This window comes from Lampris incognitus, chromosome 8 (genome assembly GCF_029633865.1).
Source record: "Lampris incognitus isolate fLamInc1 chromosome 8, fLamInc1.hap2, whole genome shotgun sequence".
NCBI lineage: Eukaryota > Metazoa > Chordata > Actinopteri > Lampriformes > Lampridae > Lampris > Lampris incognitus.
In genome coordinates, this window is record NC_079218.1 from 47,681,477 (window position 1) to 47,753,565 (window position 72,089).

At 45.7% G+C, this 72,089-nt stretch overlaps 2 protein-coding genes across 2 annotated transcripts in view; both read right to left on the reverse strand.

The window, feature by feature from the left end:
- Positions 1-21,184: 21,184 nt before the first annotated feature.
- rab38b (RAB38b, member of RAS oncogene family) lies at positions 21,185-40,877 on the reverse strand. Its single transcript, XM_056285120.1, has 3 exons — positions 40,473-40,877; positions 33,374-33,651; positions 21,185-21,966 (listed from the first exon to the last, which is right to left on the reverse strand). The coding sequence occupies exons 1-3, from the start codon at positions 40,699-40,701 to the stop codon at positions 21,811-21,813; spliced, it is 663 nt and encodes a 220-aa protein (XP_056141095.1). The 5' UTR covers positions 40,702-40,877; the 3' UTR covers positions 21,185-21,810.
- A 9,903-nt stretch (positions 40,878-50,780) lies between these two features.
- grm5a (glutamate receptor, metabotropic 5a) overlaps positions 50,781-72,089 on the reverse strand; it is a 53,723-nt gene continuing 32,414 nt past the window's right edge. Inside the window, exons 7-18 of the mRNA XM_056284890.1 lie at positions 69,388-69,623; positions 67,308-67,429; positions 67,102-67,226; positions 66,813-66,978; positions 65,582-65,708; positions 62,581-62,698; positions 62,181-62,367; positions 60,679-60,837; positions 59,456-59,581; positions 59,107-59,289; positions 56,445-56,614; positions 50,781-51,953 (exon numbers count right to left, since the gene is read on the reverse strand). Of these exons, the coding sequence (XP_056140865.1) occupies positions 51,032-51,953; positions 56,445-56,614; positions 59,107-59,289; positions 59,456-59,581; positions 60,679-60,837; positions 62,181-62,367; positions 62,581-62,698; positions 65,582-65,708; positions 66,813-66,978; positions 67,102-67,226; positions 67,308-67,429; positions 69,388-69,623 (2,641 nt within the window). The 3' untranslated portion in view covers positions 50,781-51,031. The remainder of the gene's footprint in view (positions 51,954-56,444; positions 56,615-59,106; positions 59,290-59,455; positions 59,582-60,678; positions 60,838-62,180; positions 62,368-62,580; positions 62,699-65,581; positions 65,709-66,812; positions 66,979-67,101; positions 67,227-67,307; positions 67,430-69,387; positions 69,624-72,089) is intronic.

Below are 72,089 nucleotides of genomic sequence, written 5' to 3' on the forward strand. Positions count from 1 at the left end.
AATTTCCTGGAGAGGGGCTGGACTCTACTTTTCCGGAGTTGGCCAAGGTGACAGGTGCCGGGCGGGTGTGGGGACACTCACAAGTCCCCAGTTGAGCACCACCGTGTTGGAGTTCTCCCCAGGGAATGAGATGGTCACCTCTATATGACTGCGAGTCACTGAGAGGAAGGCTCTGATTTTTTCTTGTGTGTGCTTACGCATCAAATAGCAGTTTGGAGTATTCTGCCTTCTTGAAGTCTCCGGGTGGTGTCTAGGATAGGGTTCCGCCTGGGAACTCAATAGTTCTGCTTGGGGACTTCAATGCTCACATGGGCAACGATGGAGAAACTTGGAGGGGCTTGATTGGGAGGAACAGCCTCCCCGAAAGGAACCCGAGTGGTACCTTGTTATTGGACTTCTGTGCAAGTCATGGATTGGCCATAATAAACACCATGTTTGAACATAAGGTAGTTTATAGTGTACTTGGTACCAGAACACCGTATGCCGAAGATCGATGATAGACTTTGTGGTCGTATCATCAGATCTGTGGCCGTATGTTTTGGACACCCGGGTGAAGAGAGGAGCAGAGCTGTCAACTGATCACCACTTGGTGGTGAACTGGATCAGATGGCAGGGAGAGCTGCTGGACAGAACTGGTCATGTCTGGCAGAGGCCCCTGTCCATGAGGTCTTCAGCTCCCACCTCCAGAAGAAGTTCTAGTGTATCCCGAGGGAGGCTGGGGACATGGAGTCTGAGTGGGCCATGTTCAAAGCCTCTATTGCAGAAGTGGCAGGTAGGACCTGTGGTCACATAAGGTCATCGGGGCTTGTCAAGGTGGCAACCTAAGAACCCACTGGTGGATACCGGCAGTGAGGGAAACCGTCAGGCTGAAGAAGGAGGCCTTTCGGGCTTGGTTGGCCCAGGGGTCTCAAGCAGTAGACAGATACCAGGAGGCCCGAAGGGTTGCGGTGGGAGGAGTTTAGTGAGGCTATGGAGGAGGACTTTCGGTTGGCCTCAAGGAAATTCTGGCAAACCATCCAGTGACTCAGGAAGAGGAAGCAGGCTTGACTCAGGCTGCGCTCAGCTGGGGAGGGGAACTGCTGACCCAGACCGGGGATATTGTCAGGCGGTGGAAAGAACACTTTCAGGAGCTCCTGAACCCGACTAACACGTCCTCAGTGGAGGAGGTAGAGTCTGAAGACTCGGGCAAAGCCCCACACATATCCCTGGCAGAGGGCTCTGAGGTAGTTAAGAAGCTCCTCAGTGGTAAGGCGCAAGGTGTGGATGACATTTCCCTGAGATGCTGAAGGCTCTGGATATTGTTGGGCTGTCTTGGCTGACACGCCTCTTCAGTGTCGCATGGAGGTCAGGGACAGTACCTGCCGAGTGGCAGACTGGGGTGGTGGTTCCCATATTTAAAAAAGGGGAAAGGAGGATGTGCTCCAATTATCAGGGCATCATACTGCTCAGCCTCCCTGGGAAAGTCTAATCTAGGGTGCTGGAAAGGAGGCGCCGCCTGATTGTCGAACTTCGGATCCGAGAGCAACAATATGGATTCTGTCCTCGCCATGGAACAACAGACCAACTCTTTACCCTTGCAGAAGTGCTGAGGGAGGCATGGGAGTTTGACATGTGTTTACATGTGTTTTGTGGACTAAAATGAATTAAAATGAGAGTCCTGGTTTTTTAGCACGAAAACAAAATCCAAGGAGCTTTCGTCTATCCGTTGTCCATACTCACTGTATCCCAGTTGGGGCATAGGGAACTGGAGCCTATCCCTGCAGGTAATGGGTGAAAGGTAAATTGACACTTAGATAGGCTGCCAGTCCATCATAGGGCCTACATTCATCATCATTCACACAATATTTGGGCATTTCAGAGTCACTGATTCACCTAATGTATACATCTCTCTGTAATTTGAGGGGAAACGGAAGACAAATGCAGAACAAAACCAAGAGAACACACAACTGAACCCAATTGTATGAACTGAACCCAAGACCCTTCGATAATGTTAATGACTACGCCCCTGTGCCACCATCCAAGAACTAGTTAAACAACAACGCATGCATGCTGAATCCTTTTTCATCCTCCGCCACATTTCAGGATAGTTGCCATCATAATAAAGCATAATAGGAAAACTATGAGTCAGTTTGACAAGGCACAAAAGCTTTCAGTACTGAGTGATGAATGTCCTAGCCCGCAGAGTCTTAAGGGAATCTGTCCATCAGGGCTGGAAGAGCCAACAGAGGAGACTTCACACAGATGTTACACAGTGCCTACAACATGCAGTCATGCTTTTCTCTCTGCCTTCTCTCCCGATTTTCACTCTATACTTGGCATTATGTCATCTCATCTCACTGTGGGGCCCGGGGTAATATGGGAACTGTTATGGACACAGGGCACCTCATTTTCATTAGTTTGCATTGTTGGTCACATTAATTGGTTTGTTTATTTTTGGACTATTTGTCACAACTTTAATATTTGGCTATATGAATGTGGGTTACATTATGAGGAGTTAATACAGGCACTTTAGGGCAGCTAGGTGTCCTCAGGGGTCCTCAGGTAAAGGCGGGGTGCGTCAGTAAACAGATCGCCTGCAGTGAAATGACCGAGTGACCAATGTGTCTGTGTCTCTGAATTATCAGGTGAGCAAAAGTGATGAAAACAGGCTTAAGAGAAGCAACACAGCGATATATGGGGTTCATAAGGGTTGTGGGGTGTTAATAAGACAGTATGACATTTATATCACTGTTTGTCAGTTTATTAACGTCCATGATGTCGGAGACGGTGCTTCACCTCATATTAGCAAACGGCTAAGAGCCGTGTAACCAAACTGTGTGTAGTCGAAATATGAGTTGTGTAAATGGCAGGATGTGACAAATGTGAGATTATCTGAGCGTTGTTAAGATAACGTGTGGTTTACAGTTAAAGTTCTATATTGAAAGTGAATGTGTGCGTCGGCAAACAGATCGCCTGCAGTGAAATGATCGAGTGACCGATGTGTCTATGTCTCTGAATTACCAGATTAAAAAGAGGGAAAACCCACGCACGCCTGGAAGTCCCTCTTTGTCCAAGTGTGCAACATCATCTCATCATCAGCCACTTCTCCGGGGCCGGGTCGCAGTGGCAGCAAGCTAAGTAGGGCACTCCAGATGTCCCTCTCTCAACAACGCCCTCCAGCTCCTCCTGGGGGACCCCAAGGTGGTTCCCAGGCCAGATTGGACATGTAGTCATCCTTCCAGCGAGTTCTGGGTCTACCCCAGGGTCTCCTCCCAGTTGGACATGCCCGGAAAACCTCCAAAGGAAGGCGCACAGAAGGCATCCTAATCAGATGCCCGAACCACCTCAACTGGCTCCTTTCGACGCAAAGGAGCAGCGGCTCTACTCCGAGCCCCCTCCGGACGTCCGAGCTCCTCACCCTATCTCTAAGGCTGAGCCCAGACACCCTACGGAGGAAACTAATTTCAGCCGCTTGTATCCACGATCTCATCCTTTCGGCCTCGACCCAAAGCTCATGACCATGGGTGAGGGTTGGAACGAAGATTGACTGGTAAATTGGGAACTTTGCCTTCCGGCTCAGCTCCCTCTTCACCACAACGGTCTGGTACAACGTCCACAATACTGCTGATGCTGCACCGATCCACCTGTCCATCTCCCGCTCCATCCTACTTGTACATGTACTTGGCATTAGAGCAGCACGATTTGGTGAAAAATTCATAGTTAATATTATTGTGGAGAATATCACAACTTGCGATACAATAAACAAATTTATACATCTCATCTCATCTTCAGCCGCTTCTCCGGGGTCGGGTCGCGGTGGCAGCAAGCTAAGTAGGGCACTCCAGACATCCTTCTCCCCAGCAACGCCCTCCAGCTCCTCCTGGGGATCCCAAGGCGTTCCCAGGCCAGATTGGACAAATTTATACACATAATACAAATTTGTCATGTTGTGACGACATGGCTTTGCATTACACGTTGGCTTTGCATTCCCTTTCCTTCCTCGCTCTCCTTCAATCAGATTCTCTCACTCATTCACTGTAGCAAATGGGGTGTTATGGCATGAAGACCTGTAGATGGCAATAGAGGCCTAGTTAATCTAGAGTAAACATCTCAGTGAAGAAGTGTGCGCTTATGAAAGTGGTAGTGCCCCGTGTTAAGGCCTGTGTTGTGTTCAGTAAACAGATTGAGTTTACTTTGGCTGTCCACATATCCTTCAGATAAGATATCACATTCCCCGATGTCATTCCTTATCTATCTATCTATCTATCTATCTATCTATCTATCTATCTATCTATCTATCTATCTTTATTTGCTTTGCATATTACATACAACAGTTGCAACACAACACGCTCTGCATGAGAGATACATTACAATGAAATACAACACATAAACAAGAAAGATGAGAATAGGGCATCCGGGTGGCGTAGCGGTCTATTCCGTTGCCTATCAACACGTGGATTGGCGGTTCGAATCCCCTTGTTACCTCCGGCTTGGTCGGGCGTCCCTACAATTGGCCAGGTCTGCGGGTGGGAAGCCGGATGTGCGGTACGTGTCCTGGTTGCTACACCAGCGCCTCTCCTGGCCTATCGGGGTGCCTGTTCAGGGGGCAGGGGGAATAGCGTGATCCTTCCACATGTTGCGCCCCCCTGGCAAAACTCCTCACTGTCAGGTGAAAAGAAGCGGCTGGCGACTCCACATGTATCGGAGGAGGCACGTGGTGGTCTGCAGCTCTCCCCGGATCGGCAGAGGGGGGTGGAGCAGTGACCGGGACAGCTCGGAAGAGTGGGGTGATTGGCCGCATGCAATTGGAGAGAAAAAAGGGAAAAATTCATCATAATAATAATGAAAAAGAAAAGATGAGAATAAATGTATCAGCAAACTTGTGTTTTCTCATGTGTAACTGAATATGCTGGCTGTGCTGTTTCAACTTGAAGAAGCGTTGGTTCATCTCACGATTCCTTCTTAGGCGAGATGAATCCTCCCACAAGTTTCTTTGACCATCAAAAAAACATGACGACGTGATGTGTTCGTCTGATGCGTCATCCTCATACGCCCACAGCGGGAGGCGATGGCCACGGAGGCCTTCACAGCCGAAGGGATTTTGGCAAAATGAGAACGGGAACCGAACGGTTTGAGGTCTAAGCTGTTAGGGCTTAGGGAAGAAAATTCACCTTGAGAGAAAAGGTCACTTGACAAGAAAAGCCCATGCTGATGTCTCAAATCCAGTCACTTTCAAGTGACTGCACAACCCTCTTCCACGCCTGCGTGTTGGGGGTTGTGTGTGTGCGCGCGTGCCCACTGGTGTGTATTGGCGCAAGTTAATTTCTGGGTATGTGAACCTGTTCCCACCTTGGAGCGACACAGTATTTGAGACAGACTTAGCAGTAGGCCCCGTTAATCTGTCCCCGGGCAAGGTCATGGGAACAGGTGGGTTCACGAAATTGCCAACTCAAGACCACTGTATGACCCACAACTATGGAGGGATGAACTAGTGAATACAAATGGAAACAGAAATGAGTGGGACTGCATCCAGGCAATCAGTGCCTTGATCTCCATGGATACCCAAGAGAGCCCTTCTGTTATATGTACTTAAAGCCTTATCAGGTTGAAATCGTGCTTGTAGTGTAACACATGTGACAGCAGATGGCGCCAAACGAGCAATTTCCCACAGCAAGAGGGACAAATACAGATGTAACCCAGACGAAGATGGTACATGCTTGTATCTGGAGTATGAAACTTGTCAAACAGTCCGCCGGACTCTATTTTATCAAACTGTTCAGTCTGACCTCATGAAGAGTCACCACAATCTGTTGCTTCGTCTTGAACATGCGACTTCAGCAATGCCACAACGTCACACCCCCTAATATGAAATGTTACTTGCTTATGCAGATTTGTGTTGATTTGGTTTACATGTGTTACGTTGCATACCTGGCTGCGGTGATTTGCTGCGCGCGTGTGTGTGTGTGTGTGTGTGTGTGTGTGTGTGTGTGTGTGTGTGTGTGTGTGTGTGTGTGTGTGTGTGTGTGTGCTATGGGATGCTGAGCTCTTGTCACTACTTTTCTTGTTCCCTTAGCTCTCTCTCCCTCTCCCTGTCTTTCAATTCAACAGAGCTTTATTGGCATGACCATATTCTGTTACATCTCTCTCTCTCTCTCTCTCTCTCTCTCTCTCTCTCTCTCTCTCTCTCTCTCTCTCTCTCTCTCTCTCTCTCTCTCTCTCTCTCTCTGTCATTCTGTCTGTCTGTCTGTCTGTCTGTCTCTCACTCTCTCTGTCACATACCTCTCACTCTGTCTCTGTGTCTCTCTCTGGCTCTGTCTCTCTCTCACTCTGTCTCTGTCTCTCTCCTCTCTCTGGCTCTGTCTCTCTCTCTGTCTGTCAGTCTCTCACAAACTCTGTGTTTCTCTCTGTCTCTCTCTCTCTCTGTCTGTCTGTCTGTCTGTCTCTCACTCTCTCTGTCACATACCTCTCACTCTGTCTCTGTGTCTCTATATGGCTCTGTCTCTCTCTCCATCTGTCTCTCTCTCTCTGTCTGTCTGTCTCTCACAATCTCTCTGTCCGTTTCTCTCTCTCTCTCTCTCTCTCTCTCTCTCTCTCTCTCTCTCTCTCTCTCTCTCTCTCTCTCTCTCTCTCTCTCTCTCTCTCTCTCTCTCACCGTCTCTCTCTCGGTCTCTCTCACTGTCTGTCTGTCTGCCTCTCACTGTCTCTGTCACATACTCTCTCACTCTGTCTCTCTCCTCTCTCTCTAGCTCGCTCTGTCTCTCTCCATCTGTCTCTCACTGTCTCTCTGTCTGTCTCTGTCTCTCTGGCTCTCTGTCTGTCTGTCTGTCTGTCTCTCTCCATCTGTCTCTCTCTCTGTCTGTCTGTCTCTCACAGTCTCTCTGTCTCTCACAATCTCTCTGTCTGTTTCTCTCTCTGTCTCTCGGTCTCTCTCACCGTCTCTCTCTCACTCACTCTCTGTCTGTCTGTCTGTCTCTCACTGTCTCTGTCACATACTCTCTCACTCTGTCTCTCTCCTCTCTCTCTGTCTCTCTCCATCTGTCTCTCACTGTCTCTCTGTCTGTCTCTGTCTCTCTGTCTGTCTGTCTGTCTGTCTGTCTCTCTCCATCTCTCTCTCTCTCTGTCTGTCTGTCTCTCACAGTCTCTCTGTCTGTCTCTGTCTCTCTGTCTGTCTGTCTGTCTGTCTGTCTGTCTGTCTGTCTGTCTCTCTCCATCTCTCTCTCTCTCTGTCTGTCTGTCTCTCACAGTCTCTCTGTCTCTCTGGCTCTGTGTCTGCGTCTCTCTGTCTGTCACCATCTGTCACTGTCTGTCACCGTCTCTCTCTCTCTGTCTGTCTCTCTGTCTCTCTCCATCTGTCTCTCTCTCTCTGTCTGTCTGTCTCTCTCTGTCTCTCTGGCTCTGTGTCTCCGTCTCTCTGTCTGTCACCATCTGTCACCGTCTGTCACCGTCTCTCTCTCTCTGTCTGTCTGTCCGTCTCTGTCTCGCTCTCTCTCTCTGTGTCTCTGAGACAGCACGTGGGTGTTATGTGTATGTAGGTGGTTCTCTGGCAGAGTGTGAGCAGTATGGGTGTGCGCACTGAACACACAACACGTTGGCATGATGAAGCTGGTGCTGCACACACATGTGAACGGCGTGACTGCTTACACAGACATTTAGAAAACTGAAGTCACGCACAGAAAAGAAAAAAAATATGAAAACAACAGCCTGAAAAAGAGGTAGAGGGAGGGGGAGAAGACGGGGGGGGGAGGGGGGGCTGAGACATAGATGGATGGGGGTTATTAGTGTGAGGACTTGGTGACTTGATCTGAAGCCAGACAGCCAAATCTAATCCCTTGACGAGGGGGGGAATCATACACTCAGTCATGTGGTTTCTTAATGAGAACCTGGGAGACATGAATCAGTCAAACACACACACACACACACACTGTGGTGTGCTGCAAGAATCTGAGACATATCCTTAGATGTCAAATGAGATCATCACCAGCTCACCAAAAAAGCTTATTTTTTTCCTTCCACTACTGATATTTAGGGAGTCAAACCTGTAAATCAAAATGATCCATCCATCCATTATCCAAACCGATTCACCTGACCTACATGTCCTTGGACTGTGGGAGGAAACCGGAGCACCCGGAGGCAACCCACGCAGACACGGGGGAGAATATGCAAACTCCACCCAGAGGACGACCCGGGTTGGACAACCCCGGGGCTCAAACCCAGGGCCTTCTTGCTGTGAGGCGACCGCGCTGACCGCCGTGCCACCCAATCAAAATTATATTCCAGGATACATCGAAAACGACAACAGGTAGCCACTCAGTTATTATTACTGGCAGATAGGACGCTCTACATGGGCTTCTAATTGCCACCATGACCTTTGATCTCGACAGTCTCATGGTGATGGCATTTCAAAAGGCTCCAACTCCGTGAAAGCTGCAGATAGCAGCTTAATTACATCTATTGGCACAAGGAGAGTACCTCTTGCTGTTCCATCTGGTACCATGACCTTTCACTTTGAGTCCCCTTCAAGATCAAAACCCAGATTATGGTATTATGGTAGAGCTGATGGAGATAAGACACTTGGGGCTCTATTCTGGTGCTGGTGCAGAGGCGGCAGACGCAAACAGGCCATTTTGTTGGCTGCGAGGTATATATTTTATCCGCATTGCATCCGTTTAGTTATGTTGTGGCTCGAAAGAAGCTCGCCTGCACCGTGATGGGTGTCGTGGCCCAGCTGGGGTCGTGGTGATACAGATCTGCTGGCATAGTACAATGCTGGTGGCCATGTTGGCTTGAGCTTGTGTCTACAGCTCCGTCTGCTCAGAGCACGTAAGCACAGACGTAGGTGTGATGAGCGACTGAACATCGTTTCACCCCACTGTAATTAAACCAATGGCAAAAACTGACCAAATGTTTTGAATAAGTTCATTAAAATTCAACCTAACTTAACAAAGGGAATGTCTGTCTGTTCCACACTGATGCAACCACTACTACAGCCTGTCTATAGTTGCAAGAGCCTGGCATCTGGAGTCTGGTGGATCACAGGAGTCCTGCAGAGTTCTGGCAATTCTTCTGTCGACCCTGTGAGCAGAATGGGACAGAAGGTTTTTTTGTTTTTTTTTACTAAGTCACGGGATAGGGACCAGAAAATCCACTATTGTGTCCACTGTCATACTCAGTATGTGTATGTATATTTTGTGTTGTCACATCTATAGTAATGAGTATGTAATTGGAAGTCAGCGGCAGCACAGAGAAAGAATTTTTCACCGCCGGATGTCATCAGGAACATTTATTTGTCGTTTCATTTCATGCACTTGCGTACATGAAATTAAACGAAATCTCGTTTCCCCCAGCCCGCAGCAGTGCAACACAAAGACAAAAATCAGTGTCGAAGAGAGCGAACGCCAGGATGACTGTTGGAACTGCCGATCAGCATGGGCTAGCAGTTAGCTTAGCCTGCCCCCACTTCCGCATCCTGTCAGACCGCCCTCGGTGTTTCCTCCTCATGCGCAGCTCCAGGCAGGGCTGTGGTCCCTGGGCCCGCTGGACACAGCAGACCAGGCTCCCCCCAGCCGATCCAACGCCAGCCAGACACTTCGACATGCCTCCCAGCACTCCACACAATGACACCAAAAACACAGTTAATGCTAGGCGACCACCCTTGGTGTTATTGGAACTACCGGTCTGCGTGGGCTAGCAGTTAGCTTAGCCTGCTACGCTTCCACGTCCTGTTAGACCGCCTTGGTCTTTCCTCTTCGGCGCAGCTCCAGACAGGGCCGTGGTCCCTGGGCTCAGAGGATGCACCAGACCAAACTCTCCCAGCCGATCCAGCACCAGCTCTTCCAGCCATCAAACAAAGACACAAACTTAGATGCAGATGTGGACAAAGACACTGCATGGACGGTACAGGGTGGGGCCGCTGCAAACTAAAGTTTGCGCCGCCACCTTCCCACACCGGTACTGGGTGAGGCTGCTGAAAATGTGAATTCGCGCCGTCATCTTCTGTTATACATTCAACTTGACCAAGGAGTAATGTGGAGCATCAATAGATAACCAGTGCTTAATTTGTAAATCAGGAGATCCTGGAATACAGAGAGGGTGTTGTTCCGGCGGGAGAAGAAGAATGCATCCCTCCCCACCCCTCTGTCTGTCTGTCTGTCTGTCTGTCTGTCTGCTTGCCTGTCTATCGTTCTGTCTGTCTCCTCCGCTCCATTTAAGTATTACTGACAGCCCCATACACCACTGTACAGCACATCGACAGCACTGTACGCCAGCAGCAGTGGCCAAAAGTACCTCATTAAGACAGAACTTAATACTGATCCACCTGTGGGCGAGTTTCAATAGCTTTCAGGTATCATCAGTGTATGAGTGTGTGCGTGTGTGTGTGTGTGTGTGTGTGTGTGTGTGTGTGTGTGTGTGTGTGTGAGAGAGAGAGAGAGAACGGGTGAATGTGAGGCATACATTGTAAAAAAGCACTTTGAATGGCCGGTAGACTAGAAAAGCGCTATATAAAATGCTGCCCACCATTATCGCCACCCTGTTGATCCGCCAAAACAACTTTGGCCTGCTTAGGATCTGACTGACCTACCGGTTTGAAGAAATTCAACAAATGCGATTGTCTTTTTGACACTTTACCAGTTTCCTGATTGTATCCTAATTCAAATGGCAGTAACATAAGCTCACGCTACTGTACTGCTTATGTTACTGCAAAACTCACATGCTTCCTGACGCTTCTCGCTCTCTCACTCCATTTTTAAAATCAGATTTAAAATGCATCCAAAATAGGCAAATAAGTGATTTACGAGTTACTTCAATGGGAAATAAAAGAACGACAGAACAGATAACATAAATATCACACAAAATGTATTTACAGATTTTGATAGTGACAAAAGAGGGGTAGGAATTACAATATAGTACAACCGATAGCAATACCTAATGATTAGGGTTTTTTTTCTTGGGTATTGCAATCAGTTGTGCTATTACACACACGAGCGACATAGTGTTATGTTGTGGCTAATGTGCATGTAAATACTGCCCCCTACAGACTGTAGTATGGTGTAGTCTGTTATTACTTGTAGCAAAGCAGTGTCACAATTCGATGCGAGTTGTGTCTACTTTCGACTGACGACAGCAGCCTAGTGAGACTCATCATCTTCTTCTTTTGGCTTGTTCCCTGTTTCTAAGGGGTCGCCACAGCGGATTTTATAGTTTCCATCAGTACCCTGTGAGGGCACAGCACCAATGGCGGCCAGCCTAGTAAGACTACATCATGGTAATTACTAAAACAAGAGCTATAAAAGTGATTTTGTGGCAAGCATCACCTCGGTGGTATTCATTCTCATATTCAAGAAACGGGACAAGGCGGAATATGGAAACTACCGTGGCATCTCACTCCTGTGAACAACAGGCAAAGTCCTCACTCACATCCTCGCAAACTGACCGCTACCACTGGCTGATGAAGTATTCCCAGAATCTAAGTGTGGCTTCCGCCCATCCAGAGTTACAACAAACATGATTTTTACAGCACACCAACTCCAGGAAAAATTCTGTGAACAAAGGCAGCCTTTGTACATGGCTTTCACAGACCTGACAAAGGCCTTTGACTCAGTAGACCGCAGGCTATCAAGATATGGCTGCCCTGACAAATACATCAGAATACTGAGGCTTCTACATGATGGCATGTGAGTCACAGTGCTCAGCAAAAGCAGTTCTGAGTCAGAGCCCTTCACTGTGGAAACGGGTCAAACAGGGATGCATCATCATATCCACCCTGTTTGCCATCTTTATTACTGCCATACTCCAACTCGTTGGTGAAGGGCTGTCATGGGGGATCCCAATCCTATACAGAACTGACAGCAGGCTCTTCAACCTTAATAGGTTCAAGGCCAAGAGCAAAGTCTGCAACAACACCATCACGGAGCCTCACTATGCAGACGACAACGCCGTCACAGCACACTCTGCAGAAGAGCTCCAGCACATTCTGAATGTCTTTGCCAAGGCATACAGAGCCCTGGGTCTAGCATTAAACATCAAGAAGACCCAGGTCTTATATCAACCTCCACCCAACCAGCCATCTATCCAGCCTACTATAACAGTGGACAACAAAATTCTTGAAAACATAGATCACTTCCCCTACCTCTACAGCCTTCTCTCCTCAAAAGCTGACATCGACTCTGAGGTCATCCATCGCCTGAGTTGTGCCAGTGGCGCTTACGCCAGACTCAGGAAAATTGTCTTTGAAGACCGTGACCTAAAGGCCCAAACAAAACTCCTCATCTACAGAGCTGTTGTTCTCCCCACCCTGCTGTATGGAGCAGATTCATGGACCACCTACAGCAGGCACCTGAGAGCCCTGGAACAATACCACCAAAGATCCTGAGGATCAGCTGGAAGGACAGACGCACCAACATCAGCGTCTCAAGAAGCCAACATGACAGGAAGGAGCTGCACGTCATGAAATGGAGCGCCACTGTGCCACAGAGAAAAGGTGACAGCTCCACAAGGAGAGCGAGAAAAAAAGCTCAACCACCACCACTTTCCCCTGTCCACACTGCACAGAAGTATGAAGATCACAGATAGACGTCTACAGCCATCTGAAGACCCACGAGTAGACAACCCAATGGAGAGGACAGTCATACTCACTTCAAATGGCTGCCAGTGATGATGATGAGGATGATGAGGATGGTATTCACTTAACTTGGGTACCCACAGGCAAAAACATAAATCGGTACCTATGGTTCAAATTAGATCAGTACCTGGCTGGTTGATATGCATGGCTCTTCTGCGCCCGTCGTTATCGGAGCTATTGATATGCGTGGCTCTCACGATGAGAGGCGAAACGTCTTCACAAATATATACCAAGTCCAGTTGCACTTGATTCAACTCCTTTGGATAACCATGACCTGGATGAATGAGAACATTCACAGACAACCAATTCAATGTTTGCAGCAAACAACAGTTGGTCGTCCAGGATCACACCCAGATTCCTCACAGTCCGAGTTGGGGTCACGACGGTGTTATCAATGGTGATGGCCAAGTCTCGGTGCGGGCAACCTTTCCCTGGGAGGAACATCAGCTCTGTCTTGTCCAGATTGAGCTTCAGGTGGTGTGTCGCCATCCATTCCGAGATGTCAGTCAAGCACGCAGCAATGCGTGTCTCTACTTGTGTGTCAGAGGGAGGAAAGGACAAGATCAGCTGGGTGTCTTCGGCATAACAATGGTAAGAGAAGTCATGCGAGTAAATAACAGAACCAAGGGATGTCGTGTACAGGGAGAAAAGGAGAGGACCCAGAACCGAACCCTGTGGGAGGCATGTAGTCAGTCTGTGAGGCTCCGACACAGATCCCCTCCATGTCACCTGGTAGGAGCAACCCGTAAGGTAGGATGCAAACATTGAGAGTTTAGAGCCTGTGACACCCAGCCCCTCGAGGGTAGAGAGGAGGATCTGGTGGTTCACTGTGTCGAACGCAGCTGACAGGTCCAGGAGTACCAGGACAGAGGAGAGAGAGTTTGCTCTCACAGAGTGCAGCTGTAGTTACTCAGGATGTTCTCTCTCCAAAGCCATGGTCTTAGGGACCTCAGAAAGGTGTCTCACTCACAACAGTTGTCACACAAACCTGAGTATCAGCCGAATCATTGCCCAACACAAAGGCAACTCCTTCAATCAGCAAGGAAGGAACAGTACCCACCACTACCGGTCCATTTACAATGTTAGATGCCAGAAATACTTTGAGCAGAGGGGCACTAACAAAACCACCTCCTACCCCCTTCACTGGGGTAGAATCTTTTAAATAGGTGGCAGGCGGTAGGTCTATGACACCCTGAACCATTAAGGACTGTGTGGCACCTGTGTCCCTCAAAATTGATATAGGGACCATTTCACCATCGGGTGCACCAGAAACTTCCCCTTTTGACACAAAACCTTCAAACTCCTTCACTATTGGGCAGGAAGGCAGGTTCAAACTGTCCACTTCACAGGGACTGATCTGAGTCTGGGCACTATCAATCCTACATTCCCCCCCCCCCCCCATCTCCATTTTTCCTCTTGAGACCTGAACAACTGGACTTTATATGGCCACGTTTTCTGCAGTGATGGCAGATGACATCTTTTTGGAAAAAATAAGGCTTCTCGTGTCTTTTCCCTGGCCCTGGAGACTGAACAGAGGTGGGAGTAGATTTTGTTGTGACAGTCTCACCAAGCCTGTCAGTTACAGCCTGCCTCCTATCCTGTCTGCCAAACTTTCCTTTCCATGCCACTTCTCCATGAGTTAACTCATAAGAGCATGACAGAAATAGCTTGGGAGGTGGGCTAGCTTACTGGGGTAGCAGGCTTAGTGGTAGTACTTTCCATGCCACTTCTCCATGAGTTAACTCATAAGAATCTGCTAGCTGCCATAGCAGCTTTTCTTAAGTCAGTAATGCCCATCTCACTTAGATGCATCTCCATATGCCAGGGTAAACTGATTTTGAACTGCTCCACCACCATAAATTGCCGCAACTCTTGAAAGGTGTGAGTGTAGTGCTTGCTAACCACCTGTCAAATACAACCTCCTTTTGTCTAGCCAAATCAAGGAAAGTTTCACTTGATTTTCAGTGCAGGGACCTGAACTTCTGTCAGTAGGCTTCTGGCACCACCTCATAGGCTGCCAGAACCACCATCCTCACAGTATCACAGTATCTGCTGTCAGAAGCATCTAACGCTGCATAAGCTTCCTGGGCTCTGCCCTCAAGCACACTCTGGATAAGCAACGTCCACTTATTCTCAGGCCATTCTAGCTCTCTGACAATTTTCTCGAAAGCATCAAAGAAAGAGCCCACATCATCCCGATTCAATTTTGGCATGAGTCTGAAACAGCTGTAAACATCAAAACAAGCTTCGTGCTCACGTTGTAAGTCACTGTTTTTCACTTTAAACTTCTCTTGATCCAATGCCAGCTTTGCCAACTCAAGCTGAAACAGCCCCCCCTCTCTCTCTCGCTGCTCTTTCATGTACATGATCTTTTAAGTGTAACACTGAAATCAGGGTCTCTACAAACTCAGGCTTTTTAGTCTCTGGAGTGACGTCTACCTCACAATATTGAGCTACTGCAAGTAAATTTTCTTTTTCAAGCTCATGCAACTCCTTGCGCCCAAAATCATTCCCTCTACGTTGACCGTTGTCATGGTTATTGTTATCAAATTCTCTCAAAAATAGGCTACCCAAAAGAGACAAGGCTAACAAAATTACCTCTAAGGTAACAATTACCAAATAGCCTTACCGACAAAACATATAACCTGCAACAAGAGGTAGCTCATAGGTCCCTATATTCCCAGTAAGTGATATGAACAGGCCGCACAGAGCGCTCACAAACCGATACACTGCAGTACACACCAGCAAAACACCTGCCACCATTAGCCAAGTAGCTATCAGCTAACCAGACAAACAAACCTGTTATCAACCTGTAGACCTATATCCCCGTTCTTAACCTCAACACACACGATAAATGCATTCACTAACTTGAGAAGTTAGCACCGTGTAGCTATTCTGCACGTAGCTGTATGTCCGTGGCCTACTTCTAAACCCAGTGTAACCGGTTATTTTTTTGCCCGGAGCGGGATTCGATACGGGGTGTACTGCACCACAAGGCGACATCACTAACCGCTCGGCTAAAGGGTCAGACCCGTTAGCTAGGGGCTAACGTGTCTTATTAGTAGTTTACAGTCGTCACCCTCCCCGGAAGCGCGCCATCGCGCTTGTTCTTCCCGCGCTCCGGAGACTTCTGAGGATCTGCACACTTCCGGATCCCGCCGCTGCCACCAATGTAACCGGTTATTTTCTTGCCCGGTGCGGGATTTGATACGGGGTGTACTGAACCACAAGGCGACATCACTTACCGCTCGGCTAAAGGGTCAGACCCGTTAGCTAGGGGCTAACGTGTCTTATTAGTAGTTTACACTAGCAACACGCGGATTTTGTCGAGCTGAATCCAACTCAGTTGTGCCTCTTCTCGCAACCAGAATGCTTGGACGGAACTCGCTAACTGACGTCCAATCGCTAACCGGTTTTATCGCACGTGTGCATTAATCTTCGCAGACGAGCGCCCCAAATTATGTTACGGACTAGTCGGGTCTTGGGGTTAAGGGTTAAGCACGCAATACTAGTCCTAACCTGGAGCGTGTACAAAAGATGAAAAACGAGGGAAGAAACGGAAAGGACTCATTTCCAAGATCGAGAAATAGCCGTTGGTGGGCTAGCTTACCGAGGTAGCAGTTAGCAGTTAGCAGGTCCCTGCGCGACAAGGCCTCGGCCATATGGGTCTCAGCCCTCGTCTTGGTATTGTAGTTCAGTTTAGGTTGGTGGTGGATGGATCCTCGAAAATTAAAGAAAGCCAATTTTCTTCAAAGTCCTTGAGCTAGAATGGTGTGGACCTGTAATGTCCCGAACAGCGTTTTCAACGTGGCGTTTATCCTGAGGCCCTTATGCAAACTGCCGCCGTGCGACGCGCCGGCGCCTCATAGTGACGTCACCATGTAAACGCCGCTTAACCACGCCTCCAATCATTTCGCAATGGAAACCAGTCCAAGTAAGTAAGAAAAGGGAGAGGGAAAAGGGCAAATATAACCCCTATCACTTCTAACTCTGATCTACAGTTCTGCACATCACCCTCGGGTATCCTCCCACTTTCCAAGACTGTGTTAAACAATCTAGTAAGTTAAAAACTCCACTGCCATCGCTCCTTAACATCTCCATGCTTTCACAGGTATGTCACCAGGACCAACTGCCTTTCCACTCTTCATCCTCTTCATAGCTGCCCTCGCTTCCTCCTTGCTAATCCGCCGCACTTCCTGATTCACTATCCCCACATCATCCACCTTCTCAACACGCTCTCCTCGCTTGTCAGCACATTTCCATCTCTATCCTTCATCACCCTAACCTGCTGCACATCCTTCCCAGCTCGGTCCCTTTGTCTAGCCAAAATAAAAACCTCATTTTCGTATAATATCTTAAATCCTGTGCTTAAAAACACATCAATAAGTAACACCAAAGAGTTCCATCCATCCATTATCTGAACCGCTTATCCTGCTCTCAGGGTCACAGAGATGCTGGAGCCTATCCCAGCAGTCACTGGGCAGCAGGCAAGGAGACACCGTGGACAGGCCACCAGGCCATCACAGGGCCAACACACACACATACACACCCACATACACACCCATTCATACCTAGGGACAATTTTAGTACAGCCAATGCACCTGACTTACATGTCTTTGGACTGTGGGAGGAAACCGGAGTCCCCTGAGGAAACCCAAGCAGACACTGGGAGAACATGCAAACTCCACACAGAGGGCGACCCGCGATGACCCACCAAGGTTTGACTACCCCAGGGCTCGAACCCAGGACCTTCTTGCTGTGAGGCGACCACGCTAACCACTGCGCCACTGTGCCGCCCACACCAAAGAGTTCGACCTGAGAAATATTGAGAGATTAATCCTGGAAACCTCGTAAATTTCAGATCAGTTGCATCAAGGAAATGCTACTACAGACTCTAATAAAACACTGATGACTCTAACCGTTCAAAAATATAGACTTCAGATCATTTGACAATTGTAATTCGGAATTCCAACAAAACGGGATGTGGAAAGTTCCGTCTTGATTTTTTTTTTTTACTTCCGATGACAATCTGTTCCAGTCTGGAGCTTGGAAATATGACATCTCTATTGTCCTGCATTGAACAGCTATGCTTGTTAACTAAGCTAAGGTTTTGTGATTAACCCACGTTGTTACACACATGTCTCTGCCTGTTTGTTTAGTTATTATGCCATGAAGGAAATTTGACTCGATGCATTTTAATAACTTGAAAATGATTGTTTACGGTTAACAGTATATCGATCCCTGCATGCTGCCATGTTCACGTGACCTAATACTACAACCACCTCTCAGTTAAGCTGGGTTGTTGAATTCGGGCCGAGTTTAAAGTTGGAAGTCCAACAGCGAGTAGCCTTCCATTGCATTTTTTTCTAGTCGGCTGGTGGAAATTTTCGACTTCTCGAGTTGTCTGGAATGCAGCATTAGTGCTGGCTTTGTCTGTCTGTCTGTCAATGCTGATGAGTGTGCTGGTAAATCAAATGCAGAAAAAAGATCCCACAACATTGACACATGACGCCTTGCAAACACCATCAGACCAAGTTGTACTTCGAAATGTTTATTGCTCAGAAATACTCTGCATTAAGTGCCCACAAACAAATCTGCACAAATAGAAAAGCTTTTTTTTTTTGGAGATTTATGAAGTGCATGAAAACCCCATAATAAGCACTTGATATTTATGCTAATGGTGGACTGTGAACTCTTTTGGTGATGGAGTTTGTGTGAAGCCTTTAGTGCTCTTAAATGATAAGTCCCATTGCAGCATTAAACAGGAACTACACATTAGGAAGGAAAAAGCCAACAAAAAAAGAAAAAAGAAATTATTTATGCTTTCACTCATCATGGGGGGACAGGGAACTTCACTTGGCACAGAGGATAATGGTGCCATGTAGCAGTGCATGGTATGATGGAGCTTAAAAAGAAGGAAGAAGCAAACAGGCCTTCACAACACTCTCTCATGGGTGCAACCAGAGCTCACTTTTTTTGCCAAGGAAGGTCAATAAAGGTTGATTTTTTTATCTTCAGCTCCTAGTCAGTGCCTGAGGAACAGATGTAGTTGACCCAATAATGAGATGGAAGGAAGAGGTAAGCTCGCGTTAAGAAGGTCAGAAAGAGAAGGAGAGGGGAAACATGGAGGATTGAGTGGCTGAAGTGAGGGCTGTGTATGTTCAGTCGAGGTTAAAAACAACAACACAGCATGAAGTACAGAGAGCGGGCGAGTGTTAAGGGGCGTGTCTGTAGTTATGGCCTTACATACAATAGATATAATAAGTCTACACACCCCTGTTAAAATGGCAGGTTTTTGTGATGTAAGAAGATGAAACCAAGATAAATCATGTTAGGACATTTTCCACCTTTAATGTGAAATTGCAACCTATAGAAATGAAGGGAAAAAACTTACAATAACCTGGTTGCATAAATGTGCACACCCCTACATTGATACATCATTGAAGCACCTTTTGGTTTTATTACAGCACTCAGGTCTTTTGGGGTAAGTCTATCAGCTTGGCACATCTTCAGTTGGCAATATTTCCCCACTCTCCCTCGCAAAAAGGTTGTAGAGCCGTAGACTTGAGAGGGTATCTCCCGTGCACGGCCCTCATCGGGTCACCCCAGATTTTCCAATTGGATTCAGGTCTGGACTCTGGCCGGGCCGTCCCGAAACGCTGATCTTTTGGCGAGGCCGTTCCTTTCTTGATCTGGATGTAAGCTTTGGGTCGGTGTCCTGCTGAAAGGGGACAATTCCTCATCTTTCCAGCACGACACCTGAAGGCTTTGCACCGAAGATCGACTGGTATTTGGAGCTATTCAGGATCCCCTCCACCTTTAGTGACTAAAGGCCCAGTTCTAGCTGAAGAAAGGCCGCCCTAAAGCCTGCTGCCGCCGCCACCACCACGCTTGGCTGTGGGGATGGCGTTCTTTTGGCGATGTGTTGGTTTTTCTGTGCCAAACATACCTTTTGGAATTATGGCCAAAAAAGTTCAACCATGGTCTCCTCAGACCATGACATGTTTTGCTAGATGGTTTTGGGAGACTGATGTATCTTCTCAAAATTTAGCCAGGCTTAGATGGGGTTTTCTTTTCGTGGCTTCCATCTTGCCACCCTACCTCATAGCCCAGACAAATGAAGACTAGAGGAGAGTTATCCCAGGTAGGGATCTACCAGCACTTGCCAGAAATTCCTGCAGCTCCTTTAATGTTGCTGTAGGCCTCTTGGCAGGCTCTCTGACCTCGTCTTCTCCATTTTGGAGGGACGCCCTGTTCTTGGTTATGTAAATGTTGTGCAACATGTTCTCAACTTGTTTGTGATTGTCTTCACTGTCCCATGGTATATCCAGTGCCTTGGAAATTGAACCATGTGAACCATGGCTTTTGGAGCCAAGATGTCAGGAAAAGCCTACAGGAGCAGCTGAACTTTAATTGGGGCTCATCACAGTCACTTTAGTTGATGGCAGGTGTATACCAACGACTATTTAACACGAGTTTGAATGTGATTGGTTAACTCTGAACACAGCCACATCCCCAGTTATAAAAGGATGCGCACACTTCTGCAACCAGTTTATTGTAACTTTTATGTATTTTTTTTCCTAAAAGGTTTGTTTGTTTGTCCACTTTATTTTTACAGGTTGCAATTTCACATTAAAGTCGGGAAACTTCTGACATGATTTATCTTGGTTTAATTTTTTTACATCACAAAAACACTTCTTTTATTTCCAAAATAGGATTTTTACCATTTACCACAGGTAAATGGTGGCGCAGTGGTTGGCAAGGTCGCCTCACAGCAAGAAGGTCCTGGGTTCGAGCCCCGGGGTAGTCCGACCTTGGGGGGGTCGTCCCGGGTCGTCCTCTGTGTGGAGTTTGCATGTTCTCCCCGTGTCTGAGTGGGTTTCCTCCGGGTGCTCCGGTTTCCTCCCACAGTCCAAAGACATGTAGGTCAGGTGAATCGGCTGTACTACATTGTTCCTCGGTGTGTGTGTGTGTGTGTGTGTGTGTGTGTGTGTGTGTGTGTGTGGGGGGGGCCCTGTGATGGTCTGGCAGCCTGTCCAGGGTGTCTCCTCGCCTGGCGCCCAATGACTGCTGGGATAGGCTCCAGCATCCCGTGACCTCAATCGGGATAAGCGGTTGAGATAATGGATGGATGGATGGACATCACAAAAACCTGCCATTTTAGCAGGGGTGTAGACTTTTTATATCCACTGCACATGTTAAACGACATCCAGAGTTCATGTTTTTGTTGGGGTGTGCGTATTGTGTAGCGGTGTCAGCAAAAAAAAAAAAGAAAAGAAGTAGTAGTAAATGAAGTTAATTTGGAAAAAGCTAACATAGAAAGATCTTTGATAGGTTACAGTACGATATGCAGTACTTGACTAGACAAACATTTTTCTTCACAGGAAATCAAACATGGAAACATCCACATCGTAGCCAAACGGTGAGAGAAGCAAGCTTGTGACTGGCAAAACCATCGCTTCGCATTTCTAGTGTAATCTCCACATGCTCATGGGGCCTCCAAGCATAAAGCGGGCCCCTCAGACAGGCCAAGAGACACTAAGCTGCATTATGGTGGAGGGGGCTGCTGATGCCACAAGTCCCCGCGGTGCCTCCTATATGCTCATTTGGTTAAATATTAGTCTGTCTTTCAAATGTCTCTGAGCTGTATTATAGACAAGGTATAAATATCTATAAAAAATATAAAAGAATGATGTGCAACATTCACACAAGATAACAGCAAACTTGGGATTAGTCCGTTAAAAGTACCCAACAAAACTCTCTTTGGCACTTGCTAGGACAAGACATCAGACAGACGGTCCGCCGCTCTCTCTCCCTGACTACCCTTCAGATGCGTTATTGTGTATGAGGATGGAGGTATAGCTGAACTGCCGTCTAGTCTGGACCGAGGCTGAGCGTCACGCTGTCGAAGAACAATGGCGTTACTTTCTGATTTGCTTGCAACGGATAAAATAAGAACATACGGATAAGAGATGGGCATGTTTTTGTTTTTTTTTGCTTTTTTTTTTAAGACATTTGATATTCGAGCCACAATCCAGGCAGCGCTTTGCAGACTTTGTGTCATTTGTAGGTCTCTGCTCTGCAACCTTTCATACCAAAGTCCTACGCCGCTCTCCGTTTAGACTCGCTCGGAGGTCCACGCAGTGTGTATGTCCGTCTTTCTCTCTCCGCGCCGTCCTGTCCTGTCCAGGCCTCCCAGGTGCTCTTCCCCACTAGGCCTTGAAACAACCAGAGCAGCTCATCAGGGCCTTGTTGGAGTCCAGCTGAGGGGAGATGGTGTCTGGCACCACCGACTTCAGAATGTCGTTCTCGGTGGCCATGATGTGTTTGACCAGGAAGTTGGCCGCCTCGTTGATGTTGATGTTATCCTGAGGGGAAGAGATATATACTCTGGGTTGGCATGGTTGTGTCATTTGTTTTTACATGATCCCCAAATTATTTATTTCACTCCCTTTTTCTCTTATTGATTATTAATTTTTTTTTATCACTGTCAATGCAAATATACAAGTCACCTAACAGGACAGGACAAACAGAAGACACACAACAATCTACTCCTGTATTTTCACAATGTGTGTCTGGTGTGTGTCTGTGTGAGTCTATAAACGGCCAAACTAAAGCACATGGGGCCTTGATTCTTTTTGGAGGTTATTGGGGATGATCCGGGGCACCTATAAAAAATAGCAGAACATTAAAATTATGCATAATTAATTATGCATAAATATGCAAAATATGCATTTTTCTAAAAATGGCTAAAAACCACTTTTCTAGGCATTTCAGATGATTCTGAGCATCTTTCATTTTTTCACCTATATAAAAAAAAAAATTCTGGGACTTACAAATGTTTTGGCATTATACAAAATATGCATTTTGCACAAATGCACTTATGATCCTCCTTTTTTTTTGGAGGTGGTAGGTATTGTTCCAGAGAGGACCAGAAAAATAGCAGAAAATTATAATAATTGTGCATAATTATGCAAAATATGCATTTTCTAAAAATGGCTAAAAACCACTTTTCTCGGCATTTCAGATGATTCTGAGCATTTGGGGGAGGGAGTTGGAGTGGGGGGGGGGGTTTAGAGGCAGGGGGAAGGCGGTTAGCTGGCAGGATGAAGAGGAGGGAGATTTAGACGGGTGGAGAACCAAACCGCTACATTGTAGCGGGGTTCTTCTAGTGCACTGTTATAATACCGTTTTTCATAATTGTTCACAAAGTTCATGTTGAGTATTAGATATAATCCATCAGTAGTTCACAGAATGAAAGTCATGCGGTTTAGGCATAAACAATACTAAAACAGCAAAGAAGAAAAAAAGAGAGCAATAAAAAGAAAAAAGGTAAAATAGTTTTATATGAAACTAGATTGAGTACTTCAGCAGTTACATATCCTTAAACCTCTTAAACGTGTAATGGCAATGGTTTGCAGGTTTATGAGGGAGTATTAAAGTGACATATCGCCAACATTTTCTTTTGCAGTTTATTTTTTCTTCAAACAGGAGAGGTACGAATGATTAAAAATACTTTTTCTTTGAAAGGAGTGAAGATAGATGTTAAGTGTGCTCCTGTTCAAAATGCCCAAAAGTTGTGAGGGAAGAGACCTTAGGAAGGGATCCCATATATTATGACGTACACTGACTTCTTCCATCAGCCTGGCACGAAGTTTTTCTAGAGGGATAATCTTGAAAATGTCACAGTACCATTGATCGGTTGTAGGCCGTAGTTCTTTTATCCATTTAGTTAAAATACACTTACAAACAATGGACAGTAGGGTAAGTTGAGTGGAACTCAGTGTATACAGAGTCCCTCGTATACCAAAAAGGAAAACCCAAGAGTCTAACTTAATATTAAACTTAAATATACTCGGCAGTTCATTTCTGATGTTTTGTCAGAAAATAGTAATTAAAAGACAGAACCATAATAAACGACTGTCTCTCTTTACCCATTTCAGGTTTGCAGCATAGGGCTGACAAAGGAGAGGGGTTTGTTTTATTAAGACTTACAGGGGCTCTGTGTACACGGTGCACAATTTTGTATTGCATTTCTTGAATTCTGTTGAATGTAAAACGTTTGCGAGCATCTAGTAAAGCTTTTGTCCAGGAATTCATACCTGTGTCACTTCCCAAGCCCTTCTCCCAAACTTCGTTTTGGATGACATAACATGCCTGGCTTGTAAATATGCAAACATGTGATTAGAAAGTATGTTAAATGGGCATTGTACTTGTTGAAATGATAATAGGATGTTGTTATGGAATAGATCTGGCACACATCTAGTCCCTTTGTTAAACCATAATCGGAAGATCCCGTTGTCAAGCCCAGGAGGAAATACTTTGTTTTTAACAGAGGGTGTAAAGGAGGAGAAGTTCTCTTAAGAAATGTATTTACAACATACCAGACCTTGAATGTGTTCTGCAAAATGGGATTACCCTTAATTCCTAAGGTTTTTTTTTCTTCTATGGAGAAGGATAAGAGGTTCAGATAATGGATGGATGGATTTGATGGATGACCTAGTAGAATGCTAATGAGTGATTGTGGTGAAGATCACCAATAGTCTACACTGAACCAGGAAACATTAGGATCTATGATCACAGAACGTTGAATCAGTTCATCTGGACACAACGTTTATTGAAAGAAACGTTTCCTCATCTCAACAAACGTTGTGTCCAGATGAACTGATGCAACTTTCTGTAATTTTCTTACCTGGATTATTAAGCATGCTTAAAGACATTAGGATCTATGCAATAACCACTCAGCAATTGTACGTACATGCGATGCCCAGTTATAATAAGTATGAGTCGCCAGAGACAAGCCGCCTTGATTAAGTGTTAATTGTAGTTTTTGAACTTTATGCCTTGCTTTTTTAATCACGGCAAATGAACTTAGACAGAAATTTATTTATCTAATTGGCAGTTTTTTTGGTTTTTTTTAGGGGGGGGTTAAAAGGGGAGCATTTGAGGGGGTATAAGAATCTGGGGAGAACATTCATTTTAATTAACCCTCCAGCCACCTCTCAATGGGCCTTATTCACAAACAGTGCATATGCACAAATCTGTGATTAAACCATTCATATGAACATTTTAAGCACAGTTTCGGGATTCAGTATTTTCTTACCTGAATTTGTTCTTATTCTGCAAACATATTTAGAACTGCCTCAGATCATACATACACACAAATGATGAAGGCCTTGCTGTCTTAGAAAATGTGAACACACACCTTTTAACTAAATGCATAGCATATTAAAACCACATTCATTAAAAAGGTTTTACTAGACTACAATATTTAAAACCGTTAATTTACTAATGCATTGGCCAAATTTATTTAATTGCCATCAAATTGATGTCTTTTCATCCTCATCAACTATTGTCATAACTAAAATTCAACTTTAAAAATGGAATGTCTCCAGGTCTAGCTTACAATGGAGTATATGAGGATTTCCATATTGAAATGTAACAGTATTGGTGGTTATTGTTTTTATTGACTTGGTTTACAATGATCGGCTACTCCCACTAATTTCTAGTGCCATGAATTTGTGCATATGTAGCCAATGTGCAACTAGTTATTCCGTAGCCAATTAAAAGGCATGCCAGATATATAAAATATTCTGATTCACCTTCAAGCAAGTGTTAAGATGGCATATCTAGCCTTACTGGAAGATATTGCAGCCCATGCCTTCAGGAGAGAGTGCATTGTGACGGCAATTCATATATGAATGTTTGCTTACTTTTAATCTTTGACCACAGATCAGTTATATTATGTTTACATTGCTTGAATGGATGCCTGGGGCATGTGTAGCAGGTCAAAGGTGGTGCTGAAAGTGCCTTTTCCGCATAAACTGATAAGGGCCAATTGTTAACTGATTAGTTGATAGCAGAGGAACGTGTGGGAAGCCAACTTGAGTGTCACAGGGTCAGAAGGAATGGTCCTGAAGAATTATGAGATGGAGGATAGGAACGGGGGGAGACCTGACCTGTGAACTCTTTGAGCAAGTTCTGTTATCCATCAGGACCTGTGTTTTCAGTGGGGGCTAAAGTATCAAGTGCAGAAGATAAAATACCATGGTAGTTGACCATAAGATCAGGGAGTGAGGAGGTGGGAGCAGGAATGGGGTGCGAGGTAATTAAACTGCTGAGATCATCTGGATTAACACAGCTAATATTGCAGGATGATATGGTACAATTCACCCTTGATTTACTGAGCAGCAGGTTGGCGTTGAATAACACAGCTTTATGGTCAGAGATGGGTAGTTCAGCAGAGGTGATGTTATATGGTGCGATGCCGGAACAGCAAACTAAGTCAAGGATATAACCCTTGGTGTGGGTTGTAAAGTTGACATATTGTGTTAGATCAAAGCAATCTAACATTGCTTTAAAATCTTTAGTGAACATATTTTCAGTGTTATCAAAATAAACATTTAAATCCCCCAATAGGATTATATTCCGAGTCCGAGACATTGCACTAAGCGTGGTTAAAACTGTTGAGAGTTCAGTGATGAAAATATTCAGTGCCTTAGGTGGCCTGTACCGAGCAGCAATATTGATGGGTGTAGGTCCATAGAGCTTAACAGCCAGCAGGTCAAATGAAAATTGATCAGGTGGAGAGAGCAGCGTTAGTTTTATACTATTGTGATAGATCAGCACAAGGCCGCCTCCTATGCCTAAAGACCAAGTTTTGCATATGTAAACAAATCCTGGTGGAGTTGCTGAATTTAGCCCTTTTGGTACTAATCTTGTTGGTCTGTCAAATAGTCTAAAGCAGGCTACTAGCAATCTTGCGGTGAGATTCGATGCTAACCTCAGATTTGATAATCAAATCAAACATGTTGTTCATTCATGCTTTCTCCGGCTCAAGGGAATCTCTAACATTAGGTCACTTTTATCAATTGCTGATCTACAAGAAGTCAGTCATACACGCTTTTATCTATTCTCGGCTTGGTTATTGCACTTTCCTCAGGAATCCACCATCTGCAGTTGGTACAAAATGCCACTGCTTGGCTCATTACCGGGACAAAGAGGCATGACCATATCACTCCTGTGCTTGCCTCCCTGTTAGATTTCCAATTGATTTTGAAATGTTATTGCTCACTTTTAAGGCCTTAAACGGTCTCGCTCCTACATATATTTCCAATGTCTTGACCTGGTACATGCCCTCTCAACCATTAAGATCCGCAGATGGAGCCCTGCTGGTTATCACCAGGTCACGGTTTGTCACCAAGGGTGATAGGGCTTTTGCTGTGAAGCCCCCACACTATGTAATTCTTTTCCTATTGAACTAAGACAACAAACTCTCTACTAGTTTCTTTGACATCTCACCTTAAAACTTTTCTCTTTGTGAAAGCTTTTACAAATGTTTGATATTTGTTTTTATTTATTTGTACTGTTTTTATTCTTGTTTTTGCCTTGCCTGGATTTATTTCCCCGTAAAGCACTTTGTACAACTATTTCAGAAAAGTGGTATATAAGCCTAATTTTTGAGCCACTGTCACTCCAGAGGAACGCCACAGAAAATTGTGCCTTTTGTGGCTTCTACTGCGACACCATGGTTTCAATTTCGTTACTGGTGAAATCATGGTTCACGTTGGGAAAAAAAAAATATGCTGGTCCATGTGTCCTGGAAGATTTCAATGTCCCGGACAAATGGGAGAAATTCCAGTCAAATGTTATCTATGTTTATTGAGCTTAAAAACAATTGATAGGCAGGCTATATAAAGAATGACAATATCAGGGCATGCAGATTTATAATATTTTTTATTGAAATGTAGGCTACTTTATTCCAAATAAAATAAGTCCCGTCAATAGACTCACGTGCATAACTTCATTTTAAAAACAAATAAATAAATATCACGCTAGCCTACGTTCATTGGGGCAACACGTAAACACAAAGAATTTCCTTTGTCTTTATGCTTACATATTCTCAGATAAATAAAACACAATAAAAACTATTTAACAAAGAAATACATGCCCATCTGGCTCATAACATTTTAATTATAGAGTGCTGGTGCTGACTTGAAATCAAATAATTTCCGTTTACTATAGGCCTTTTGTCAGACTCAGATAAAATAAAATAGAATAAAAACTCTTTGAAAACAAATGAAAAAATAACCATAACGCATTGCTGGCTCATATAATTTTACTTCTTACGCTTTTTCGTAGCAGTGAAGCATGCAGCTGCTGACTTCAAATCAAAGGTGCCAAGTGTCTCTCCACAACGTCCAATGTGCATTATTAGAAATTTAATTTTATCCCATTTTAATACAATTCAAATTGTGCTTATAGGGAATTGTTTTCACTGGACATTATGACCACGGAAATTTAAATATGTAGGACTTCAACAGATTTTTGCAGTAAAAAATGGCAATTACGAGATAACGGAAACTGTGGGTGAAATTATTTTTCTTTTTGTCTTTTGGGGCCATGCTTCTCTTCTTCCAACGATTTCACTGCTCTCTCTATGATACACCTCTAGTCAAACGTATTCCCTTATATAGAGAAATGGGAGCGTGGCAGTACTGATGACCAATAGTAGTTACGTGCCTGTCAATTTAGAATGATTCTGATTCACTAACATATGCACAGTGGTAAGAACAAAACTGGCCAGTGCACGTGTCATGAATCCGACAGTAATTATATTTCACTTGTGCACAAAGTAGACAGACAGACAGACAGACAGACAGACAGACAGACAGACAGATAGACAGATAGATAGATAGATAAACTTTATTAATACCCAGACATAGAGTAAAATATCATAGCAGAAAATATCTACATATTAGTGAAAGAGGCTCAAGGTCTGCTTGTATCATTCTTAATGTAGGTGAAAATTTCATTCTATAAAGCAGATTAAGTTCACTGGAATTTTAACCTCAGGTAGCAAAATAGTTTGTGCCCACGTAAAAGGAAAATCCGAAAGGCAATGGCTTAAAAATTACCTAAGAGCGTACTGGCCTCAGACTAGTTTAATTTTACTTTATAACCAGAAAATGAACTGAAAGTTTTGATTAAACTCATGAGGGAGGGTACTGACATTTCGGGCTCAGAAAGAAATAATAGAATATCATCTGCATATAATGCTATAGAATGGGTAAAATTTCCTATTTTTATACCCTTATTTCCCATATGTGTTCTTATGGCTTCTGCCAATGATTCCAAAGCTAGGGCGACAAGTAGCAGGGACAGAGGGCATCCCCTCTGGGTACCCCTACTAAGATTAAAATATGGTGAGCTTACTCCATTTGATATAACCAATGCCTGAGGAAAGTGGTAAGGGGCCTGTATCCATTTTATGAGGGTTTCTCTCAGCCCAAACTATCCCAGAGTTTTAAATAGATAGGTCCATTCCACACTGTCAAATGCCTTCTCAGCATCAAGAGATATGGCTAATGCTCTACGTTGTGATTGTCGACAATACTAGATGTCTGTGCTGACCAGCTGGCCCCCATTTTCATACTGATCTTCAACAGATCACTGGAGCTGTGTGAGTCCCCTCCTACTTCAAGAGCTCCACTATCATTTTAGTCCCCACAAAATCCCATATCACAGGATTAAATGTCTACAGGCACATTGCCCTAATGTCTATGCTCATGAAAGCCTTCAAGAGACTGGTGTTGGCCCACCTGAAGGAAATCACAGGCCCCCTGCTCGACCCCCTGCAGTTTGACTACTGAGTAAGCAGGTCAGTGGATAATGAAGTCAACATGGGATTGCACTACATCTTCCAACACCTTGACTCCCCAGGGACATACGCATGGGTCCTTTTTGTGGACTTCAGCTCAGCATTCAAAACGAATCTTCCCGGATATCCTCCCCTCCAAACTCACCCAGCTCAGTGTATCAGTCCCCATCTGCCTGTGGATTAAAACCCTCCTGACAGACAGGATGCAGCTGGTGAGGCTGGGAAAAATCACATCCAGCACCCGGACAATCAGCACTTGCGCCCCCCAGGGATGTGTGCTCTCCCCTCTACTCTTATCCCTCTACACAAATGACTGCACTTCAGGTGACCCATCTGTTAAACTCCTGAAGTTTGCGGATGACACAACCATCATTGGGCATATCCAGGATGGTGATGAATCTGCATATAGATGGGAGGTTGACAACCTGGATCTGAATAGACTCAAAACTGTGGAGATAACAGTGGACTTCAGGAGGAGCCCCCCAACACTGTCCCCCCGCACCGTACTCAACAGCACGGTGTCTACAGTGAAAATCTACAGATTTCTTAGTTCCACAATCTCCCAGGGCCTAAGGTGGGCATCCAACATAGACGCAAGCATCAAAAAGGCCCAGCAGAAGATGTATGATATAACCTGCCTCAGGAACTGTTGAGTCAGTTCTACACTGCAATAATCAAATCTGTCCTCTGCACATCCATCAATGTCTGATTTGGTTCAGCCACTAAACAGGACAGGGACAGACCTGCCCTCCATGCAGGATTTATACACCTCCAGACTCCTCCCCTCTGGCAGGTTATACAGAGCACAGTATCCCAAAACAACCAGAGATAAAAACAGTTTCTTGCCATGGGCTGTCATTCAAATGAACGCTTAACACTGTTAATAAATCCAACCATTTTGTATATACGGTACTGTAAATTGTACGTATACTGATATGCCCTGTCATGTCCAACTACCTCAGGCATGTACGTAAGTAACCTGCTAACACTTATTTCAGCATCTCTGATATATTCTCTGCACCATTGCACCTTATCGCCTCTTATTTTGCCTGTATAGGTCAATCCTGTGTATATATATATCTGAAGATTGTTGTGTTGTAGTGTTGTTATTCTATGGTAAGTACACTGAGAGACCCATGAAACCGTAGTCAAATTCCATGTAGTGCAAACCTACATGGCCAATAAACATGATTCTGATTCTAATTCTGATTCTAATTATGCCAAAAATGCACCTGACATTGGTGAATGACCGCCTCTGCAACACAAAACCAGTTTGATCGTTCTAAATGTGACCTGGGAGAAATTTCTCAAGTCTTCTAGCTAATAGTTTAAACAGAAGCTTGCTATCTATGTTGATCAGGGATACAAGTCTATAAGATAAAAATTCATCTGATGGCTTGTTCTTTTTAAGAATTAAAGCAATATGACTTTGACAGAGAGTATCAGGAAGTTGTCCATGTGTCCCTGTGTCCCTGTCTTTATACATCTGTAGCAGAGAGTCAATAATACTGATAAAGGAGCTGCCAGGGAAGAGGAAAAGAGGAAGGCCAAAGAGGAGGTTTACAGATGTGGTGAGAGAGGACATTCAGGTGGCTGGTGTAACAGAGGAAGATACAGAGGACAGGAAGACATGGAAATGGATGATCCACTGTGGCGACCCCTAATGGGGACAGCCAAAAGTAGTAGTAGTAGTAGTAGTAGTAGTAGTAGTAGTAGCATAGAGTCAATAAATATATTGCCACATTTTTTATAGTTCTGACCCATAGCTGTCCAGTCCAGGAGCTTTTCCTGTTTTTAGAGTTTGGAAAACCTCCAAAAGCTATTATTTTGTGATATCTGCATAAAGAGAAGCTTGGTTTTCCTCTAATAGTTTAAGAAGTGATATTTGCTTCATAAGGTCCTGTATAGTATCAGACGTGTCACCATACTCCGAACTGTAGAGGGATATATAGTATTCTTTCTTAATGTTGTTTATATCCTTTGTAATTAAATGAATTTTACCTGACTTGTCTTTTGATGAAAATACCCCACTGAACTCAGTCCTATTGTTCGCAAGTCTGGCCAAAAGATGGCCTGGCTTATTTCCATGCTCATACAGCTTGTGCTTAGCATCAAAAATAGATGATTCTGCTTTCTCTGCGAGTAGTTGATATAAGATAGCTTTAGTAACTTGGTTTTCTTTAAATAACCTTTTGGAGGACGTTCTTTTATGTTCCTTTTCCAAGTTCTGCAATTTATTCTCCAGGTCTGATTGAACAGCGAGAGTTTTCTTTTTGCAGAGGTAAATGTTATGAGGCACCTCTCAAAAAGGCCTCGCCTGCTACCCATAGAACGGAGGGTGAAATGTCAGGTTTGTCATTTATTTCTATGTATATGTCCCACTGATTCTTAATAAAATCCAAAAACTCTAGTTGAGAAGAAAGGGATTTAGTCTCCATCTTCTGTTTGATTGGTTTTTGTATGGTGGAGACATTACAAAGCTTATTGGTGTGTGAGCCAAAAAGTTGACGAAACCAATATCATGTGATTTTAATCCATCCAAGACGAACTGTAAGCTTAGGAAATGTTCAATTCAAGAAAACGAATTATGGTGTGAAGGATAGAATATAAAATCTATTTCATTTGGATGCAGACTCCTCCTAGTGCCATATAAATTAAATTCTTACCTGGATTATTTAGCATGCATCAAGACAAAAGTAAATTACATATATTTTGGATTGCTTGTTTGTTTTTGGGTTTTTTTGGATAGCTTGAAGGTCAAAGGTCTCTGATCCATGATTGGGTTCCAAGCACAATTATAGTCACCAACCAGTATTGAGATAGAGATACTGAGCCTGATACATCTGATAATATATGAGCATAGTATACATCCTTGTGTGTTCGCCGTACAGGAAACCAGTGATCACCACTTGACGACCTTCTGGATCTTTGTGTATCGTATCGAAAGTGAGCGGCAAATTTGTCTTGTTGATCGATAGTGCTTGTTCTCCATGAAGCACTCTGTAACTCAGTTTGGAAATATGCTGTAAATCAAAACATATAATTTTATTGTGAATATTTCTCAACACACACTGGTTATGACAGAGTGTAAAACCCAACCCGTTCAATGTTCCCCCGTTTGGGGATCTATTACTCAAATGGAAAAATCATCAAAATGAAAAGTTTGATGTGTTGTGTTAATACTTGCTGCTTGAAGGAAATAATCTCTACGCTTGATCAGAAGATGTCCCTCCATCTCGGTGGCAAGCTGTATGTCTGTGCAAATACTGTGTTGCACAAGTTGTTGTGTATACGACTGGTATGTTGGCACCTCGGTGTGAGAAATGCTGTGTGTGCCTTGGTATGTTCAGGGCTAACTAATGTGAGGGATTATTAAAAGCTTTTGCATTTCGTGCCAAACGGAGACCAATACATCTGTTTGCGCAATCTAACCGGGACTTACGGGCTCTCTTAGTTTTGGCCAAACCTGTACCACGTAACCTTTCACCTTCAGGAATGTTGAGCCTTCATGTCATGAGGAGGGCAGAGCACTATGGCTGTCTGACCACATTAGGGTCTACAGAAGATGTATAAATAAAGGCACAGTTTGTAAAACGTATGGATTTATGGATATCCACGAGAATTGAAATCTGTTAAGCAAATGATACTATGAGAAAATGGTAGTACATCAAATTGTTTTCTCTATCAAAGTGTGGATGAGACTCTACATACTACATATTAATCTGTTAATGAAGAAGTCATGAAAATCAACTTTACCATCTTACTCACAACTTTTCACATCTAACCCTGGTTATGACCTTCCCTTTAAGCTTATCTCAGAAACCCTCTTTCCACGAGGATATGCAATTCCAGTTTACTGAGTGAGGATGTTTTTCACTGGCTGAAGTGACCTGAGCTGCAGAAAAGCCCTAATTACCATGCTGGCAAAGACTTCCTTGACTCTGGTCCACTCATTTGAAAGCCAGACCTCTCTTGGTCATAACAACAGTAATGCCCAGATCCCAGCTTCAACAGAAACAGATTTTGAAAATAGTAGCATGAACTAAGTGTGTCTATGCTGGTTTTACGATAATTTGGTGATATATAGGGTTGGTCTGCTCAAATGCAGGTCTCACCTTTGCGGAGGTCTCAAACCACCCAACAAAGCCGTGGTCTTTGCAGAACTGGTCCATTTTGATGACGCTGTTGGTAAATTCCTTTCCATGGTCACATTTGTTGGCCAGCAGCACGGTGGCAATGCTCTGCCCGTTAGACAGTATCAGCTTGGAGTCCAGGTCCTCCTTCCACTTGATGACTGCCTCAAAAGTGGTGGGCCGTGTGACGTCGAACACGATGAAGGCTCCCATGGCTTCACGGTAGTACACTCGTGTCATGTTACCAAAACGTTCCTGACCTGTGATTAAAGGACACACAGAATTGACACACATGCACACACACACAAACACAAATAAATAAATAAATAAGCACATTCAAAACACACAGAAGTACATCATAAACACTCATAAACAGGACATCCGGGTAGCGTAGCGGTCTATTCCGTTGCCTACCAACATGGGATTGCCGTTTCGAATCCCCGTGTTACCTCCGGCTTGGCCGGGCGTCCCTACAGATACAATCGACCCTGTGTGTTAACTGTAGTCCACTGACTTCCGGTTTCTATTGCAGCGTTCATACCAGTTTCCTGTTTGTTGGTGCGCGCTATTGACGATGGCATATTTTCCGCGATGCCTGCAAGATTTACTGTGGATAAATGTCAACGACATGCACAGAATTATGAGGGTCCATCCATCCGGACTCATCCTAATTGTGGACCTAACTTGATATGTACAATTTGACTTTCACCCGTTTGCTGGTAGGTGCAGGTGAAAGCTTGTCGACAATTCTGTGCACGTCGTTGACATTTATCCATGGTAAATCTTGCAGGCATTGCGAAAAATATGCCATTGTCAATAGCACACGGCAACAAACAGGAAACTGGTATGACCGCTGCAGTAGAAACCAGAAGTCAGTAGACTACAGATATGCACAGAGCCGATTGGCCGTGTCTGCGGGCGGGAAGCCGGATGTGGGTATGTGTCCTGGCCACTGCACTAGCGCTTCCTCTGGTCGGTCGGGGTACCTGTTCGTGGGGTAGGGAGAACTGGGGGGGGAATAGCGTGATCCTGTCACGTGCTATGTCCCCCTGGCGAAACTGCTCGCTCTCGCTGTCAGGGGAAAAGAAGCGGCTGGCGACTCCACATGTATCAGAGGAGGCACGTGGTAGTCTGCAGCCCTTCCCGGATCAGCAGAAGGAGTGGAGCAGCGATCGGGACGGCTCGGAAGAGTGGGGTAATTGGACGGGTACAACTGGGGAGAAAAGGGGGAACCCCCCCCCCCAAACATAAATAAATAAACACACAAACAGACAAACAGTGATCTCAATTCGTGTCTATGGTAACGTAGCTTGTTGGCAGGGATCAGATTGACAAGTGCCTGATTCTTTTTTTTTTCTTTTTTTTTTTTGGCTGCATTCTTGCATCAGCTGGTATTCTACAAAGATTTCAGTTATCAGGGCCCCACATTCCTATGAAACAGCACATTCTCATGGTTTTACTGTCACGTTGCACTTACCTAGACAGTCAATGCAGCCACTTGTGTTGAAAATAAGCCTACTTAGCCTGACAAATGCCAGCTTGTGTTGTGCCTATAGGCTGCAGTGAAAATAAACCTAAAGGGAGGGTTCATACAGGGCGTGAGAGGGTTAATATACCTGCAGCACTACAGTGTGTGTGCACATGCACGTGTCCGTCTGTACATTTGCACGACTGACCCATGCATATCCTTGCTCAAGGAGTTAAAATAAGGTCAGGCAGGTTAGAAGAGCTGCTACCCTAAAACTCACATAGGTATTCTATTGTGTAAGCCCCCACTGGACCAAAGTGTGTGTGTGTGTGTCCTGTTTGCTTGGAAAAGTTTGTCTTTCAACAGAGCAGATAAGTAAATATCTGTGGGGAATTTGAAAGCCCAGTCATACAGTACACACATACAATACACACAGCCATACATTTGTTTGGTATCAGCGTCAGATGTAAAAGCTGCTGTTTGGCTTGTGGGTAACAGGAATGGGAAGTGTCACAGAGCCTCAGGCAAGAACTTCCCTGGAACATGTGCAGGAAAGTCGAGGCTGCCATGAGGTGCACAGAGGACATGTCCAGCTGTGTGTCTCAGACAGACAGACAGACAGGCAGGCACGCAGCCAGGCTGGCAGGCAGGCAGGGACTACAGCCCTCACTCACACTGTCACTCATTAAACATACTTTATGAGTACGTATGAGACGTCTCATGACTGTCTTGGATTTACAGGGCGGAGAACAGAGATAAATACAATTGAAAGTAAACTTAACAGAGTTAAGTTCACCAGTCGATTGTATCCTCAAAATATAATTACGGCCAGAATCAGAATCAGCAACACTTTATTTGTCCTTTCATTTCACGCACTTTTGCACATGAAATGAAACGAAACATTGTTTCCTCCAGCCCCACAGCCGTGCAACACAAAGTCTAAAACACACATCCCAAAACTACAAGAACTACAAGAACACATGTTGCCAAACTACCACATATCCAAACTAAAACAAAAACAGAAAAAAAAACCCACCCGGGGTGACTGTCGGAACTTCCGGTCTGCATGGGCTGGCAGGCATAGGCATAGGATCCAGCATCCCCGCGACCCTGAGGGCAGGATAAGCGGTTTGGATAATGGATGAACGGGTGTCAGGAGCGGGATGGCGTGAGGGAGTAAGTATGCTGAAGCGCGGAGGGGAGGGGGGGTAGTCTAACGGTCATGGATAAGTAGAAGCCTATGATAAGGCCCACCATGCAAGACGTAACAGACCAACTCAAACCACATTCGTCTGTGGCAAATGTGGACGATATTGTTGCTCTAACGCGGGCCTGACGGGCCACAGGCGTGCTCGCCGAGCTTCAACTGCATCACAGTCGCCATCGTTTCGATGGACTGCCTAAGGACAAAATAAATAAATAAATTTTAAAAAATAATAAAAAAAATGTATATATATATATATTATACTCACGACCACATCAGAAACACCAGTCAACGCCAGGTGAGGCCGTCGCCATGGTTATCGGAACTGCCGGTCTATGGGCTAGCAGTTAGCTTAGCCTGCCCCACTCTCCCAGCCGTTAAACGGAGACAAAACTTAGACGCAGATGTTTTTTTGTTGTTGTTGTTTTTTTCCCCATTTCGACGCAGACGTGGATAAAGACACTGAATGGACGGACGCTACTGGGTGAGGCCGCCACAAATGTGAATTCGCGCCGCCATCTTCCGACACCGGCACTGGGTAACGCCGCTGCGAACACGGATTCGCGCAGCGGTCTTCCCAGACCGGAAGCGGAAGTGTGTATATATGTTTTTTAAATATATTTTTCCTGTATCTGTACAGATACAGGAAAAAAGTTTTAATACTGTAATGTATTGGGACTTATGTTAATGCGCATGCTCTCTGGTTAGTCTTTGATGGGGGGGCTCTCGCGAGACGAGACCAGGAAGTAATGTCACGTATGAGCCGAACCGGAAGGAACGCGGATGTAGCCTGATGGCCGAGTATCCTAAATTTGCTAAGTTCTAAGTAAAGAGTTCGTCACAACCAATGTCTCTCTCGTCTCTAAGTCGAATCCTACACTGGCGACGAAGCGGATCCAAACTCCAACAGTTCTGAACAGTTGATTGATGGAAATCAGCAACCTCCGATATTCTACTGCAGCTTCGAGGAATCTGTGAGTAGCCTAACGACATCACCATGACCACGCTGGGTCGCATAGGAGAGTTTGATGAAGGCCCCGGCGGCACTGCCATTGAGGAGTATGTTGAGAGACTGGAATGTTTTTTCCTGGCAAATGGAGTAGATGGGGAGGAGAAGAAACGCGCTATTTTGCTTAGCGTCTGTGGGGCTGCAACGTATTCCCAGTGTTTCTCAACCCAGTCCTCAAGGAACCCCTATCCCGCATATTTTCTTTGCAACCCTGAATAGGTACCTGTTTGTAGTGATTCAACCAATCAGCAATGAATTGCATAATTAAGTGCTGCGAGATGATTGGTCGAGTAAGTACAAGCAGGGCTACCTATGCAGGGTTACAATGAAAATCTGCAGGATAGGGGGTCCTTGAGGACTGGGTTGAGAAACACTGTTCTACACTACGTTCGGTGGTCGCTCCCGTCCTTCCTCCGGCCGTCACCTATGAAAACTTAGTATCGGCCTTGAAGCGCCACTGCAGTCCTCCTCCATCACAAATTGTTCAGCGTTTTCAGTTTCACAATTGCAAACAAAAGCAAGGCCAAGGAATCCCCAGCTACACTGCCGAACTCCGTAAACTCTCAGCGCATTGCGCTTTTGGTGACCAACTGGAAGCCACGCCGCGTGACAGAATTGCCTGCGGGGGTGCTAGATGAAGCGCTGCAGCGCCACCTGCTGGCTGAAAAGGAACTCACGTTCAAAGCGGCAGAGGAGAAAGCCCTTGCAGCGGAAACAGCCACGTTAAATGCGCGAATACTACAACCAAACCAGCTGGGACCACCACAGCCAGCAGAAGTTCATCAAACTGCACAAAGTCAAACCGTTTTGAAAGTGAGACAAACAGTAGCAGAAGGTGGTGCAAAGCCATGTTTTCGTGGTGGAGGCACACACAACCAACAACATTGCAAATTTGCCTCTGCTGTACGCCACTATTGCAAAAAAAGGGGGCACATTTCTTGTGTTTGTTTTAAAAAGAGCAGGGATGTTGCATCAGCGGATTCTTCTGACGCAGTTCCTCAAGCCGAACAACACACACACACTGTTAGGCAACAAGGAGAGGAATAGGAGATTTACACCATGGGCAGGCAGCTGTATGCTCACGTAAAAAAGCCATATCAAGCCACTGTGATCCTGAATAACAAAACACATGTAATGAAGGTGGACTCTGGAGCCGCATGCTCCTTGATCAGTGAGGGCAGTTACGACACCTTGTGGCCTGACCAGCCGCCTTTACTGCACAAGGACAGTAGTGTGCTTAGACAATGGTCACAAGCAGAACTACAAGTTAAGGGGAAGACATTTCTCATAATTGTGGACTCACACTCCAAGTGGTTAGAGGTTGCCATGGTGAGTTCAATGTCCTCCTCTGCAGCGATCAGCACACTGAGGCTCCTCTTTGCAACTCACGGGTTACCAGATGTCATTGTTTCTGACAATGGTGCAGCCTTCACATCGGAAGAATTCAAAGAGTTTGCCAGACGGAATGGCATCAGAGCAGTGACTACGGCCCCTTACCATCCTCGTTCAAATGGCCAAGCAGAATGTATGGTCCAGACAACCAAGGAGGCCCTATCTAGGATCACTATCGGTGACTGGCAGACACGCCTGGCTAGGTTTCTGCTGTCACAGCATGTGACTCCCAATTCAGCAACAGGAAAGAGCCCTGCCGAGCTTCTCATGAACCGGCGTCTTACCACGGCCTTTGATCGCCTTCACCCCGACTATGAAAATGAGATGCACCTCAAGCAGGAAGTGAGTGCAGAAAAGCTGCAAGGCCCAAACAGATGTTTTAGGCCACAGGACACTGTGTACATGAGGAGCTACACTGGGGGACCCAAATGGGTCCCTGGTGTGATAGCCGATCCTACAGGCCCAGTTTCATATAGAGTGCAGACTCCTGATGGGCAAATGCATCGACGCCACGTGGATCAGCTGCGTGGTAGAGCGACCGCACGCACGGATGTGGTCGCTGGAGAATCCATTGTTCCTGGTGAGCAGTCACCTGAAGATGGGCCGCTCGAGTCTACCTCGTCGGGAACACCACGACCAGAGACCAGCTGGTCTGTTGAAGATCCCTCTGGTCCTGTGTCCATTCCTGTGTCCACTACCCCTCTACAGCGTCCGGCAAGAGACCGGCACCCTCCACGCCACTTGGCGGATTTTGTTGACTGGGGGAAAGGGGTGTAATGTATTGGGACTTATGTTAATGCGCATGCTCGCTGGTTAGTCTTTGATGGGGGGCTCTCGCGAGACGAGACCAGGAAGTAATGTTAAGTATGAGCCGAACTGGAAGAAACGCAGATGTAGCCTGATGGCTGAGTATCCTAAATTTGCTAAGTTCTAAGTAAAGAGTTCGTTACAACCAATGTCTCTCTCGTCTCTAAGTCGAATCTTACAAATACATTGCAGTACAGGCCTTTTTTCGTGCGTCTAGCACTCATCGGCTGCTAATGTGGTTCAGCAAATAAACATACAGTTTACGTTGTCCAGTCCACGCCTCTAATTTCGGTTGGACAGCAACGAATCAGATGAGGAAACATTTAAACTATAACAACCAATGGGGTAGGCACTTATGATGCACAGCAACCAATGGAGGGGTAGAAGACACTACAACCAATGGATTAAGGGACTGGGCCTTGTTTTGAAAAGCACTTAGGGGCCAGGGCACTGTAGAAATGACGTACATTTAAATATTATGGGATATATATATATATATATATATATGTATATATATATATACATATCCCACCAATTGTTGAGCTCTTTTTCTACATCAAAGGTTTCATTGCAACATCCTGTGGACATATATATATATATATATACACACACAGAACTATATAGACTTGCAGAAAGCAAAGCTTAGGTCAGTGAATCAAGTACACGGTATCGTGCGTGTGCGTTTATTGTTTTGTTGATAAGGGCACTCCTGTGACTGCCATTTAAATCTTCACATGGGCTGTCTCACATGACGCAGGACATACCTTGCCTGAATGAGTGCGCTGGTCATCCCGAAGGAAACAATTCAGAGCTTGTGTTTGTCAGCATCGCGAGTGCGTTATCCGTCTATATGCAAGTGTGCGCTTGTGTGACTCGTTCTGCCAGTGTAAATGAGAGAGAGGGGGGGGGGAATTAAATGTTGTGCATTCTGCCAGAGAAGCAGCGCATTACGGGACTCTCTGCCTCTTCTCTGCTGTGTTTCAAATCAAAGCTGTGGATCCGCTGAGTCCTGCAGAGGACTTCTGAGGACAATTACAGCGCCTTACAATGTGACCAGTTAATTAGCCCGACTTGCTTGCAGTGTATAAAGGAAATCAGCACGAATTCAACACAACTCAAAACCAAACCAAACCTGAAGTCCATGTTGGACTTGTGCAGACCTGTGCGGACACCGTGGATGTAATTAAACGTATCGTCCCACCTGCGATGTCCCACAGCTGAAGGCGAACCGTCTCAGAGTCCCAGTTGAGCACCTTCAGGGCGAAATCCACGCCGATGGTGGCGCGGTAATTGGCGGAGTAGGACTGGTGGACGTACCGCCGAATGACGGAGGTCTTCCCGACCCCGAGGTCCCCGATAACCAGCACCTTGTACAGGTGCTCTTTCCCGGGACTCCGCAGACCGCCGGAGGGCGGATGGTGGTTGGTCATCCTGTTTTACGGCCGAGGGCGAGCTCAGACGCGCCGGGAAGACGGTCTGCTCTCTAGAGGACGGGGCGTCTGCAGAGCTGGTGGTGTGCGGCGAAGGACACTTGGTTTTCGATCCGCCAGGGGCGCGGTTCTCTCTCTGATCCCTGCTGACCTCCCTCCCTCTCTCTCTCTCTCTCTCTCTCTCTCTCTCTCTCTCTCTCTCTCTCTCTCTCTCTCTCTCTCTCTCTCTCTCTCTCTCTCAATTCAATTTGTGCTTTTTTTGGCATGACATACGTGTACTCTATCTCCCTCCCTCGCTCTCGTCCCCTGTGGTGCCAAATTCTGTTTCCCCAGGCTAACATATATCACGTCCGCCCCGTGGCGTCACGGGAACGCGCGTGCACTCACGTCACGCGAGCGTTGATCAACACGTTGCCAGTTCACGTTAAGAACTCAGAAGTCTCCAGCTTCTTCTAAATCTCGTCTTGACACTTTCCTTTTAATGAAAGCTTCTGCAAATATTTGATATTTGTTTTTCCATTTATACTGTTTTTATTTTTACTCTTACTTGTTTGACCTTACTTTCGTTTTTGCCTTGTCCGGTTTTATTTATTTATTTCTTGTGCAGCACTTCGTGGCATTGTTTTAGAAAAGTGCTATATAAATAATAATAATAATAATAATTTTTATTGTTTATTATTATTATTATTATCATAGCAATGATTGATTTCTTTCACTATTTATTGTAAAGCGACTTTGAGTGTTAGAAAAGCGCTATATAAGTTTGATTTACTATTACTATTATTATTATTATTATTATTATTATTATTTCTAGATGAGCCAGACGGCTTTACAAACATAGTGACATATTGAAAGCTACTTTGTTCCTCCAGTTCGCCTGCTTTCATTATGCTACTTTGTTTTTAAAACTATGCAGATCATGTAAAAATAGCAAAATAAATCAATAAATTAAAACCGGAAACACGGGAAACATATTCTGTTGGTGATACAAAATTTGGCTTGACACCCCGCGGGCAGGGACGTATAGGAGACCGGGGGCTTCTTGTCACATGTGTAAGTTGTCACGTCGTTAAAATGTTCACCATCAGAGGACGCTACATAAAAGTCGAATACTAGTTTGGTGCCGTCTACTTAATGTGACGTCATATCCTGCTTGGGAAAAGCAACGCACGCTGTTAAGTGAGGCGACCATTTTTCACATTGTAAAGTAAAAAAAATTGAACTTGACTTTTCTTTTTGTAATAATCTTCGAGTTAGAAATCTTCACAATTATACATTAGCACGTGATAGAGGAGAGAATAAAGTGTCTTGTTATACTTTCGCTAATGTCCTGCTTTAAGCTAATGTAAACTACTAATAAGACCCGACGGGTCTGACCCTTTAGCCGAGCGGTTAGTGATGTCGCCTTGTGGTGCAGTACACCTCGTATCGAATCCCGCACCGGGCAAGAAAATAACCGCTTACATTGGTGGCAGCGGTGGGATCCGGAAGTGTGCAGATCCTCAGAAGTCTCTTCGGAGCGCGGGAATAACAAAGCGCGAGGGCGCGCTTCCGGGAGAGGGTGACGACTGTAAACTACTAATAAGACACGTTAGCCCCTAGCTAACGGGTCTGACCCTTTAGCCGAGCGGTTAGTGATGTCGCCTTGTGGTGCAGTACACCTCGTATAGAATCCCGCACCAGGCAAGAAAATAACCGGTTACACTAACTTTAAAATAGAGCAAACATGGTAGTCTGTGGCAACTTGTCTCAGTGATTTTTGGGTAAGTTGTCACAACTTACCCAAAAATCACTGAGACAAGTTGCCAAGTATACATGGACACGGAGAGTCTGCTTGTCAACCTCTATCATATGTCATTTTGAATTCTGAGAATGTGTTTTTAAAGAAAGAAAGAAATGAAAGGAAAGAAGGGAGAAGAGATGGTCAGGAATATAAAAGAAAAACAGAAAATAGCAGCACACCACCTGACATGACGCTAAGGGCTCCTAGTATACAATAGGATGGGTTAGGTGCAGAAAACAAATTCTACTGTAACAGTACAAGTCATTGTAAGAATACAGCACACCACCTGACATGACGCTAAGGGCTCCTAGTATACAATAGGATGGGTTAGGTGCAGAAAACACATTCTATTGTATCAATACAAGTCATTGTAAGAATACAGCACACCACCTGACATGATGCTAAGGGCTCCTAGTATACAATAGGATGGGTTAGGTGCAGAAAACAAATTCTATTGTATCAATACAAGTCATTGTAAGAATACAGCACACCACCTGACATGATGCTAAGGGCAGTGAGGCAGATGAATTTGGCAAATCAATCAATCAGGAGTACAGCGAAGGATTATAACATAAACTACCGTACGCTGGTTCGATGCTGTAAGACATTCACCGCAGCTGAAATAGAAAGTCAGACAGCCATCCCAGCTACGGTGGTTGGGTATAAATCTCCACGGCAGGTTTTCATGCCCAGACTTGGAGCTGCAGCTTGAGCAGTACCTCATGAGATCAGCTGACATCTATTTTGGTTTGTCACCAACTGAGGTGAGAAAGCTAGCGTACGAATTTGCACTGGCACGGGAGCTGCAGTCTCCACCAGCCTGGGCTGAAAAAGAAAAAGCCAGCAGCGAGTGGTTTACACGCTTCTTAAAGCGGCACCCTACACTCTCTCTCAGAAAGCCAGAGGCAACTAGCCTTGCCTGGGCAAGTGCCTTTAGCAAGGAGAATGTCAAGGCTTTCTTTGGAGACGGTGTTAGGCCGACATTCACTGGGGCCAGGGGACATCTGGAAGAAGGATGAAACTGGTGTGACGACTGTGCAGAAACCACACCGATTGGTGGCCAGGCACGGGTTTAAACAGGTAGGGTCACTGACGTCTGGTGATAGGGGTACCCTAGTGATGCTAGTATGTGCAGTCTCAGCAACAGGGAACAATATTCCCCCCTACTTCAGTCCCCCAGGTGAACTTTCGTGATCACTTCCTCAACAATGGCCCACCTGGCAGCAAAGGAGGAGCAACCCCCTCTGGCTGGATGAAGGAAACACACTTTGTGGATTTCCTCAATCATTTTGTTGAACATGCCAAGTGTGCACAGGAAAAGCCACACTTACTCCTTCTGGACAACCACAGCTCCTATCGTTCCAGTGATGGACTAAATTTTGCCAAAGAAAATGGCGTAATTATGCTCTCCTTCCCACCCCACTGCTCACGTAGGCTGCAACCTTTGGACAGAACAGTTTATAGGCCCCTGAAGAGGCACATAAACTCAGTGTCTGATTCCTGGATAAGGAACAACCCAGGGAAAACAATCGCAATCTATGACATCCCTGGGATTGTGGCAATTGCAACCCCACTGAATATTCAGGCCGGCTTTCGAGTGGCAGGGATTCAACCTTACAACAGCGATGTGTTCATGGAGACAGAGTTTGCACCACCCTATGTCTCAGATCGCCCCTCTCAGGACCCAGCCCTTCCAGGCCCTAGCACCAACCCAGTCTTGCCAGGCCCCAGCACCAACCCAGTCTTGCCAGGCCCTAGCGCTAACCCAGTCCTGCCCATTAGCACCACCTCACCCTTGCCTAGTCATGCCAGCTCCACCCACCAATCCACTCCAGAGGACATTTGGCCATACCCAAAAGCTGGTCCAAGAAAACTAGCCCGTCAACCAAAAAACCAAAACCAAAAACAACTGCTATTCTCACTGACACACCAGTGAAGGAGGCACTTGCGGCTGATAGGCAGGCACAAGGTATAAACAACATATTCCAAAAGAAATGCGGGGGAACCAAATCTAAAACACCGAAGAAGGCAGGTATGAAAAGAAAGACTCCAGATCATCAGATGAAGATGAGCGCCTGTGCCTTGTCTGTGTGGAGCCATTGGCGAACAGCCGTCCAAGAGAGACTTGGGTCCAGTGCACGACATGCAAACAGTGGGCTCGTGACCAGTGCACCCCTGGCAAGGTGATTTATGAGTGCCAGAACTGCAGTTCTGACGATGAGTCTGACCAGTGAGGTTTGAGACCTGCTTTGAGATTTGTTTGAGTGCTTGACACGTTTTATCTGAAAGTTTGTTTGAAATGATTTTCCGGTTGTTGTGGTTGGGACTGATTTAACGGCCACGTTCCAGGACTGATTCAAGTTCAATGATTAGTCGAGTCTTTTTTTTTCTGTAGCTGAATTTAATTTTGAATTTGAAGTAAAAAAAATAACCCAACAATGAATTGGCTCTTGTTTTGTTTGTTGCAAAATCCAGTGTGACGTCTTACCCCCACATAGCGTGACAACTTACCTACTGATGGGGCAACGTGTCACATGTACACACTCGCTATTTAAATGCCTATCACTCTGTACTGAAATAAGATATGAAAATAAAGTGAATACTAAATATATGCCTGAGACTTTGTTCTTTCATTTGGTGTGCAATGGACGTATCGATCCCAAGATAGATAAAAAGACGGTGAAAAGTGTGACGAGATGCCCCGGTCTCCCCCACGGGTCCCCGGCGTGCATGCCAGAAGCGTGGCCGTACCTCACGCCACGAGTAAACACACAGCTCGGAGAACAATATTCACAGAGAAAATGCAATACTGTGAAAAATGAGCTGCACGTCGCCTCTGCAGACAGCTCACGGAATTTGGCAGGCCATGCCGTAACATAGCCCACACAGCTATGGTCACGTTTGACTTCGTGCCTCTATTCCCTTCTGTAGAGTTCACAAGCATGCTGTAATAATGAGAGAAACCACCCAGTTTGGAGCAGGAAACCTCCTGACAGTGCACACTGATGCGGCTACACCGATTTTAAAAGCAGACCAAAGGAGTGGATGGACAAGAAACAATTGCTTGCATGCTATTCTGTGAGGCTAACAAACCGATCGGAGACCTCACCGTCTCAATGACATCCGTTCCCTCACAAGTAGCATCAAAATAATGTGAGATCACTCAGACCTCTATCATGACTGCGTGAACCCTCATGTGAACATCAGTCATTGCTGAAAGATAAGGTGTAAGATCATCAGGCGGCACGGTGGCCCAGTGTTTAGCGCTGTTGCCTCACAGCAAGAAGGTTCTGGGTTCGAACCCCAGGCCGTTCCAGGGTCCTTTCTGTGTGGAGTTTGCACGTTCTCCCCGTGTCCACATGGGTTCCCTCCGGGTGTTCCGGTTTCCTCCCCCCAGAAAAAAGACATGCATGTTAGGGGTAATCCTCCTGCCTGTGCCCCTGAGCAAGGCAATGGAAGGAAGAACTGGAGTTGGTCCCCGGGCGCTGCAGCGGCCCACTGCTCCTATACAATAGGATGGGTTAGATGCAGAAAACAAATTCTATTGTAAGAATACAATATCAATAGGCGTCCGGGTGGCGTGGCCGTCTATTCCGTTGCCTACCAACACGGGGATCGGTGGTTCGAATCCCCGTGTTACCTCCGGCTTGGCCGGGCGTCCCTACAGACACGTCTCTGCAGGTGGGAAGCTGGATGTGAGCATGGGTCCTGGTCGCTGCACTAGCGCCTCCTTCCGTCGGTTGGGGCGCCTGCTCGTGGGTGGGGTGGGGGTGAACTGGGGGGAATAGCGTGATCCTTCCACATGCTACGTCCCCCTGGTGAAACTCCTCACTGTCAGGTGAAAAGAAGCGGCTGGGCACTCCACATTTGCAGCCCTCCCCGGATGGGTGGAGCAGAGACCAGGACAGCTCAGAAGAGTGGGGTAACTGGCCAAGTATAATTGGGAGAAAAGGGGAGGGGGGGATCTAGAGTAAAATAAGAAGAGACAATATCAAATAAAGTGTCTTTCATATCCTATCCATGGCTAACATGCTGCAGTAGAGGCTGGTCTGGGGGACAGAATCCCCTCATGTCCTCACCTCTGTCCTCCGGGCTGATTCACAGCTATTACACCGAGAACTATAAATACATTTCACCCACCACCTTCTGGATATTAGTCTTCTGGATATTAATTTCACTGCGTAATTTTGGTCCACAATTTATAGAGTAGGAAATAACATCACAGCTTATTTAATAATGACTGCCCCAGAAACCCTGTTTCCAGTGGGGGGGTTATTAACTGTCGCACCGTGATTTGACACATTTATCCCCTTATTTAGAAAAAGGTCCTTAAGTAACGTCAACTTTTAGGAACCGAGACAATTAACACTGCACACCATCCAGCCGGCTAAGGGAAAATGAACGCCAACTTCTAAAAGAAAAAATATATATATATATCAACATAATTTTAAGAGTTTTTCTTTTAAAATAAGATAAATATAAATAAGACACATTTGTTTGTGTTAACCTTGACCTTAACCCCTTTTGGTTGCAGTATAATAATGGTTTTGATGGTAAAATTGTGTTTTTTTTTTTAGATTTTGCCAGCAAAAGAAACTCCAGTTAGAAAACCAGCCCAAACCAGATGTCCCCTGTTGGAAATGGAAACTGAGTTGTACATTGAATCTCTCCCGCGTGATGCAGAATTGCCCTGACTGTGAGCGGTACATGAAAAAAGAGAGAGAGAGAGACAGATTTCTGTTTTGCATTTTATATGAACGACTTCTTGTTGTAAGTCGAAACTGGAAAATTTGCATCGACACCGACTTGCATGCAAACATGGAAATCATCTGGTCTGGATCTCAGTACTCAAACCCGGTACAAATATTGCACATGTGAACAGCCTACATTCCTGCCTGTGTGAACATATAGAAATAAATAGTAAAGTGGGACGGATAAAAACGGCTAAAAAGGCCAAATGATAAACACACCCTGGTCCCATGTGTTCATTATGAGCTGCTCACTATGAACACATGATGGTATGAAATATTACTGTCTACCTATATATCCCAAAACACACACACACACACACACACACACAATCATTCATAAAAATGTTCCTGACATTACACTTCATCCTTGTATGAAATAAATGTATATGTGGAACATCTACCACTTACAGTAACCCAGTAGCATTTGGGTGTTAATAACATAACCATAATAACTTCATTAAACAATCTACAAAATATGCCCTCCAAAAAACTATGTAAAAGGCTGAGAGTTTGGGACCTGTAGTGTAAATCTGCTGTGGCCTCAGTACGTCACCACCGTTCTGAACAACACGGACTTTACACAATCAGAGCTTATCGTACCTGACAGGACCGACACCCTGGCACCCTGGCACCGTTCCAACCTGACTGGCCCCTCGTACAACCTGTGTACAACCTGATTGGCCCTGTGTACAACCTGATTGGCCCTGTGTACAAACTGTGTACAACCCAATTGGCCCTGTGTACAAACTGTGTACAACCTGATTGGCCCTGTGTACAACCTGATTGGCCCTGTGTACAAACTGTGTACAACCTGATTGGCCCCGTGTACAAACTGTGTACAACCTGATTGGCCCCGTGTACAAACTGTGTACAAACTGTTTGGCCCCGTGTACAAACTGTGTACAACCTGATTGGCCCCGTGTACAAACTGTGTACAAACTGTTTGGCCCCATGTACAAACTGTGTACAACCTGATTGGCCCCGTGTACAAACTGTGTACAACCTGATTGGCCCCATGTAGAAACTGTGTACAACCTGATTGGCCCCGTGTACAAACTGTTCAACCTGATTGGCCCCGTGTACAAACTGTGTACAACCTGATTGGCCCCGTGTACAAACTGTGTACAACCTGATTGGCCCCGTGTACAAACTCTGTACAAACTGTTTGGCCCCGTGTACAAACTGTGTACAACCTGATTGGCCCCGTGTACAAACTGTGTACAAACTGTTTGGCCCCATGTACAAACTGTGTACAACCTGATTGGCCCCGTGTACAAACTGTGTACAACCTGATTGGCCCCATGTAGAAACTGTGTACAACCTGATTGGCCCCGTGTACAAACTGTTCAACCTGATTGGCCCTGTGTACAACCTGTGTACAACCTGATTGGCCCCGTGTACAAACTGTGTTCAACCTGATTGGCCCCGTGTACAAACTGTGTACAACCTGATTGGCCCCGTGTACAAACTGTGTACAAACTGATTGGCCCCGTGTACAAACTGTGTACAACCTGATTGGCCCCGTGTAGAAACTGTGTTCAACCTGATTGGCCCCGTGTACAAAATGTGTACAACCTGATTGGCCCCGTGTACAAACTGATTGGCCCTGTGTACAAACTGTGTACAACCTGATTGGCCCTGTGTACAACCTGTGTACAACCTGATTGGCCCTGTGTAGAAACTGTGTACAACCTGATTGGCCCCGTGTATACACTGTGTACAACCTGATTGGCCCCGTGTACAAACTGTGTACAACCTGATTGGCCCTGTGTACAAACTGTGTACAACCTGATTGGCCCTGTGTACAACCTGTGTACAACCTGATTGGCCCTGTGTACAAACTGGGCTGACAGGAAACTCTGGCATCCATTTAGTGGTGTTCAGCCGGTCCTTGCTGACTATTACTGTTCACCCTACCCGTTCTACAGTTGGCCCCAGTAACTCTTCATCATCACGAGAACCCATCACCATTAACAACATCTTCATGCTTATCTTCACCCTCATCTATGTACATCTAATAAATACTCTTTAATAGCCTGGCATGTATACCAAAAGGTAAATAAACTACAAACACAAGTCAACTCCTGACATAAGAGTGTTGACACCATGCAAGCGGGAGGTGTTGTGAGGCAACACAACACAACACAACAAACAGCAGCTACGAGCTCCCTACAGAGGGAGTAGTTTGGTCAGACCACATCCTGAGCTGGAAGATCCTTTTGGTCCAGTTTAACCAAAGTTACATTCAACGAGGTCACACCTAGAGAGAAGAAATAATACAAATGGTCTAGTGTGTAACAGCTGGGAAGGTCCTCATGGCATAGCTGGGACTTCCAGACACCATGTCTCTCATCCTCCACCTTGCGAGTCTGCGCCACAAAATTCAATAGATGTGCAACTGCTCCTTTTGACTGGTTAAGACATTGCATGCTGGACACTAGCTTCATCAACTAAGACAACACAGGAAAACTCATTAACACTTACCATTTGTGACCAGGTGATTACGGCAGAAATGCTCGTCCAAATCATGCATTAAACAAAGTCGTCATAATATCAATATTAAGGGTTTACTGGCAAAAGAAGGACACTCTCTTAGCAACACCGACGTTACGTAAGATCACACCAGCCTTAATAAAGGTGTTGAGGCAGCACTCTCTGGAACAAAGTCTGTAAAAATGTAGAAATTTCCGTATTTTTAAATCTTTTTTTTCCCCTCCCTTTGAAATGAGCATTACGAGACGTACAGCAAGATGAGATACCTCGCTGAGCTGCTGCTGCTTTCGGTCCGAGTATTTCAGGGTTGAACTAATCAGGGGTTTTGGAAAGGTGGAGTTTTGGTAAATGGGCCATTGACTCACTGCTTACATGTTATAAACGTGTAGCCGACGGCAACGGGGAACCTAATTTCCAGAGATTTTACCTCACTGCTGATGAAATGAAGTCTTGACATGGAATTGTGTATTTCACGTGCTCCTACTTATATCATTCCATTGGAAATGCAACATTGTCCCAACACAGGGATCGCCTGTTCAAATCCCCGTGTTGCCTCCGGCTTGGTCGGGCGTCCCTACAGACAAAATTGGCCGTGTCTGCAGAGGTGGGAAGCTGGATGTGGGTATGTGTCCTGGTCACTGCCCTCGCGCCTCCTCTATCCGGGGGTGGGGGGGGCTGCGGGGGATAGCATGATCTTCCCACGCGCTACATCTCCCTGGCGAAACTCCTCCCTGTCAGGTGAAAAGAAGCGGCTGGCGACTCCGCATGTATCGTAGGAGGCACGTGGTAGTCTGCAGCCCTCCCCGGACCGGCAGAGGGGGGTGGAGCAGCGACCGGGAGGGCTTGGGAGGCCGGGGTGACTGGCTAAGTACAACTGGGGGGGGGGGGGGGGGGGGGGGAGGTCTGAAATCTGTCAGTTCAGTTTGAAAAGTAAATAAAATGCCCGGCTTTGTATTACAGTTTGTCAGTAAAGGGAAGTTTTTCTCATCCACTCTCCCATCTGTGTTTGTAGTCCGCTAGTGTAGTCTAGAAATCCTCTGGCTGATTGGTCCCCGCCCAGTCGGTTTTAGTGGAAGCATGTGTCCGTGTCTTCGCTCATCCATTATGATCAACAGGGACGATCCCATCAAGGTAAAAACAACAACCCAACAACTTGGACATTCGTGGTGTCCACTGTGAACGGAGGCGTTCGGCAGTTGGTCCGGTCTGAAGCGCGGCCTTTATCGTCTCGACTCGGACAAGCTGAAAAAGAAGCTGAAAACAAAAACCAAAGGTCAAGGAGGGAAAGGAGTGGGTAGCGTGTTCAGAGGGAGGAGGAGCTCTGACTGTAGTGTCTCAGCAGCAGCTGGTCGTATTCGGCCTCAGAGACCAGAGACGGGGACGGGGGCGAGTCGCTGCCGGAGCCCACGGACGAGTCTCTGAATGGGGAAGGAGGCGTCAGAGCGACCATCTCGTCCACGTCCCTGGATCTTCTGCCGTTCCCATAAGCTCCTCCCACGCACTCGTAAACCCCGCCTATTGGTCGATTCTCACAGGAGGCGGAGACCAATGCAACGTCAGCATACGTGGTTACGGCGGAGGCTCCCTGCCTGCCCCGGGGCATTTGGTAAGGAGGTGGGCAGGGGTTGCCATTTGAGGCTGGGGGCAGGGAGATTTGGCCAGAGGTGGGGATAACTGTGGCTCCCTCCGTCGGTGACTCCGGCAGCATCATGGTGTTAAGCTCACTGATGTTGGCAGTGAAACGGTTAACCACGCAGCTGATTTGATCCATGATGGTGGTCCTCTGAGGCTGGCTAGTCATTACACCACAGTCTCCCACACCCACCCCTCCACCGCTATCGGTTCTCCTTCTACCCATGGCAACACAATCACCCCGCTGTGGCTCGGGCACATGGGCAGGTAGAGCCTGCGTCGCCCCTCCATCCTCCCCGCGGAAATCTTTCGTCTTCCCTCCACTTTGGCTGACAGTGGGAAGTGTTGACTGGGCGGAGGAGCAGGGTAGGTAGGTGCTAGCAGGATAGGGCTGATTTGCTGGTGCGTCGCGATACTCCACCTTGTCGCCAGCACCAGGAATTGGGTCTGCTCCTTTAGAGAAGGGTTTGATGATGGCTGTCTGGTTGACCTCCACCACTTCCTTTTTCTTTACGTGGAAGGACATCCTCTTCCACAGGTTCGGTCTGTAGCCGCGCTCGTTCTGCGACCAGGTCATCGATTTGCCGTTGGAGCTGATAAAGGGGAAAGAGATACACGTTAGAGAATTGCTGCCCCTTTTTCTCACTATCTGGCATGTCTGATTCCCTAGTCTCCAGACATTCTGTCACTGCTCAGCCGCTACACCGGCTGGACAGAAAACATGTGTCCTCCATACAAGTGGAGTCGCTGCCTGCTTCTTTTCAACTGCCAACTGCCACCTTCAACTGTCTTTGGGGGGGCAAATGACATTTGTGGAGGTGTTTAGAGTCAGTGGCGTGCTCAGTCCTCTCTGTAGTTAAGCCATATATTTGTTGGGTGCTCTTTGGTCCAAGGTTAGTAGTTTCAGATGAGAAAAAGAGAACAAATCTCTCTGACCAAGGCACTCTGTGTAATTAAAAATGTCTTTATTGAAACTTGGACATGTCCAAAAAGGACTAAAAATGCCCACGCGTAGCGGCTCGGGCCTTCTTCAGGGCATAGTGAGACAAAACAGGAGGGGATGGTTTTTGTGCAGGCACAGAGCCCAGGTGTTAGTTGCTTGATTGGATCTGAAGCAACCAATTCCTAAGACAGATCCTAGAGAGCAGTCACGTGCCAAACACAAGTTCATTGTCAAAAGAAAACAAAAACACAGATTAAGTGTACACACACCCACAACTATATCACAATAAAGGCACATGTTCACAGTGACTCAGAAAAACAGTCGACTATAAATTAGACATGTTTACAAAAAAGGCCTATAGTCTATCTCCTCGTTCAAACCGGGATACTCCATTGCCTTAAAATTCCAGATCCAAAAAGTTTCCTGCTGCAGCAACTTTTTCAATCTACCCCCCCCCCCCCCACAGATTTCTTTATCATCTCAATACCCTGGACTCTTAAGGATGAAGGGTCGCTATGGTGCATTTCTCTATAGCGTTTTGTCTCACTATGCCCTGACGAAGGCCCAAGCCGCTACGCGTGGGCATTTTTAGGTCCTTTTTGGACATGTCCAAGTTTCAATAAAGACATTTTTAATTACACGGAGTGCCTTGGTCAGAGAGATTTGTTCTCTTTTTCTCATCTGAGACATTTGTGGAGGGTTGTGCTTTTTGTCCCCAGATCCCACCACAGCTATATAGGCACCCCACAACCTGTAGGACTTGCTAATTTGCAGGGTAGGACATGCTGCCTGTACTGGCTCCCCAACCAGGAACTTTGCCAATGACGTTCCCTGTGACCCCCCGGCTGAACCAAAGGAAAGAGTATTTTTTTTAAATTAGCATGCAAGGACAATTTAAGACTGGATCATATACTTAATATAAATTATGCATAACTTCAAAATCCATCCATCCATTATCCAAGCCACTTGTCCCAAACGGGGTCACGGGATGCTGGAGCCTATCCCAGCAGTCATTGGGTGGCAGGCGAGGAGACACCCTGGACAGGATGCCAGTCCATCAAAGGGCCAACACATTCACACCCAGGGACAATTTAGTATGGCCGATTCACCTGACCTACATGTCTTTGGACTGTGGGAGGAAAGCGGCGCCCCCGGAGGAAACCCACGTAGACACGGGGAGAACATGCAAACTCCACACAGAGGACGTCCCGGGATGACCCCCAAGGTTGGACTACCCCGGGGGTCAAACCCAGGACCTTCTTGCTGTGAGGCGACCGCGCTAACCAATGCAACACTGTACCGCCACCTCTTGAAATATAGTGCAAATTAGTGTATTACTATACATGTATGGACAATCAAATACAGTACAATGGCTAAGACGCCTTTTATGCTGATGAGTCAGTATGATAAACCCTAGTCGACGGCAGAACAGAGGATGGCATTAACAGGGAGGAACCCCCTGGGTTTCTACCCATGGGTTCAGTTCTCCCTGTCAACATTTCAGCCCTCTCTGATCTATCCGTCACTTTCTCTCTAGCTTTACATCAGACTCCCTTCATTCTTCCCTGGAAAGAGAAACCCCTCTGAGGCGCCGAGTCTCCTTGGGGAGCAGTCAACCCAAATGTGGGAGGCTGTTTCCAATTCCAGAAACAGCTTTTTGACGGCGTGCCATCTGGTCTGTGGCAACAGATTCAGCCCGGAGCGATCAGAGGCTTTTTAAGAAGGGTAACGGTTGATAATGATGCTAATGTGTTGCACCACATGTCCTAGCCGGGTTTTAATCCCCGCTCGTGGCCTGCTGAGATAATACATGGTACTGCTCAGAAGGTACCGAGGAAGACCAGCGGATTGCTTCAGATAATCTCCCCAACAGTGTCATTATAACGCAGTGTTTGATCCAAGATTCATTTAGAGGTGGCCAAATTGCCCCCCCTACAGTTTTTTATGATCAAATGTCAGGGGTCAATAAAAAAGGGGAAACAATAAACACGTAGGAAGCAACTTTGAACTTTTATTGAGTACAAAACAAAACTAATTCGGCCGATTTTTAACAACATTAACACAATAATTTAAATGTATGATTTTATCATTTTTATCGCCTTGCAAATGTAACTGTTCTGAGCAAATCTGGCTGTTAAACTTCCCAGCCCCTATTACGTTGCTTCCTCTTTGTGGAGCGACTGACTTGACGCTCAGCTTCCGACTGAATATTGATCCCAGAGGTGAACGAACAACTGTTCTTCAACATGATCTTTTCTCTTTTTTTCCAGTCACGATGCCTTTTGCATCTCCTACCAACAGGAGTAAAGACTTTCACTGTTGCGTCAAGAAAGTGAAGCACTGATTTCGGCATGCAGTCTATTTCTGTTTCAAATTCCTACAGAAAAAAGGCAAAAATGAACCGCTTCACACTTACAACAACACAATGTTATTTATACCCACATTATTGCCCATTTTTGTTTATCAGTTAAATGTACATTCTTCATGGTTGAGGAAAACCCGGAGAGGTGGAGGTATGCACTGGAGAGAAGAGGAATGAAAGTCAGTAGGAGGAAGACAGAATACCTAGGCACGAATGAGAGGGAGGACAGTGGAATGGTGAGGATGCAAGGAGTGGAGGTGACGAAGGTGTATGAGTTTAAATACTTGGGGTCAACTGTCCGAAGTAACGGGGAGGGCAGAAGAGAGGTGAAGAAGAGAGTGCAGGCAGGGTGGAGTGGGTGGAGAAGAGTGTCAGGAGTGATGTGTGACAGAAGGGTACCAGCAAGAGTTAAAGGGAAGGTTTACAAGATGGTTGTGAGACCAGTTATGTTGTATGGTTTGGAGACAGTGGCACTGATGAAAAGACAGGAGGAGGAGCTGGAGGTGGCGGAGGTGAAGATGCTAAGATTTTCATTGGGAGTGACGAAGAAGGACAGGATTAGGAACGAGTATATTAGAGGGACGGCTCAGGTTGGACGGTTTGGAGACAAAGCAAGAGAGGCGAGATTGAGATGGTTTGGACATGTGTGGAGGAGAGATGCTGGGTATATTGGGAGAAGGATGCTGAATATGGAGCTGCCAGGGAAGAGGAGAAGAGGAAGGCCAAAGAGGAGGTTTATGGATGTGGTGAGGGAGGACATGCAGGTGGCTGGTGTGACAAGAGGGAGATGCAGAGGACAGGAGGAGATGGAAATGGATGATCCGCTTTGGCGACCCCTAATGGGAGCAGGCAAAAGTAGTAGTAGTAGTAGTAGTAGTGGTAGTAGTAGTAGTAGTAGTAGTAGTAGTAGTAGTATTGGTAGTAGTAGTAGTAGTGGTAGTAGTTCAATATAAATTCTTCATGGTTTCTGTTTACTTTTAGGTTGATTTGGTGTCATAAAAATGGGACATTTGCTGCCTCCTCTTTGAGCCTCGTAAGGCAGTAGAGTGTTGACCATGTACAGAGACAGAGACAGAGGGATATTTTCATCAGGCTACCAGACTATTTGATGTTTTTTAGGAATATTTGTTTCAGTTGTTCGACCGCATCCTTGTGCGTCAAAGCCAATGAAAACACGTAGTTTGTATCTCCAGTATGTTATTCAGAAGCCTAGTTTTATTGTTACGCCACGATAAAGCTACATTTTTGTGCAGGGGATGTTTATTTTTGTCATGGCCCCCAGTACTGAATGGTCTAAAAAACTTTAATTGCATCACCCTCAGTTGAAATGAAAGGTAACACAGTCTCGCCCTAAAATGTGCTATTACACAATGTTCTCATTTTAGGAAAGGGTCATTTGGGCCCATGCATCAATTTCTAGGGGGTTTATTTAGGATTTTTTAGGAAGCCGATGACATAATGGCGTGGCCTGGATCAAACGCTGGGAATGTGTCCCTACCTGCCTATATAAGTTGTACATTTCACTTCTTCCCCTTGAGCGCCAAACCCGTTACACAACCTACCGTAAACTGGACCATAAGCGATGCAGTCCTACGTGGCTCAGTGTGCAGAGCCTGACACCAACACTACCGAGCTAAGAGTATTGAGTTCTGCAGGTCCAAACCATGCTAACACCATGTGCACCAATGCTAGTACAGACCTTCACATTTTAGCGTTATACAAAGCCAAATCTATCCTCTACTAGTCGACACCCACTTGCCCCCCCCCCCCCCCCCGTACCTGATGTTATCGTGCCCGCAGCCACGACGTCTGAAGAGGTTGGACATGCTGCTCGAGGATTTGGCAGCGTTGGCGGCGTTCTTGGCGTCACCCACATGCATGCGCACCACCGTGGACGTGGTGAAAGCGCTGCGCACGTTCTTCTCCGGCTTGACCAGCATAATGTACACCTGACCGTGAGAAGCAGCAACAAAGCATAACGTCTCAAACGGCAGCCTGCAATCTCACAAAGGAAACTTGCAAAGAAACTATACAGGGGAGAGGGAGCCGATTAGTAACGAGTGAGCTCCGGCGCTGGGAACCATGTGTGTGAGTGCAGCTTCCCATCTCTCGCCTTAGGGGAGATCTCAGAGGGTTGAGTCAGTTCATCTAGACACAACGTTTACTGAGATATATGTTTCATCGCTCATCTAAGTGACCTCCTCAGTCTCAACCGACTGCAGGAATCCCCACCCTTATAAACAATACAGTGGCATAACGACCGAAACCAACAACCCGGTTTCATATGTAAATAAGGGCCTGACCATTAACTAGAGCCATGTGTACTATCACAGAGGATTGGGCAATGGTTGCCATCTTACAATGATTTGATTGCAATATATATTCCATCCATCCATTATCCAAGCCGCTTATCCTAATTACAGTCGCGGGATGCTGGAGCCTAGCCCAGCAGTCATTGGGAGGCAGGCGGGGAGACACCCTGGACAGGCCGCCAGACCATCACAGGGCCACACACACACATTCACACCTAGGGACAATTTAGTACGGTCGATTCAGCTGACCTACATGTCTTTGGACTGTGGGAGGAAACCGGAGCCCCCGGAGGAAACCCACGCAGACACGGGGAGAACATGCAAACTCCACACAGAGGATGACCCGGGACGACCCCCAAGGTTGGACAATGCCAGGGTTCGAACCCAGGACCTTCTCGTTGTGAGGTGATTGTGCTAACCGCTGCACCACCGTGCCGCCCACTATATCAGTATTGATGTTGATATTCCGCTTCTCATTAGTTGAGCACTTATAACACCATTGACGGTTTCCGAAACACTATATATATGTATATATATATATATGTGTATATATATGTGTATGTATATATGTGTATGTATATATATATAAACTTTGTTAAAAGAAACACTCAATGGTAGGGAAAGTGCTCAACAAATAAGGAACAAAACAATCCAAATATATATATATATACACTACCGTTCAAAAGTTTGGGATCACCCAAACAATTTCGTGTTTTCCATGAAAAGTCACACTTATTCACCACCATATGTTGTGAAATGAATAGAAAATAGAGTCAAGACATTGACAAGGTTAGAAATAATGATTTGTATTTGAAATAAGATTTTTTTTACATCAAACTTTGCTTTCGTCAAAGAATCCTCCATTTGCAGCAATTACAGCATTGCAGACCTTTGGCATTCTAGCTGTTAATTTGTTGAGGTAATCTGGAGAAATTGCACCCCACGCTTCCAGAAGCAGCTCCCACAAGTTGGATTGGTTGGATGGGCACTTCTTTGAGCAGATTGAGTTTCTGGAGCATCACATTTGTGGGGTCAATTAAACGCTCAAAATGGCCAGAAAAAGAGAACTTTCATCTGAAACTCGACAGTCTATTCTTGTTCTTAGAAATGAAGTCTATTCCATGCGAGAAATTGCTAAGAAATTGAAGATTTCCTACACCGGTGTGTACTACTCCCTTCAGAGGACAGCACAAACAGGCTCTAACAGGTACTATTTAATGAAGATGCCAGTTGGGGACCTGTGAGGCGTCTGTTTCTCAAACTAGAGACTCTAATGTACTTATCTTCTTGCTCAGTTGTGCAACGCGGCCTCCCACTTCTTTTTCTACTCTGGTTAGAGCCTGTTTGTGCTGTCCTCTGAAGGGAGTAGTACACACCGGGGTAGGGAATCTTCAATTTCTTAGCAATTTCTCGCATGGAATAGCCTTCATTTCTAAGAACAAGAATAGACTGTCGAGTTTCAGATGAAAGTTCTCTTTTTCTGGCCATTTTGAGCGTTTAATTGACCCCACAAATGTGATGCTCCAGAAACTCAATCTGCTCAAAGAAGTGCCCATCCAACCAATCCAACTTGTGGGAGCTGCTTCTGGAAGCGTGGGGTGCAATTTCTCCAGATTACCTCAACAAATTAACAGCTAGAATGCCAAAGATCTGCAATGCTGTAATTGCTGCAAATGGAGGATTCTTTGACGAAAGCAAAGTTTGATGTAAAAAAATCTTATTTCAAATACAAATCATTATTTCTAACCTTGTCAATGTCTTGACTCTATTTTCTATTCATTTCACAACATATGGTGGTGAATAAGTGTGACTTTTCATGGAAAACACAAAATTGTTTGGGTGATCCCAAACTTTTGAACGGTAGTGTATATATATATATATATATATATATATATATATATATAGATATATAGATATATAGATATATATATATATGCAGTTTACTCTTCAAGTGCAGCTGGTAAGGCCTGCAGTGTTAAAGATGCAGTGCAGGTCCCTATGGGGATAAAAGTTTTTTTCTTTAAAATATATTTATGTATTTATTTTTGTTTTTTTGGTAGACATATACATCCATGTATACCCATCCTGCATACAGGCAGTAAATATGGCACTCTATGGTGGCAACTCACCTTAGGAGCAAACATGCAGCAAAGTGCAACGGTAGCGCTGAGGCTAACGCTAAAGGACATCGTGATGATCTTGTAGTTGGAGCCAAAGTAGATAGGAACAAAGGCCAGCCAGATGATGCAGGTGGTGTACATGGTGAAGGCGATGTACTTGGCCTCGTTAAAGTTGGCGGGGACATTTCGAGTCTGGCAGAGACAGAACGGGTAACGATGATGCGGGGTGGCAGAAGAGTTGACACATGGGAAGGACCGTGGAGAGAAGGGGCACAGGAGTTCAACACGGTTAGAAATAAACCATACATGTAGAGACTAAGTGTACGTGTCCGGGTCTCCGTGATCCTGATGGCAGTACCTTGAAGGCGTAGAAGGTGCAGCTGAGGATGAGCAGGCCGTTGTAGCCCAGCGGTGCCACAACGCCCAGGGTGGTCAGGTTACAGATGAGGTGTACCTCGCGGATACTCGGGTAGTCATAGATCACCTGGGGGGGGCAGGGGGGGTATGTACGCTCTGGTTAATTCACCCGGTTAATTCAGTTCACACTGGCATTTCACGTTTTAGGTATGTCACAGACTCGCCTGTCCAGAATGACTCACAACGAGAGCAACGGTTCGCTAGGCTACGAGTCACGCACAACCGAAAACTGCAAACAACCACAAAGACCTGACAATATTACTGCGACTAGGATATTATTAAACAGGGGTGAAAGGCCAGAAAAGGTAGATTAGGAGCTGATGAGGGAGACGGTGTTTTAAGGGTGACCAGGGTGGGGGAGGGTTGTCTTTAAGGTGGCAGGTAGGGTGAGAAGAGAGGGGCGTGGTTATGTAAACTACATCATGAAGTAACTAGTTTGCAGTCTGTGACAGACCGAGGTGAGTTTACTGTAAGGCACATTTGCGCACACGGGCACACACAAGCATACAATAGCACAGTGGTTCTCAATCAGGTCCTCAGGCACCACCAGCACTGCTGGTTTTCAACTGCTGGGTAGTTCATTACTTTCACCTGTTGTCCCAATTATTGCAGCCATCTAATAAGATGTTATTGTTATTATTATTATTATTTCCCCCCCAATTGTACCCGGCCAATTACCCCACTCTTCCGAGCCGTCCCGGTCGCTGCTCCACCCCCTCTGCCGATCCGGGGAGGGCTGCAGACCACCACATACCCCCTCCGATACACATGGAGTCGCCAGCCGCTTCTTTTCACCTGACAGTGAGGAGTTTCACCAGGGGGACGTAGCACGTGGGAGGATCACGCTGTTCCCCCCCCAGTCCCCTCAAACATATCCCCCGACTGACCAGAGGAGGCGCTAGTGCAGCGACCAGGACACATACCCACACCCGGCTTCCCACCCGCAGACACGGCCAATTGTGTCTGTAGGGACGTCTGACCAAGCTGGAGGTAACACGGGGATTTGAACCGGCGATCCCGGTGTTGCTAGGCGATGGGATTTGTTTTGTTGACCTGCAACAACAGGTGACTGTAACTACCATGCAACACGTAAAAGCAGCAGTACTGATGGTACATGAGAACTGGTACTAGCTGATAGCACCACTAGCACAACACAACACACACCTGAGGTGGCTCGATAATGAGAAGGGCCACGATAATCCCCAGCTGCAAGAGTATGAGCAGGGAGGCGATAACCAGCTGTGCGCAGGCCGACATGAAGCGGGGTTTCTTGGTGCAGATTTTCTTCTTGCTGCCCGCCAGGATCCGGGCTATACGGTTGGTCTGGATCAAGAATAGATGCTTAAACACACTTCTATCACACTCACCACACGGCGCTGACACCGATCAATAAACTCCCATTTCTCAAGTTCACCGATGCTGAGCATTAAACCCCCAGCTCCATACATCAACTCTCACTTTAAACCCCCCATTAAAACAATGGGCACGGGGCCACGGCCTTAGAGGCAGCTCTTCTAATCCCTACCTTCTAAAGCCCCCCGGATCCCCTTTCACCCGCTTTGGCCCCGTATCTCTGTGGAGACCTGGAGCCTTGTCTGTGCAAAGGTCTTGGGATTAAAATTCTATTGTGTCATTGTGCGTGCAAAGCCATTTACATTTAAAGGGTCGTAGAACTTTTCTGACATGGAAAAGTTCCCCACTCTGTAAGAGCCTAAATCTTAAAAATTGCCCCCCGACGCTCCCCAAATGTCCTCGAGGATGTTTTAGCTGAAGTCTACCAACACAGCAATGACAGTGAAGTTGTCGAGGAGTTACATCTGAAGAGGTAAAAAAGGTGGTGACACTTTAGTATGGGGAACGTAGTCACCATTAATTAGGTGCTCATTAGCATGCAAATTAGCAACATGTTGGCTCTTAATTGGTCATTACATACTCATTAATGCCTTATTCTGCATGGCCTTATTATACAACCAGTAAGCCATTAACTATGAGTTTTCCCTCTATAACCTCAGAAGCATTGCTTATTAGTAGTACCATCTCAATATGCTTTGCTTAGTGTGGACTTTATAAGGTGGTAGTACCACAAGAAGAGTTATTCTCCCTTACTAACACTTAATGAATATGGTCTGTTCTCACATAACAACACACAAAACTACAAGTGTTCATAGTGTTAAATTACTGTAAATTAAGTTTTTGTTACTTAGAATATGTTCCCCATACTAAAGTGACATCTTGATCATTACTAATTCACTAGTAATTAAGTTTTTTTATGTTCCCCATACTAAAGTGTTACCGAAAAGGTATTAATTCTTTGACAAAGGGACAGCGAATCTGAATTATGATTAATTAAATCAAGCTAAAGTAATTATTCTTTCTAAAGGCCTTGCTCAGGGACACAGACAGGGATTAAACCCTAACATGCATGTCTTTTTGATGGTGGGGGAAACCGGAGCACACGGAGAGAACATGCAAACTCCACACAGAGGACGACCTGAGATGACCCCCGAGGTTGGACAACTCCAGGGTTCGAACCCAGGGACCTTCTTGCTGTGAGGCGACAGCACTAACCACTGCGCCACCATATTGGAGGGAAAAGTCACATTCATCACATATGATTCTGTCCAAGGGATAGACGATAAGGTTTCCTGAATCTGAATCTTAATTACCTTGGTGACCAGGGCGGAGTAGCTCATTGCGGGGGACAGGCCGATGCCCAGTCGTTGGAGGTAGCAGTACACAACGTGGGGCTTGGCAATGAGGCTGAAAGTACACAGGTAGCCCAGAAAGATTCCGGCCAGGATGATGTAACACAACTCACGACTGGATGACTTAACGACAGGAGTGTCCCAAAACCTGGATTAAATGACAGGGCATATTTACATTCTCATAATAAGTAACGACAAATAAGAAATGTGATCACCGGATCAAAAACAACAACTTAAACAATTATGTTCAATTTAGTTATGCCATGCTCCGTTGTGATCTACGTGACAATAAGAGGTTTTGTGGCAATGCAATCTCTCAACACCAAGTGTGAACATAGCTACTTAAGTTGTAAGGCATTACTTGATGAAGATAGATGTAACAAAAAGGGTGGCCATGAGACCCAGACAGGCGAAGACCACTGCAGCAATGGGCTCAGGGTCCCCCCATCGCACATACTGCACCGGGATGGGCTCACAACCTGAGAGGTGGGGGAGGATTGCGGGATCAAGAAAATGAGACAGAGGGGGAAAAAATCATATACAATTGTCCTTTTTGTGTATTTGTGCATGCAGACGTTTTTCATTAACCACGTACTCTGCTAGACTGACACGTAATACTGTGTAACTTACCACGGATAAAAAAGATCATACTGAAACTAGATGAGAGGAACATGGGGGATGTGGCCACTGAAATGAAGCCCCATCCACCTGCTCCTTCTTAGTGAAGGACACACTTGGTGCACTTGTCTCTTGATCTACACCTGTGTCTTGATGCATGCGCAATAATCCGGGTAAGGAAACCACAGAAAGTTGAACCGGTTCATCTGGACACAGGCCCTGGTCAGGTGTGGTTATCCTAACTGGGCGTTTGTCAATGCCAGGAAGACGCCCAAACAGTGCACCAGCCGATCGAGGCGAGGAGAAGTAAAACAGCTGCCCGACCTTAAACCCGTGGTGATTCCGTATGCGGCGGAAGTCTCGGAATAGTTGAGACGTGTATTTTCCAAATACCGTGTCTCGGTTGCTTTCAAACTCCAAAACACGCTGTGCCAGAAACTGGTCCACCCCAGTTATCAGATCCCCCGGCACAAACAGAGCAATACAGTGTGCCGGGAGGATTGCCGTGACTTGTACGTCGGGGAGACCAAGCAGTCGCTGGCCAAGAGGATGGCACAACACAGGAGCACTACTACGTCAGGCCAGGACTCCACAGTCTACACCCATCTACAGGCCAGTGGCCACTCTTTCTAGGATGAGGGTGTGCACATCCTTGATAGGGAGGAATGCTGGTTTGAACGGGGAGTCAAAGAGGCCATCTATGCGAAGAGGGAACGACCATCCCTGAACTGAGGGGGAAGGGGGGGGGCTAAGAGTACATCTGTCACCATCTTACAATGCTGCGATTGCAACTATTCCCCAATCCTCTGTGAATAGTGCACATGGCCATTGAAACTCTAGTTAGCGGTCACACCCATATTTGCATATGAAACTGATCATTGGTTTCGGTCGTTATGCATCTATCAGGGCCGTCTTAACAGCATTATAGGCCCTCGGGCAAAGCAGTGCACTGGGGCCCCTACCTACACAACCACTCACAGGAAGAAAAATGTAAATGGTCAATAAAATTAAACATATATTTATTGGTACTTACGTTATGTAGCGTGTGAGAGACAGACACATAAATGCACGTGTGGTTGCAGAGGTAACCGTGATACTAAATCAGAGGCGAATGTCAATGTCCACTTGTTATCATAAAAATTAACATTAATATTGCTCATTGTCTTTAGTAAAACACATGCTAAGTATGCATTTTCCAATGACAAATATTCATAGTTTAGTATGATATAGTCAAGGCTCAGCGTTTTCCGTTTTTACCGATTTTCACCGAAAAATACCCGGATTTTTAAACCGATTTTCACCCGGATTTTATGTGTCCACGGATCCAAAAGTTGTTCCTGTTCGTGTGAGGTTATGTAACAGTGTCCTCTTGTGGCGAAATTCGGCATGCTGGACGGCTTTGAAAAATTAAAAACCCGAAAACGGTGAGCCTTGAGTAGAGTATTTGTTTATTTATTGACAGCTAGTCACAACATACATAGATTAGCATGGGGCCCCTATGCTCGTGGGGCCCCCAGGCAACTGCCCAGCATGGCCATGTATTAAGACGGCCCTGGCAACTATTGTCTATAAGGGCGGGGATACCTGCAGTCAGCTGAGACTGAAGAGGTCACTTAGACCAGTGTTTCTCAACCGGGGGTCCGCGGACCCCTAGTGGTCCGTGGGGTAATTGCAAGGGGTCCGTGAAAATAAAATATCTTTAAAAAAAAGATCCTATGACATTTATAGAAATAGGATTATTTTACTCAAATGTGACCGAGACCTTTATCTACCTAAACTATAAAGGGTAACAGGACTTTTTTCTCTAATTACATCTGTTTCACAAGTGTAATTTATTGTATTTTAATAAGAGATCTCGCTCCCGTTTGCATTGTTAAAAGTTACTGCATAAAAATTCTGTTGTTACATATATCTGAAAGTTACTGCATACATATTCTGTTTTGTTACATATATCTGAAAGTTACTGAATACATATTCTGTTTTGTTACATATATCTGAAAGTTACTGAATACATATTCTGTTTTGTTACATATATCTGAAAGTTACTGAATACATATTCTGTTTTGTTACATATATCTGAAAGTTACTGAATACATATTCTGTTTTGTTACATATATCTGAAAGTTACTGAATACATATTCTGTTTTGTTACATATATCTGAAAGTTACTGCATAAGAATTCTGTTTTGTTAACTATATCTAAGTTACAACTGAAAGCTCTTATTTTTGCCCCAAAGAGTGAATAAATGCTATAATGCAATTTAAAATGCAGTTTCTACTGTTTCTATCAAATTGCAACCCCCCTCCCCCAAGATCAGGTGGAGGGGTCCTCAGGGTGGATCAAAAATACGCAGGGGGTCCAGGACCCCAAAAAGGTCGAGAACCACTGACTTAGACGAGTGATGAAGCGTTTCCCTCAGTTGTCCAGATGAACTGACTCATACTTCTGTGATTATGGGGGACGTGCAGCATTTAACGGGTTATTGGAGTGGGGCTGCACTACTCTAACTGTATTCGGAGACTTTGGCGATACGATTCTCAAATTCAGCCAAATCCGTTTTGCTGGCAGCGTCTTCAGATCTGCGTTTGAACGTCGGCGAGGGAGACATAAGGGGATTTCTGAGCGTACGATAAGTGCGGTGACCCAGATCCCAGGCTTTTCTGGCGTGCTGGACGGCCTGGCATTTGTTAACGGCGAACATGTTGTAGTCGCAGACAGGCCGAGATGCCAGAAGAGCGTTTACCGGTGAGGTCGTCTGTTGGCCAAGCGCCCAGGTCGCAGGCTCGACAAGTGTACTCGTCGAAAACATATTCGTTCTCCTTACAGGGGGTACAGGTCCAGCAGCAGCTCACCTCGCCCTTACGGATCACCTGCCAAATTACAACCAACCATTGAAAAGTTAGCAAACCTTCAGTTACGTTTTCTGAGCTGGCAACATGCTGGGTGGTAAACTAATTGGCCTGAGGATTAGAACTTGCCTTATTTTGTGCATCTCTCCAAGGGGAAGAAAAGAGGAAGACAAAAAAAAGCTCCTTTATTTTGTCATTGTATCCTTACGATGAACGTGTTCTCTGCATTTAACCATCCTATTGTGTAGGAGCAGTGGGCAGCTGCCTTGCTCAGGGGCACAGGCAGGAGTAGCAACCCTAACATGTATGTCTTTTTGATTACCCCACTCTTCCGAGCCATCCCAGTCGTTGCTCCGCCCCCTCTGCCGATCCGGGGAGGGCCGCAGACTACCACATGCCTCCTCCGATACATGTGGAGTCGCCAGCCACTTCTTTTCACCTGACAGTGAGGAGTTTCACCAGGGGGGACGTAGCGCGTGGGAGGATCACGCTATTTCCCCCTCCCCCCAAACATGTGCCCCAACCAACCAGAGGAGGCGCTAGTGCAGCGACCAGGACACATACCCACATCCGGCTTCCCACCCGCAGACATGGGCGACTGTGTCTGCAGGGACGCCCGACCAAGCCGGAGGCAACAAGGGGATTCGAACCGGCGATCCCTGTGTTGGTAGGCAAGGGAATAGACCGCTACGCCCCTGTGTGTAGCTTTCTTGCTGAAAATTCATGCACTGGTGTGAAACATCTTGTAGGGGGTAAAAATACAATTTTGTAGCCTCAATAATATTTCTAGGACATTAGATCAGCTTCATCATTTTCCATGTGTTCTCCATGACTGGAAGACTACGCTATACGTTTTCAAGTTTTCTACCAGGACACATGGGAACCCTGATGTCCCACATATCCCACGTTTCTCTTGCTCTTCATCCCCTTCCCCCCCCTTTTTTTTGTGGAAATATTAGTGGCCAAAAACAGGTGAAAAACAAGTGTTTAAATACTCTTTCGTAACACATACAAGAATGAAGAAATTGACAATATACTGCTAATTTGGATATGTTTAATTTTCCCATGAATCATAAAATCTGCAGAATATGCCAACGGCTTGGCGCTGAATGGAGTAGTCTGTACCTTGATCTGTGCCTTCTGGCAGGGCTCTGAACAGACTGACTGGATGATTCCACTGTTGTCGGTCCAGATCTCGTCATCGTCCATCTTCAGGCCACCCTGGTCCCAGCTTCCCACGTGGATGTAACTGTACTTGTCGCCTATATGCTTGAAGTTCATGATTTCATACCTGAAACACACATTATGTAAAATCGCCTATTCCTGAATTCATAATCTTTCTTCATTCTTCTGTTTTATTACTTCTGGCTTAACCTTTTAGTTTCCTTCCTTCCTTCCAGCTAATGCCCCTTACCTTCCAGGGGAATCTCCATTCTGGTCGAAATGGATGGTCTCTCCAGACACACCAGTGAAGTTGGTTTTCATCAGGAAATCTAGCAGCTTGCGACCATCAACCGGCCGCATGGAATCACATAAACCCTGAAACCAGGGGAAAGGGTTTTATTATTAACGATCACATCCCCTTTCAAACCATGAAAAGACACCATTCACTCATCCTACCTCATACCCTGGGCACAGGGCTTGCTGCATGGCATGTAGACCGTAGGCCATGGAATAGATGGCATTGATGACAAAGCCCATCTTGGTGTCTTGGGCATACTGGTGGCGCAGAGATTCTCTCCCTGCAGCAAAGAAGTACTTGGTGAAGAAAGACTAGATTTTGTAAGAACCACTTAAAGGTTTTATGTCAGATTCATTTCATCTGTCAACACAATGAAAACTCCACATCTACGCCCTGGTTCAGGCACAGGCATAGCTGAGTGATGGACAGAGGGGACGTATCCATACCAATATGTGTGGTCTGCCATAAAGTACTTGCCAAAATTTGATGAAAGGCAAACATGTCCTGCTCATTATTAATTCCTTCAGGGTGTTTAGATGAGGGGTATACATACAGCCACTCATATACAATTTAAACTTTTTTGTCGATAATTAGGCAACCCTTTGAAAAAAAAGTTGTCTGAGAGATGTCAGATTTATATTTAACATGATTTCTCTCATTTATATAATCAAATTCATACAGTAAGGGTCTGCCAAAGCTCAACATTCAAAATGGTGAAACGGTGCCTTAATAAGAACATGCTGGAGGGTGTGCTCCTATTATCGGGGCATCACACTGCTCAGCCTCCCTGGGAAAGTCTACTCTAGGGTGCTGGAAAGGAGGCTCCGACCGATTGTCGAACCTCGGCTCCAGGAGGAACAATGTGGATTCTGTCCTGGCTGTGGAACAACGGACCAACTGTTTACCCTTGCGGAAGTGCTGAGTGAGGCATGGGTGTTTGACCAGCCAGTCTACATGTGTTTTGTGGACTTGGAAAAGGCTTATGACCGTGTACCCCGGGGCACTCTGTGGGCGCTACTGTGGGAGTACGGGGTACCAGGGCAGTCCTTGTATAAACAAAATGAGAGCAGTGCCCACATTCTCAGCACAAAGTCAAACACATTTTTGGGGGGTGTCGGACTCCGCCAAGGTTGTCCCTTGTCTCCAGTTCTGTTTGTGATATTCATGGACAGGATCTCAAGGCACAGCCAAGGTGAGTAGTGTGTCCATTTCGGTAACCTCAGAATTCCATCTCTGCTCTTTGTAGATGATGTGGTTTTGTTGGCTTCATGAGAACGCGACCTCCAGCACGCACTGGGGCAGTTTGCAGCTAAGTGTGAAATGGCCAGGATGAGAGTCAGCACCTCCACGTCTGAGGCCATGGTTCTCTACCAGACTGCTCCCTCTGGGTTGGGGATGAGTTGTTGCCTCAACTGAAGTAGTTCAAGTATCTCGGGGTCTTGTTCACGACTGAGAGTAGGATGGAGCAGGAGATTGACAGGTGGATTGGTGCAGCATCAGCAGTAATCAGGACGTTGCACTGGACCGTTGTGGTGAAGAGGGAGCTGAGCCGGAAGGCAGAGTTCTCAATTTACCAGTCAATCATCGTTCCAGCCCTCACCTGTGGTTATGAGCTTTGGGTAGTGACCAAAAGGGTGAGATCGTGGATACAAGTGGCTGAAATGAGTTTCCTCCGTCGGGTGTCTGGGCTAAGCCTTAGAGATAGGGTGAGGAGCTCGGACATCCGGAGGGAGCTCGGAGTAGAGCCGCTGCTCCTTCGCGTCAAAAGGAGCCAGTCAAGGTGGTTCGGGCATCTGATTAGGATGCCTCCTGGGTGCCTTCCTTTGGCAGTTTTCCAGACACGTTCAACTGGGAGGAGACCCTGGGATAGACCCAGAACTTGCCGGAGGGACTACATGTCGAATCTGGCCTGGGAACGCCTTGGGATCCCCCAGGAGGAGCTTGAGGGTGTTGCTGGGGAGAGGGATGTCTGGTGTACCCTACTTAGCTTGCTGCCACTGCGACCTGACCCCAGAGAAGCAGCTGATGATGACATAAGATGAGAGATGATATGGAAATAATAGCACACAAGACATACTATGTTCATGTGTGATATAATCACTACATTTAAACAGTTAGAAAAATTATGTCCCCACCAACTTTGCAACCAAACATACGCTCACAGGTTCCAGACCAGATAACCGGAAGACAATGTGACTGATAGCGTGGTGATATTCCAAAGCTGGTGTCTGTACTAACAGGTGCAGGTACGGTTGTACTTGCTGCTCTCCTGCAGGTGACCCGTTAGCCTGCACTGGAAGCGATGCTGCCAGAACTCAGGGAACCAGGGGTTCCTCAGGTTGACCTCAGGCTTTAGGTTCAAGTAATAGTCATCAAACCAGGTCACGTATGCAGACTTCAGCTTGATCGTGATGCCGCCAGTTGCCTCCCTCTGGTAACCGTCAGTTACATCATATCTGTCCGCCCAGCCGTCACTGGAGAGGGGATGGAGAGAGGGAAAAACAGAGAAAGGTAAGATGTAAGGCAAACTTCAAGGATATTAATAAAGACAGGAAGGAAAACTTTATTTGTCATTTCCTTTCATGCACTTGCGTACAGGAAATGAAACAATATGCAATTTCCCCCAGCCAGCAGCAGTACAACACAAAGACAAAAACACATCCAAAGACTACAAGAATACACATATCCAAACTAATGCATATATCAAAACTAAAATTTTTTAAAAAAATCACTGTCCAAGGGAACGAACGCCAGCCAGGATGCATGTCGGAACCACCAGTCTGCATGGACTAGCAGTTAGCTTAGCCCACCCTGCTTCCGCGTCCTGTCAGACCACCCTCGTCCTCCTCGCAGCTCCAGGCAAGCACCGGACAAAGCAGACCAAGCTCTCCCAGCCGATCCAGCGCCAGCTCTCACAGACAGACACCCTCGACACACCTCCCCACACTCCTCACGACAACATCAGAAACACAGTCAACGCCAGGTGAGGCCGTTGCCAGGCCGCCCTCAGTGCTATTGGAACTGCCGGTCTGCATAGGCTAGCAGGTAGCTTAGCTTGCCCGCTCTCCCAGCCAATCCAGCGCCAGCTCTCCCAGCCATCAAACGAAGACAAAACTTAGACACAGACGTGGACAAAGACACTGCATGGACGGTTCTGGGTGAGGCCGCCATCTCCCCACACCGGCACTGGGTGAGGCCGCTGCAAATGTGAATTTGCGCAGCCATATTCCCACACCAGAAGCAGAAGAAATACCATAATCTGAATCTTTCACCATATCCTTTTTCTGCTGTGTTCATATATATATATATATATATATATATATATATATATATATATATATATACACTACCGTTCAAAAGTTTGGGATCACCCAAACAATTTCGTGTTTTCCATGAAAAGTCACACTTATTCACCACCATATGTTGTGAAATGAATAGAAAATAGAGTCAAGACATTGACAAGGTTAGAAATAATGATTTGTATTTGAAATAAGATTTTTTTTACATCAAACTTTGCTTTCGTCAAAGAATCCTCCATTTGCAGCAATTACAGCATTGCAGACCTTTGGCATTCTAGCTGTTAATTTGTTGAGGTAATCTGGAGAAATTGCACCCCACGCTTCCAGAAGCAGCTCCCACAAGTTGGATTGGTTGGATGGGCACTTCTTTGAGCAGATTGAGTTTCTGGAGCATCACATTTGTGGGGTCAATTAAACGCTCAAAATGGCCAGAAAAAGAGAACTTTCATCTGAAACTCGACAGTCTATTCTTGTTCTTAGAAATGAAGGCTATTCCATGCGAGAAATTGCTAAGAAATTGAAGATTTCCTACACCGGTGTGTACTACTCCCTTCAGAGGACAGCACAAACAGGCTCTAACCAGAGTAGAAAAAGAAGTGGGAGGCCGCGTTGCACAACTGAGCAAGAAGATAAGTACATTAGAGTCTCTAGTTTGAGAAACAGACGCCTCACAGGTCCCCAACTGGCATCTTCATTAAATAGTACCTGTTAGAGCCTGTTTGTGCTGTCCTCTGAAGGGAGTAGTACACACCGGTGTAGGAAATCTTCAATTTCTTAGCAATTTCTCGCATGGAATAGCCTTCATTTCTAAGAACAAGAATAGACTGTCGAGTTTCAGATGAAAGTTCTCTTTTTCTGGCCATTTTGAGCGTTTAATTGACCCCACAAATGTGATGCTCCAGAAACTCAATCTGCTCAAAGAAGTGCCCATCCAACCAATCCAACTTGTGGGAGCTGCTTCTGGAAGCGTGGGGTGCAATTTCTCCAGATTACCTCAACAAATTAACAGCTAGAATGCCAAAGGTCTGCAATGCTGTAATTGCTGCAAATGGAGGATTCTTTGACGAAAGCAAAGTTTGATGTAAAAAAAATCTTATTTCAAATACAAATCATTATTTCTAACCTTGTCAATGTCTTGACTCTATTTTCTATTCATTTCACAACATATGGTGGTGAATAAGTGTGACTTTTCATGGAAAACACGAAATTGTTTGGGTGATCCCAAACTTTTGAACGGTAGTGTATATATATATATATATATATATATATATATATATATATATATATATATATATATATATATATATATATTTGTGATTTTCTTAATTCCCCAGCCAATTTCCCACTCTTCTGAGCCATTCCAATCTCTGCTCCACACCCTCTGCTGATCCGGGGAGGGCTGCAGACTACTACATGCCTCCTCCGATACATGTGCAATCACCAGACACTTCTTTTCACCCGACAGTGAGGAGTTTCACCAGGGGGCCGTAGTGCGTGGGAGGCTCACGCTATTCCCCCCAGTTCCCCCTCCCCCCCAGCAATCACCCAAAATCCTTCATTTAAACTAAAGAGCTGAGATACCCACAAGGACGAGCAGCAGTTGGAGGAGTTTTTCTGCTTTAAAATTTTAAGTAGTGGTAT

Coding starts and splice junctions, on each gene's coding strand:
- rab38b (XM_056285120.1), bottom strand. CDS start 40,701: ATGACCAACCACCATCCGCCCTCCGGCGGTCTGCGGAGTCCCGGGAAA. Junction 33,652..40,472: donor TCAGCTGTGGGACATCGCAG/GTGGGACGATAC, acceptor CTTTAATCACAG/GTCAGGAACGTTTTGGTAAC. Junction 21,967..33,373: donor GGTTTGAGACCTCCGCAAAG/GTGAGACCTGCA, acceptor TCTTCCCCTCAG/GATAACATCAACATCAACGA.